Below are 72,089 nucleotides of genomic sequence, written 5' to 3' on the forward strand. Positions count from 1 at the left end.
TTATTGCTTTTTGGGCTGTTATATTACTTTTGGTACCATATTTATGCCTTTTCTCTCTTATTTTGCAAGGTTTATTTGAGGAGGGAGAATTCAGGCAGCTGGAATTCTGGACTGGAAAAGGAGAAAATCCTAGTCCACTATTCTGCACATCTCCAAATGCCCTGAAAAGTTACGTGGATTTTTTCTGGAATATATTAAAAATACTGGGCGAAAGAACTACGGCAGGGGGCCACCAGGGCTCCACAAGCTTGCCCACCGCCACCACCACCCCCCCCTAGTGGCGCAGGGCAGGCTTGTGGGCTGCCTGACGGCCCACTAGCCCCCCTCTTTTGCTATATGAAGCGTCCTGGTCTGGAAAAAATCAATAGGGAGCTTTTTCGTGGTTTCGCCGCCGCCACGAGACGGAACTTGAGCAGATCCAATCTAGAGCTCCGGCAGGACGATCCTGCCGGGGAAACTTCCCTCCCGGAGGGGGAAATCGTCGCCATCGTCATCACCAACACTCGTCTCGTCGGAGGGGAGGCATCTTCATCAACATCTTCATCAGCACCATCTCCTCTCCAATCCCTAGTTCATCTCTTGTAACCAATCTTCGTCTCGCAACTCCGATTGGTACTTGTAAGGTTGCTAGTAGTGTTGATTACTCTTTGTAGTTGATGCTAGTTGGATTACTTGGTGGAAGAGTTTATGTTCAGATCCTTGATGCTATTCATTACACCTCTGGTCATGATTATGATTATGTCTTGTGAGTAGTTACTTTTGTTTCTGAGGACATGGGATAAGTCATGTTAATAATAGTCATGTGAATTTGATATTCGTTCGGTATTTTGATATGATGTATGTTGTTTTTCCTCTAGTGGTGTTATGTGAACGTCGACTACATAACACTTCACCATATTTGGGCCTAGAGGAAGGCATTGGGAAGTAGTAAGTACATGATGGGTTGCTGGAGTGACAGAAGCTTAAACCCCAGTCTATGCGTTGCTTCGTGAGGGGCCGATTTGGATCCACTAGTTTAATGTTATGGTTAGACTTTGTCTTAATTCTTCTTTTGTAGTTGCGGATGCTTGAGAGAGAGGTTAATCATAAGTGGGATGCTTGTCCAAGTAAGGGCAGTACCCAAGCGCCGGTCCACCCACATATCAAACTATCAAAGTAACGAACGCGAATCATATGAACATGATAAAACTAGCATGACAGAAATTCCCGTGTGTCCTCGGGAGCGTTTTTCCTCCTATAAGACTTTGTTCAGGCTTGTCCCTTGCTACAAAAGGGATTGGGTCACTTGCTGCACCGTTGCTACTACTTGTTACTTGTTACTCTTTGCTTGCTACGTTTCACCTCGCTACACAATCACTTGGTACCACTACTTTCAGTGCTTGCAGTTATTACCTTGCTGAAATCCGTTTATCAGAGCCTTCTGCTCCTCGTTGGGTTCGACACTCTTACTTATCGAAAGGACTACGATTGATCCCCTATAATTGTGGGTCATCACGACCTAGCATGTCCAAACATGCCCTGAGAACACAAGAGACCGAAAGGTCGAGCATGAATCATATAGTTGATATGATCAACATGGAGATGTTCACCACTGAAACTATACACAACTCACGCGATGATCGGACATGAGCTAGTGAATGTGGATCATGCGACACTCGAATGACTAGAGGGATGTCTATTTGAGTGAGAGTTTATTAGTAATATGATTAACTAAACTCAATTGTCTTGAACATAGTCTAAGTAATCTTTGCAGAATTTTATGCTGTAGCTCAATGGCTCGCGCAGTAGCAACCCTGAATTTTAATACGTTCCTAGAGAAAGCTAAACTGAAAGATGATGGAAGCAACTTTGTTGACTGGGCTCAAAATCTGAGGCTTATCCTCACAACTGGCCAAAAGCAATATGTGCTTGATGCTGCGCTAGGTGATGCACCATCCGCTACGGCGACCCAAGATGTTTTGAACGCTTGTCAAGCGCGTAAGGATGACTACTCACTAGTTCAATGTGCAGTTTTGTATAGCTTAGAACCGGGACTTCAAAAACATTTTGAACGTCATGGAGCATATGAGATGTTCCAGAAGTTCAAGTTTATCTTTGAGAAAAATGCCCGGATCGAGAGGTATGAGACCTCTGATAAGTTCTATGTTTGAAAAATGGAGGAGAATTCGTCTATCAGTGAACAAGTGCTCAGAATGTTTGGGTACTCTAACCATCTAGCTGAGCTAGGGATTGAACTCCCGCAAGAAGTTATCACTCACAGAATTCTTCAATCACTGGCACCTAGCTATAACAGCTTCGTGTTGAACTATAACATGCAAGGGATGAATAAGTCACCCAGCGAGTTATTTGCGATGCTGAAAGTCGCTGAGTCAAAAATCCAGAAAGAACATCAAGTGTTGATGGTCAATAAGACCACTAGTTCAAGAAAAACGCACATGCAAGAAGGGTAACTCCAAGAAGAGTGACAAAGCTGTTGCTCCTCCGACGAAGAAACCCAAGGCTAGACCTAAGCCGGAAACTGAGTGCTATTGTTACAAAGGGACTGGTCACTGGAAGCGCAACTGCCCCAAGTATCTGGCCGATAAGAAGGCGGCCAACGCCAAACAAGGTATATTTGATATACATGTTATTGATATGTACCTCACCAGCTCTCGTAGTAGTGCCTCATTATTTGGTATCGGTTCTGTTGCTAACATTTGCAACTCAAAACAAGAACTGCGGAATAAACGAAGGCTGGCGAAGGATGAAGTGACGATGCGCGTGGGAAATGGTTCCAAGGTTGATGCGATCACCGTCGGCACGCTCTCACTTCAGTTACCATCGGGATTAGTGATGAACTTAAATAATTGTTATTTACTGCCTCCGTTGAGCATGAACATTATATCTCGATCTTGTTTATTGCGAGACGGTTACTCATGTAAGTCAGAGAATAATGGTTGTTCTATTTATATGTGTAATATCTTTTATGATCATGCACCCAATGTGAGGGGTTTGTTCATATTGAATCTCGATTGTGATGACACTCATGTCCATAGCATTGAGACCAAAAGATGTAGAGCTAACAATGATAGCGCCATTTTCTTGTGGCACTGCCACTTAGGTCATATTGGTGTAAAGCGTATGAAGAAACTCCATACTGATGGACTTTTGGAGTCACTTGATTTTGAATCACTTGACACATGTGAACCATGTCTCATGTGCAAGATGACTAAGACTCCGTTCTCTGGGTCAATGGAGCCTGCAAGTGACTTGTTGGAGATCATACATACTGATGTGTGCGGACCAATGAGCATAGAGGCGCACAGCGGATATTGTTATTTTCTCACCTTCACTGACGACTTGAGTAGGTACGGTTATATATACTTGATGAAGCACAAGTCTTAAATGTTTGAAAAGTTCAAACAATTTCAGAGTGAAGTTGAAAATCATCGTAGCAAGAAGACCAAGTTCCAACGATTTGATCGAGGAGGTGAATATCTGAGTTACGAGTTTGGTGCTCACTTAAGACAATGTGGAATTGTTTCACAATTGACACCGCCTGGAATACCACAGCGCAATGGTGTGTCCGAACGTTGTAATGGTACTTTATTAGATATGGTGCGTTCTATGATGCCTCTTACCGATTTGCCATTATCATTTTGAGGCTATGCATTGGAGACAGTTGCATTCACTTTAAATAGGGCACCGTAAAAATCCGTTGAGACGACACCATATGAGTTATGGTATGGCAAGAAGCCAAAGTATTCGTTTCTTACAGTTTGGGAATGTGATGCTTACGTCAAAAAAGCTTCAGCCTGAAAAGCTAGAACCCAAAGCGGAAAAGTGTGTCTTCATAGGTTACCCAAAAGAGACAGTTGGGTATACCTTCTATCTCAGATCCGATGGCAAAGTGTTTGTCGCTAAGAGCGGAGCTCTTTTTAAGAAAGAATTTCTCTCGAAAGAATTGAGTGGGAGGAAGATAGAACTTGATGAGGTTTCGGAACCTCTGCTTCAACAAGATGGTGGCGCAGGGTAGAAAGAAATTTATGTCGACGCAACACCAGTTGAAGAGGAAGCTAATGACGGCTGCGATTTGAATCGCGGAAGATGTTCCAGTACATCAACCGCATTTATTAACGCTTCCCACTTAGCAATCTACAAGGGTATGTAGATCCGATCTCCCTCTCATAGATGACCATCACCATGATAGGTCTTCGTGTGCGTAGAAAAAACTTTGTTTTCCATGCAACATTCACCAACAATTGGGTGGAGTTGGGAGCTTCACCTCGATGATGCCTTCATGAAGGAAACAACGATAAGGGCGATGTCATCACCGGCTCCGACCATGGGCCGAAGACAAGGTTTTCACCTGGATCCGTCCCAAAAAAATCCACCCGACAACCTGTGCACCGCCCCGACCATCTTCAAAGCCTCAGATCTAGCCGCCTAAATCCGGCGACCATCCACGACAGCACTGCCACCGTAAGAGCCCTGGCGCATTAGCAACTGCCCGAGTGTGCCAACACTGGAGCCTGGGAGAAGGGCTCCCACCCCACCTCGCCAGACCGCAAGAGCCGTAGGGATGGATCGCGCGTGCTCGTCGCCGTTTCTGATCCGAACAAATCCATAGTAAAAGACCACAAGATCGTCGGCGCAGATCCGCCTTGGATGGGGACTGCACCATGCCATGCTGCCGCGGACAGCCGGAGCTCCACCTACCGCCACCGTCCAAGGTCGTTGCCCTGGGATCCAGGCGGAACATAGCCGCCGCCACCGGCCACGTTCCGCCGTCGCCGAACCGCGCGCCGCCGGCCACAGCCACCATGGCCGCCGTGACCACGTGGACGCGCCCAGCAGCCTGTACCACGAGATCATCCACGTCGCCTCCGCCCACCACGCCGTCGCCGCCGCCTTGAGCCATCGCCGGAGGCAAGCCGTCGCGCCACAGATCAGGGCGAGGCGCCCCAGCGTCGATGGGTGACCTGCCTCACCAGATCTGGACGTGGGAAGAAAGTGATCCTCCGCCGCCGCCATCAGTCGGCCAGGGCTTCGCCTGACGGTTTCATTCAATGGCGACGGAGGGGAGGACAGGGTGAAGGCGGCCCGGGAGCGGGCTGGATCTCTGCCCGAGTCGCCCTAGCATGAGGCGACCAGGCGTCGGGCTCCTAAAGGTGGGCCAAATATGGCTTAGTCGGTATTCATATATGTGTGGATACTGATTAAGGATGTAAACAAACAGCACGAATGCTAGCACGATCTTTAACAGTGTAGGATAGCAGCGGTAATTCAAAGTAGTAACCAGAGCATGTGCTCCTGGACAATATATGGTGTTAGTATTGTCAAAACATCTACTCCTTCCGTTCTCTAATATAAGACACTATGGATACTTAAATTAAATACGAAACAAAATAAATAAATCTATACACAAGGAGCGTCTAGATGAATTTGTATCTAGGGGTCGTATGCATCGGGCTCATGCAGAGGCTGGAGGTAATCCTTCTTTTCTTAAAAAAAGATGAATTCGTATCTAATTCACACTAATATGTCTACAATGTTATAATAGGAAACGAAGGAAGTAGCAAAAAGAAAATGTCATGTTTATTTTAGTGTTTTTATCATTGGCATACCATTTTAACATTGGAGAATGTAAAACCTCATAACTAGAATACTAACTCCGTAAAGGTTCCTTTTCTCTGGTGTTTTCATATTTTATTTACCGCTCATATGGAGGAGACGCATGTAATTAGTAGTTCCTGTGGGTAGCTTTTTCTTTTTACTTGTTAACTGCTTTACATGTTTTGTTCAATTGGTCTAGGGTTTAGAGTGGATCACATGTTTCCTGCCGCTTAGTCCGGGCCTTCCAGGCTCTTCATCCAACAGACGTTCTCTATCTTTCTTGAGAAGCATGGCGTATCTTGTTGTATCATAGTTTGGTCATCGCTTTAGGCTATTCACCAAAAAAAGTAACATACAGTAGTAACATGTATGTATATGTTACTAATCTAAGTTACTAACTTTATAATGAATATATGTAACGTAGGATAGTGACATTGAGTTTTGCATTTATTAGTTTATAGACTCATCTTACCTTGGCATGTGTTATGTTACTCCTAGTACTAGTACTATGAGACTGCTCATACTGGAGAGTAACATACAGTAGTATCATGCATATGATACTATTGTATGATACTACCTTTATAATGCATAGTATCATAAACTAGTACTATCATAGATAATCTCATTTATTAACATGCATGACATATAGTAGCATATCATTTAACATGATACGGTATCTACCTATGTTACTCTAACCCCGTTCTTTTTTAATTACTTACCACATTAACATGTTTGTTTGTCCCAAGACTATGATACTAGTTATGATACCCCACTATGGACAACCTGATGAGTAACTAGCTAAGTTACTCAATTTTTTTCTCTTCTTATTAATTAATTACCACATCACATTTTTTTATTTAGGTTGCAACTATGTTACTACCTACATTACCCTCACTATAGATAGTCTAAGGCCTCTAATTAAAATTGCCTTTCTTTGGTTCTGATTAGAAGGATCCGTTCATTCAATCCCAACGCCATGTCGTCATCGATGCACCGTTTTATATGGAATTTTTGTCCAAAAGGACCCCCTGTCGAGTGGGATTGTCAAAAGAGACCACCTGCGAGTGCAAACGACAAAAAAGACCCCCACCCCGGGCGGCGGCAGGCGCGCCAGGCGGCACGTGGCACCTGCCGCCACCGCACGAGGCGGCCGTGGGGCCTGCCGCCACCGCCCCTGGCGGCCAGCGCGGGATCCCGTTCCCGCCCACTCCTGTCCGTAACTGACAAGGCCGGGTGGGCCCTGCCGCCTCGGGAGTAGGCGGCCAGGTGTACTTTTTCCGCGCGGCCGGCACTGTTGCTGATTGCGCTGATTCCCAGGCTCCTTTCCCGCTCGAAATTTTCCCGCGCGGCCGGCCGGAACAGTGGGAATTTTTCCCGCTCTCCACCGACGAAACAGTGCGAAACTTCTTCTTTATAAGCGAACCGCGTCGCTGCCTCCTCTCTCACTCTCTTGTCCTGCCGTTGCCTCCCGTGTCACTCCTCTTTCTCACTCTCTTCTCTTTCTCACTCTCTTCTCTTTCTCACAAGAGCTACTCCGTATGAATGTTTATGTGGCGATTTAGGACGGATTAAAGTGAGATTTTGAAGACGTTGTAGTTGAAGAAAAGATAGATCAAGGTAAGAGCTTTCCATATCTCTTGGTTGTGTTTGCATGCATGATGTATTTATTTTGTTTGATTAGTTTCTAAGTATGTGTTTTCTTTTGTCTTAGGGAGTGTATTATCACTTTTGTGGAACTATTTTGAAGACGTTGTAGTTGAAGAAAAGATAGATCAAGGTAAGAGCTTTCCATTTCTGTTGGTCGTGTTTGCATGCATGATGTTTTTATTTTGTTTGATTAGTTTCTAAGTATGTGTTTTCTTTTGTCTTAGGGAGCGTATTATCACTTTTGTGGAACTATTTTGTCATGCGATATGAACTACTAAGTTGAAGATCAAGGTATGAGACTTTGTTCATATTTGTGTTCATGTGATAATAGGTCGACTATGTTCATATATTACCGATGATTTGTTCGTGTTTGCATGCAACTGGTATTTAGAAAGGAGCCGGAAAAATGCCTATGTAACTAGCATTTTTGTAAAAAACATGTAATAATATGTTAGCTCCATTAGTATTATTACATGCAAGACGCGTGTGTAATATATTTGTTTATTTGATAATTTGCCAACCCCGTAGAAATATGATTCGTGATATATATATATATATATATATATATATGCAGTATGTATTTTTAGACTTTTGCTAGCACGAAAATAATTATGTGTGTAATATTTTTGTTCATATGAAAATAGGTGGAATTCGCTGATATTATTCTCGTGATATATTATATTCGGAAGGATATCCTTATTTAAACCAGAGGTATGAATGACATATTGTAATTCATCTTCTATTTATTTTATAGATGTAGTGTGACGATAAATGATACAATATAAATTATTATGCGTAGATGTAATGGATGTTGTTAAATTGTTATATGTAAAAAAGATAAGTAATGGATGTTGTTATTACAATGTAAATCTAAAAATATGATTTTTAATGGACTAACGATGTAAATATGGCTGCTCGTTAGGTACTATGGAAAATTTGTTAGTGTTTTATGGGCACATCGTACGTGAGGGTCCTTCTGGTGTGGATGTGTCTAGGTGCGGGATGACTACGGTTGTAGTGAAAGACATGGTTAATGTAGAGTATGCGGCAGTTAGAAGGTGCATCCGATCGGTGTTTGGTTCAGCGATGAATGGAAAAAAAATGACCCTGGAGGCTTTCGTGGTTGAGGGAGGAAATCGTTGGGTTTTGCGACGGGTTACCGGTGGAAGAGCATGGGCGTCGTACATGGGTTTTGCAAGAAATCCCAATAACTCCATGTATGGACAACCCATGGTTTATGTGGAGTTCATTTCTGCCAGTGATGTCGCCGAGTGCACTAGCGGTGCCGGTGAGGCCGAGTTGGCCATAACTGTAGCCCCCGACGCCGGCCCATCGGAACCAAGCGGTGGCGAACATATGGCCATAACTGTAGCCCCCGACGCCGGCCCAACGGAACCAATAGGTGGCCATCAAGTGTATGACACGGGATATTGGTCTGCGGTCGTTGACATGAGCGAACATGTCGAGGGATTGCCGGAGGCGCTAGATGATGACGATGATGGTCATTCTTCTGCGTCTTCGGAATCAGATGATGATGAAGTTGTTCCTCCTGAGAATGCGGTCGCTGCAGCAATCAACCCAGAGTTTTTACAGGTTATGAGCATCACCAATGAATTTCACTCTGTTGCTGGCCTAGACGCGGGGAGTCTGGCCGTTGGACAGATTTTCCCAGATAAGAAATCTGCTAAACAAGCAATACATAGCTATGCAATTGCTATACACAGGCAACATAGAGTGAAGCAGTCTGATAAAAAGGAGTTGAAGCTCATATGCATCCATCGCGAAGCGGGTTGCCGCGGAAGAGTTATTGCTCGCCAGAAGCCTGGGGTATGTCAGCCATGGCATGTCACAAAAATAGAGCAACATGGTTGTGAGCAAACCGGCACTCTTTCAGAGCACCGCAACGTGACTGCAGAATATGTGTCACAGGTGATGCAAACCATTGTGCAGCAAAGTCTTAATATTAGTATTAGGGCTTTGCGTGCAACTGCATCTGATCTGATTGGTTTCCCTGTCAGCTATAGCAAGGCTCGTCATGCAAAGGAAAAGATATTTCAGAGGTTGTATGGAACCTATGAGGAGGCGTACTCTTTTGCCCCTAGAATGTTGCATCAGATTTCAGTTGCTAATAGGGGGACTCAAGTTTTCCGGAAAGAACGTCCAAATCCATTGAACCCGGACGAGCAAATCCTGGACCGCTTATTCTGGGCATTCGCCCAGACTATACAAGCATTCAAGCATTGTCGTCCCGTTGTATCAATTGATGGTACATTTCTCACAGGAAAGTACAAGGGCACACTCTTAGTGGCGATGGCAGCTGATGCAAACAATCAACTTCTTCCTATTGCCTATGCACTAGTGGAGAGCGAAAACAAACATAGTTGGCTATGGTTCCTGTGTTGCCTGAAGATGGGTGTCATCAAAGATCGGGAAGGGGTTTGCATCATCTCTGATCGCAACACCGGACTATTAAGCGCGCTTGAGATAATTAAGGCTTCACAAGATCCAGATTGGGGTGGCCCGATCTGGAGACAAGGTGGTGCATGAGGCATTTGGAAGCTAATTTTTATTCGAAATTCAAAAACAAAGATTGGTTCAAGCTATTCAAGAGGATGTGCATGCAGAAAACTACAGCAAAAATGAATGCTATCTGGGCAGGTATCAATGGTCAGATCGAGCGCGCATCCCTCCCGACGAGAGAAGACCGGAGGGGTCGTCGAACAGCAATAAATTTGAGCCAGTGGATTAATAAGAATTGTCCCAATTTGTACAAGTGGGTGCAGTCTCATGACACTAGCGCTAGATACGGTATAATGACAAGCAACATGTCCGAGGTGTACAATGGTGTTCTTAAAGGGGTGAGGGCACTACCTATCACAGCACTAATTGATGAAACTTGGAACCGGACTGTGTCATACTTTGCAGATAGAGTCACCGTTGCCAAGGCGCTAGTTGATTTGAACAAGACCTGGTCTGAGAAGATGCAAAGACATCTTGATGACAAAGCAAAGAAGTCGCAAAGACATGGGTGCAGGCAGGTAGATGCACTTAGGAATAAATGGGAAGTTAGTGTGCGAGCAAAGTTTGTGAAGGGTCACCACAGGGGAGCAAAAAAACAAGTTGTGACGCTTGGCGCAACCTCGTGTGAGTGCACTTGCAACAAGCCCAAGCTTCTGGGATATCCTTGTAGTCACGTATTGCGGGCAGGTGCAGATCAACAAATTAGTGTCGAGCCGTACGTATCAACATACTTCAACATGCACAATTTGTACAACACTTGGAACGGTGAGTTTTGGGCATGGGGCATTGATACGAACTACAAGCAATTATGGCCAGAAGGCACCACATGGGTTCCAGATCCCGCATTGATGTGAATCAGCAAGGGACGGCGTCAGTCTAGGCGTCATCGCAATGACATGGACCACAGCCAGTTGGGAGAACCAAGACGATGCCGCGTATGTAGGTGTGCTGGTCACCCGCGTAGGGAGTGTCCGTATCGTAACAACAACACTGCGTGATGTAATATTCGGAATATGTATTTTAATTTAATCGTGATGTAATATTCGGAATATGTATTTTAATTTAATCGTGATGTAATATTCGGAATATGTATTTTAATTTAATCGTGATGTAATATTCAGAATATGTATTTTAATTTAATCGTGATGTAATATTCGGAATATTTAATTTTTTTCATCGTGATTGCAGGTTATGGCTGAAATGCCCCAGCTTTTGAATGGTTATCACGACAACCACCACCGTTGTCAGCTTTTCATAAATCCAAATCATGAAAATCCTCCTCAGACCTTCCGGCTTCGAACTGTAAAGACGCCCTGGTCAATAGAGAATCGGTTCCTTGAACACCTTGAGGCTTATGGACTCCTACATTTTGCGAACATCGCAGCTCGTCGAGGTAGTTTTACTGCCGACCCATCCCTTTTGACATCCCTCGTTGATAGATGGAGACCGGAGACCCACACATTTCACTTTCGATGTGGAGAGCTTGCACCTACTCTAAAAGATGTGTCAATGATCACAGCTTTACCAATTAGAGGTGTGCCAGTGGTACATCCACGAGTTTCTCCTAATTGGCCAGCAGATGTCTCTGCCCGTCTGAGGCTCGAAATGCCCATATCAGATCGTTCTGGTCCGCCTCGAGGTGTCCCACACAGCTGGCTTCGTATTAACTTCGAAATTTTATCTACCCATGCTGATCCTGAGACAACGAAGAGACACTTGTTTGCATATTTGTTGTGGCTCTTCGGTGTGATGTTTCCTAATTCTCACGGGGATGTAGTTTTGCCTGGTCTCATCTATTTTGCCGCAAAGATAGTAGACGAACCTTTACCCCAAAATCCACCATATAGCTTTGGTTCTGCTTTGCTTTCTCACACATACCGAGGGTTGTGTGATGCCACTCAAAAAACGGCATTCACATCTAAAGCTCCATTACTTTGTGTCTCCTACGAGTTTCTACAGTTGTGGTCCTGGGAATACTTACCTGTAGGACGACCGCAGATAGTAGAACCCGCAACCCCGTACAACTATGGTGAGGGTGTTGTAACTATGTCCACTCGGTGGATGCTGGGTCGAAAAAAATGGTCTACTAAAATTGCAAAAAATTGTTACCCCATATACCATGATCAGTTTGAGCTTCTTAACGACTCACTAATAACATGGAACCCGTGGACTGAGGCGCACATTGACATGGTATTTGGTTCGCAACACATGCCAGTGGAATGCGTGAGAGATAATGCATTTTGGATGACTCGCTGCAATTTACTCTATCTATGGTTTGTGGAACCGTATAATCCTGACCGTGTCATGAGACAGTTCGGTCTATATCAAGATGTTCCACCACCGGTTCCAAGATGTATCGACGAAGAAACTCATAAGTAAGTAAGATGTGACCTAGCTAAATAGATATTCCATCAACTATTCTTGAATTTTTTTTTTGTTATCTATAATTACAGGATGAGCAATATGGGTAGATCTGGTGTGGACTGGAATGTAGAAAACATTGAATGGATAAATCAGTGGAATAATGAAGCTCTACAAAATATAGTGCCTCAGCAACGGTAATTTTACTAATGTTAATTTAATTATGTTCTTATAAAATACAGAATGTGATGTCAATTTAGTAATGTTAATTTATTTATGCAGAACGTACGATGCAACTACGACAGAAGCGTACTATAATTGGTATCGCATGAGCACGCGTACTAGACTGACGAGTGAACCACCTACGATGCCAACACATCCAACGCATATGGAACAGTTGCAGAGGCGGATGGACACATCATCAGCTTACTATCGTGACTCCGCGGTAATAATCAACATCTTGCTATTCAGGTCCATCATTTCATGAGCAATTTAACCAACGAACAACGATTTTTTTCAGATTGATATTTGCACCCAAGTACAAGCGATGGCGAGTGAAGGAATGCGAGCCCAGGGAATTGATCCTAAAGGCAGGTCGTGGTTTAAAAAAATTAGCGAATTCGTGAGCACAAGGTTTACGAGATGCGGTACAGAGAACGACGTTGTCACTGCAGCGTACAACATTCCGGAACCGAGGTCAGCTAGACCGAGTGGGGCGCCGTCGTCGTCCATGCGGTGGGGAGAGGGTCGTAATACTATGCCGACACTTCCATGACATGACTCGTCTCTACCAATACATGGGCAGACATCACAGGTAAATGCTCCAAATGTAGGTTCGACACCCGAACAGACTCATTTCGTGGAGCAGGATGCATATACAGCATATGGCGCACACATTCAAGGATCTCAGCCATATCTTCCCACACGAGGGATTAGGATGCCCGAGGAGAATCGTTGGGCTGAGACAAGCGAGGGAGCACAAAGCTACAACAGCGGTCAGGTATGTACAATTATAATAAGCAATTACATAACTTCTATTTACACATCTTTTTGCTACACACAATTTATTTTTAAAAAAAAATCGTGGACCAGGAAATTAATGATCCATCATGGGGAGATGAACATACCCAGCGTGGCGTACAGAAAGAAATACTCACAGAAACCCATGATACTCAATGCACGCTCCCAGGAATGATAAATGATTTTTTTGGGCAGGACGTTATTGGTCCATCTTACATCAATTCTGAGTCACAACCATTCACCTACAATTTAGAATCATCATCTCAATATGGATTTCAGACTCCACCACCTATGCATGAGTCGCAGACACAGGAACACGAGGGACAGTACGGTCGTGGTCTTCGTGAACACAGACCCCCTGATCGATTGTCACCCTTCGGTCGTCGGGCAAGGTCAGCTGGTCGTCGTCGCATAGGGTGATTCGTCTATGTATGTGTGCGAACAATTGCATCTTTCTATGTCAGTTTCAAACTTTCAGATGTACGTACAAGACATCTATGTAGTTTCATGAAATAAAAGTTCGCGATATATTTGAAGTTGCTTCCATAAAATAAGATACATAAAATAAGATTCATAAAATAACATACATAAAATAACATACATAAAATAAGATACATTAAGATGTAGAGTTCATAAAAAAAACTACATAAAGTCGTCGTCATCCTTCGACGATGCAGAGCTCTCGCCCTTTGACGAAGCGCTACTCTTGGCCTTCGATGATGATGCGCTCTTGGCCTTCGTCGATGACGCGCTCTTGGTACTCGGCATGAAGATATCGTCTTCGTCCTCACTATCGTCAATCCATAAGAAGGGATGTTTTACTCCACCTCCACCGCGTATGTGTTGGCCTTTCTTCTTCCATCTTTCATTCAACCGCAGAAGTTCTTTCCGAATCTCCTCATATGTCCTTGCAGGCCACCCCTTCCTAGCTAATGCGTGGGCAACCTCATTCAATAGCGTGTCACTACTGATGAGTTCGTCCCATGAAACTATTCTATTATCTATCTTGAAATTGCTAGCTAAGCGCAGAAGACACTCGGACATACCACTATGAAAACTACGATCGAAAGGATAATGAGACATTTTCAGCACACTCCTTACCCACCTTGGTCTGGAGGGGGTTTTATAGGTGCAGCAGAGCGAGACGAATAACTAATGGCGGGAAAACGAGGAGGGAAAGCGAGGCGGGAAAGCGAGGGCGGGAAAGCGAGGCGGGAACAAACTGGCGGCAAAGCTATACGCGGGATAAAATGGCGGGAAAGCGAGGCGGGAAATAAATGGCGGGATAAAATGAACATACACGTAGCTGAAATTAAGATACCCATTGCGGAAACTAAGATACACATTACTGAAAATAAGATACAATTTGCCGAAATTAAGATACATCTTGCAGAAATTAAGATACAACTAAGACAACTTAACATACAATAAAATAAATCTACTGAGTCCAACGTGGATATTTTCCTTTTCCATCACCAGCTTCTTCTGCTGCCTTGGCGGCACGAGCCCTTTCTCTCTTTCTCTCCCTCTCAGCTTCACGGGCCTGTTCCCGCTGTCTGTAAACCTCCTCCAGCCGAAGTTTCTCTTCTTGATTTTTCCTTTTCATCTCATCAAGAAAAGCCCTCTGCTCCACACAGTAATCTTCCCACTCTTTCTTCTGCTCTGCTTTCTCCTCTGCTTCAGCCTTCTCACGACGCTCTTCCAAGTCCAAGCTAGCCCATGCACGGCGACCTCTTTCACGAATCTCGGTCACGGCCCAGTCCGGCATTTCCGTGTCAATCCAACGATAGTACATGCAGAGAGGAGGAGGAGACTAAAGGATGGATCAGATTCAAGTAAACAATAAAATCAAGTAACAATAATCTGGATGACTTGAGCATACCGGAGGCCTGACGTACGCAGAAATAGATTCGGGTGGATCAGATTCATAATTGGCGCACATGAAAAACTTCATGCCCAACCAATCTGAAAAATCCGTCACCTCCTTCACCTTGCAGACATCTCCGCACCAACATCGAACTGCTTCCACCCCCCGAGGCAAGCTTGCACTCTGCATTTTCCTAGGCCTAATGCTCTGATCCGAACAAGGCAAACTCATACTGACTATGGAGGTGCAGGTGCTTTGAAGTCTGTCTGATGGTGAAGAGAGTTTCACTCCCTGCCTCCTTTTATAGGCTCTGCCGGATATCTACGCGGGAAAAAAGGGCGCGAAAACGAGAAACTGCAGTGGGAAAATTTGGCGGGAAAATAACGCGGGAAAATTTGGCGGGAAAATAACGCGGGAAAATAACGCGAAAACGAGAATCAAACATTCACTCCCAAAATATTTGATCGAGAGCTAAAACATACTTTCTCTATAAATAAATATAAGAAACGCTATTGGAAACAATGTCGACCTAGAGATAAAAGCCCCACGAAACCACCGTAACGAACAGTGTCGACCAGGAGACAAAGAGTCCCTCTGAAATCGCCGCGGTGAACAATGCTGACCCGAAGATGAGAGCCCCGTGAAACCACGGAAAAAACCGCCCGCCTTCACCGGCGTGGATATCTTGGTTTGGTTCGAGGGACGGGGGATAACCACGGCCCAACAAAATATCCGTAGTATATGCCTCCCATGCACTTAGCCATCCGTGCAACTTGCACAATATTTTTGTTCAAAAGGATTGCACGGTCCGAACCGGAGCAAAGGAGTAAATTTCGCACTGTTTCGTCGGTGGAGAGCGGGAAAAATTCCCACTGTTCCGGCCGGCCGCGCGGGAAAAATTCGAGCGGGAAAGGAGCCTGGGAATCAGCGCAATCAGCAACAGTGCCGGCCGCGCGGAAAAAGTGCACCTGGCCGCCTGCTCCCGAGGCGGCAGGGCCCACCCGGCCTTGTCCGTTACGGACAGGAGTGGGCGGGAACGGGATCCCGCGCTGGCCGCCAGGGGCGGTGGCGGCAGGCCCCACGGCCGCCTTGTGCGGTGGCGGCAGGTGCCACGTGCCGCCTGGCGCGCCTGCCGCCGCCCGGGGTGGGGGTCTTTTTTGTCGTTTGCACTCGCAGGTGGTCTCTTTTGACAATCCCACTCGACAGGGGGTCTTTTTGGACAAAAATTCTTTTATATGAGTACTAGAGGATGGGGCGCACCTGGTGGCCCCACCTTAGGCGGGCTCGTGCGCTCCTAACCTAGTTATGAATATAGTTTGTCCACTAATATTATGTACGTGAATATTGAATGAATATCTCATATTTTTTATGCAATCACCAGCAAGTAAATTAGGCAAAGAAATGCCACAAATGAATTTGGTCTCATTTTGCTTTATTAACACACAGTCTAGGGATGGCACCTGTAGGGTTTAAGTACGGGTGGAGTCACCCCATATCCTTACCCGTCTTTCCAAACCTTATCCATCATCCATATCCGTACCCGTCAACGGATACAATTTTTCTCCATATCCATCACCCATCACGGTAAATGGATGCCCACGGGTAAAGTTACTCATATTTGCAACACATCAATTCGAGTACTACATAGTCATAAACAACAACTTATAATAATAATGTATACACAACAACACTTCATAACAACAATACATACTTGTAAACAACAACATATTCTAGACGTGGGCTAGTTGCGAGATTTCTGTACTAATAATACATTTAATATGTTGATAAATAATATTTAAGGCTTATTTTATAATTATATGCGGCTACATGGGTATACGGGTATGAGTTATACTAAATCATACATGTACCCACTATATCCGGTGGGTTTCAAAATTTCCCATTTATGTATCCTTATTACTATTTACTGATGTTGACATTGCCGTGTAACTAAACAGTAGATGTCAAAAAAAATTAAAAAGACCAGAAAAAAGGGATAGCTGCCGCTTTAGTATATAGTATATATTCATAAGGCTGGACAACATACATACTACAAACTCCTTTTCTTTCAGAAAAGAGAGTCCAACAAGCAACCCTTTAGGTAGGCAATATATAACCAGAAGAACTAAAAGAACGTCAAATCCTATAGACACAACTATGCCATTTCATTATAGTCAAAAATCAACAGAAAGTGCTATTCTACATCCGAGCTCAAATGAGCATGGATGAACAGTAAATTCATAAAATATTTTAAAAATGTTAAAAAGAATTGAATTTTTTTTACAGCAAACTTTGACAAATGTTTTAGTAGCTTGTAAAATTTCAGTACAAATCACATTTTTTAAAGTCGTGGCAAAATAAGAAAATTAGTGTTTCAAAATGCTTTTGAAAGTAGCATTTTCAGAGTTTGGATTTTGTTTTTTTTACGACTTCCAAAAATGTGATTTCATGATGAAATTTGACGAGCACTAAGAACATTTGTCAAAGATTGTTTGAAAAAATCAGATGTTTTTGAACATTTTTATAATAGTTTTCGAATTAACTGTTCACCCTATTTTGTCCGGTCAGATCGCTACGTAGGATGTGATCCATCCCGGATCACCTTTTCTCTTTCTTTATTCATTTTTTTTTCTTTTTTTAATCGATCACATGTGACCGGACATATAAGAACAAAAATAAAAAATGCGGGTGCGCAGATAAAAAAATAAAGACTCAAAACAAACACGTCCGGTCACCGGCGGGTCGGCTGTAGATGCTGTCTTAGGGATTTATAGAGGTCCTTGATCAAACAATTGTTCTAAATTTAAAATATGCGTCGAATATATTCAGATGCCCGGCCGACACGCCAAAGCACTCCAAGCTCACCGCGGGTTTCGCAACGGTGTGTCTCTGCACGCAAACTGCTTTTCAGAAAGCAACAAAGCATGCTAGGCGCCACTGACCCATGCGAACACGCGCTTGCTGCTGAACCTCAGGGACCTGGAGACCTCGCGCTCCCTCCGGCCGGCAGGCAGCAGCAGCTTGCGCGAGAGGTCCTCCGGCGGCAGACTGGCGACGCCGTATCCTCCGTCGTGCGAGAAACCAAGCCCGTGCCCGTCGATATCAGAAGGTTGCGCGGCGAACCGGCAGCTCTGAGACTGGTGACTGCCGCCGCCGTCCAAGCGAGCGTGCTCTCGCTCCCGCCAGCGCGTCTCACCGGTGCCGATGCGGTCTTTTCGACTGGCCGGCAGAAGCAGCTGTGGCGAGAGCGAGATATCCTCTCGTCGCGCCAGAGGGTGGCGGGAGGCGCCGCCGTCTTCGCGCGACACGAGGAGCTCGTTGGCCGGCGAAGGACGGACAGCGAAACGGCAGCTCTGAGACTGGTCACCGCCGCCGTCGAAGCGCGCGTTATCCCGTCCTCTCGTCTCGCCAGTAGCGAGGGGGGCGTCTAGGCCGGCCGTAGGAAGCAGCTGGCGCGGCACGCCCTCCGGCTGCGTGCGGGGAGCGGAGCCTCTTCCGTAGCGCTGTACAGCGGTCTCGTCAGTTGTCCACGGACGAGCCGCGAAACGGCAGCTCTGGGACTGGTAGCCGCCGGCGTCGAAGCGCGCGTCCTCCCGGCCGTCCGTGGCCAGCAGGCGCTCGTAGCGATCCGCCGAGGAAAGCTTCCGCGAGAGACTCTCCGGTGGCGGCCGGCTGTCGCCGTCGCACGAGAACCCGAGCTCGTCGGGCGGCGAAGGTGGACGCACGGCGAAATGACAGCTCTGAGACTGGTAGGCGGCGCGCCCGCCGCCGTCGAAGCGCGCCGCCGCGGCGATCTCCGCGTAGCGGTCCGCCCTCGCTGACGACCTCTGCTTCCTCTTGATCGCCGCGTACACGAACGGGATGAGCCCCACCACGGGCATCTCTGTCGCCCTCTCGCTGATCTGCAGCTAGCCAGCACCGGATCGAGCAAGAGCGTGGTGCTCGCTTGCTTGCTTCTCTTAGCCGCAACAGCACGTTGAGCTTTGTTGAGTGTTGACGAGATGAAATGGATCGACATCGCCATGTGTGTCTTATACCGGCCAGTCTACCAGAGGATGAGATTAGACCGGCCGTGCGATCTCGCGCGAGCCAAAGTTAATCATGCAAAGACGACAGCTGCACCCGAATCTTCAACTGGTTAAGGAGGCTCCTGCTGGATCAACATGCACTAATCTATGGCGGATTTGGTATATATTCGCGGCAGCTAGGACCATGTGACGACGGCTGCCGTTTACACTTTACAGGCGACGCATCAACGTCTCTGCATGCATGCCAACAATTCAAATAGCAAAACTACTAGGTATTTTCGTCGGATCGATGCATGAACTCATCGGCAGTTGTTAGGGCCACGAGCTAGCCGCCATCCGGAATAAACAAGCCCAGGTGCTCAACCATACACTAAGAGCCAATAGGTAGCTTAACCATTATACTTACACTGTTATAGAACATGGAGATAGGAACACACACATACAACAATGACACATCTGCACCACTCTCCAGTGATATTGTACAAACCATGCATGTTCGTTTGTCTCTCTATTTCTTCACCGTTCTTTACTTAATTATTATCCACCGGTAACGAACTGGGTTTTGTTTTGCCGGGGAGAAGAAGCCAAGAAGAAGAGACCCCGGGCCGTGGATCTCGTTGTTTCCTTCGAGGAACCCTGTTGGATTGTTGCCATCGTCTCTTCTAAGATGCTCCTTTTTCTGTCATTATTGAGTTCAAATTTGTCTTCCTTTCTGGAGGTCCGGACTCAATTATTACGGTCGGCTCAAGATACTTGTTACTACTAGCGGTAAGTGTTCAAATTAGTACTGGGCCTTAGGCCCATAAGAGAATTTTAAAAAATCTTCAAGGACCCATGTAGGTGGTGGCATGACAAGGTTTTTGGGAAGCGATCACGCGACTGCTCGCATCCGTCCTTCTGCTTCGTCTACATCCGCGTCGTCCTCGCCATCGTCATGTCTTCACCATCCGAGACCGATCGTCTCGCCCTTGAAACTGAGAAGAAGAGGGCAGAGGATCTGCTGCTACGGCCAACTGGCCTATTGGAGGGTATGACTCGTTTATCCTCATGTTCTTATTTATCCTAGCAGTACTACTTGCATGCATAGATATATCAACTATATGCTTAGTATGTGCTAGGTTAGTTCAAGATCAGTATGTCATTAGTCTAGTCAATGCCATGCTAGTTATTATCTCGTGGATTAATACACACGGAAAATTGCCTATTTACTCAACAATTCAAAAACCTAATGTGTGTAGGAATTTTTTGAGTAATGGTTTTGCTGCTGCACTGATACCGGACAAGTTTACCGGTACTTATTTCAAGCGTTGGCAAACGAGAACCAACTTATGGCTCACGGCGATGAACGTGTTCTGGGTAGCCGGTGTCACTCCAACGGGAACGATCTCTCCTGAACAGGAGAAGATGTTCGCGGAGGCCACCGTCCTATTCTTTGGAGCAATCATAAGCGTGATCGGAGATAAATTGGTTGATGCATACTTACATACGCATGTTGCCAAAGACCTGTGGGAGGCGCTCGTATCTAAATTCGGGGCCACCGATGCTGGGAGTGAGATGTATGTTATGGAGCAGTTCCACGATTACAAGATGATTGACAACCGCTCTGTATTGGAACAGGCTCATGAGATAATATGCATAGCTAAAGAACTTGAGGTTCTTAATTGCAATTTGCCGAGCAAGTTTGTCGCGGGCTGTATAATTGCTAAGCTCCCTAATTCCTGGATGAACTTTGCTACCACTCTGAAACATCAGAGGCGTGAGTTCTCAGTAGAGGACATCATCGGCCATGTGAGTGTTGAGCAGAACTCGAGAGCAAAGGACTCCAATGGAAAAGCGGTGGAGAGCTCTTCTGCTGCCAATATGGTACATCAGAGGAACTTCAATTCCCACAAGCCCAAGGGAAAGAATTTTGTCCAACAGAATACCGACTTCAAGAAGAAGGGAAAGAAGCCCTTCAAGAATAATAAGAAAGGAGATGGCTGCTATACTTGTGGTTCAGAGGAACATTGGGCGAACAAATGCCCAAACAAGTACAAGAAGCCGGCGCAAGACTCCAAGTCTGCCAATATGATTCTGGGCAACAATGAAACTGGTGCATCTGGGTACGTTAATTTACTTACTGTATTTTCAGTTTGTCAGTCCACCGATTGGTGGGTGGACACGGGTGCAAATATTCATGTGTGTGCTGACTTATCATTGTTCTCTTCTTATTAGGCCACCGGTCGCGGGGTCCGTATTGATGGGGAATGGCGCGAGTGCTTATGTTCTTGGTGTTGGCACGGTCGACCTCAAGTTTACTTCGGGAAGGATCGTGCAGCTGAAGAACGTGCAGCATGTCCCCGCTATCAAGAAGAACCTCGTTAGTGGTTCCCTTCTGTGTAGAGAAGGGTTTAAGTTGGTATTCGAGTCTAATAAAGTAGTAATTACGAAATATGGACTTTTTGTTGGAAAAGGTTATGAGTGCGGAGGTCCGTTCCGCCTTTCCCTCGCAGATTTTTGTAATAAAGTCGTAAACAATATTCATTCGAGTGTTAATGAATCTGAAGTTTGGCATTCACGTCTTTGTCACATAAGTTTCGGTGTTATGCCGCGGCTAGCAAAACTGAATTTAATCCCGACTTTCACTTTAGGCAAAGGTTCTAAGTGCCATTCGTGTGTGCAAGCAAAGCAACCTCGCAAGCCTCACAAGACTGCAAAGGAGAGACACTTGGCACCATTAGAACTCATACATTCTAATCTTTGTGAGATGAATGGTGTGTTGACTAAAGGTGGAAAGAAATATTTCATGACATTGATAGATGATTCCACTAGATATTGCTATGTGTATCTGTTAAATACTAAAGATGAGGCTCTACACTACTTTAAAATCTATAAGGCAGAAGTTGAGAATCAACTTGACAAGAAAAATAAACGAGTCCGGTCTGACCGTGGTGGAGAGTACTTCTCAAATGAGTTTGATTCCTTTTGTGTGGAACACGGTATTATTCATGAGAGGACGCCTCCCTATTCACCCCAGTCAAACGGGGTTGCCGAGCCGAAAAATCGTAATCTAACTGCGTGTCATGTCCTGAATAAGGTTCCTACAAAAGATAATGAAGTCACTCCTTATGAGGAGTGGTCGAAGAGAAGGACGACGCTCTCGTACTTACGTACTTGGGGCTGCTTGGCGAAAGTCAATGTACCGATCCTCAAGAAGCGTAAGCTTGGACCAAAGACTGTGGACTACGTTAATTTGGGATACGCTAAGAATAGCGTAGGCTATAGATTTCTAGTAGTGAAATCTGAGGTACCTGACGTGAAGGTCGGTACAATAATGGAGTCGAGGGATGCTACATTCTTTGAGGATATATTTCCCATGAGAGATATGCAAAGCACTTCTAGACAGGAATCTGAGATAATCCTGAGCTTGCCATTCCTATGGAATATTATGAACAAACACATGATGATAATCCCGAGGAGGATGACGAGGAAACCCTTGGTAGGGGCAAGAGACAAAGGACTGCAAAGACCTTTGGTGATGATTTCTTCGTATACCTCGTGGATGATAATACCACTTCTATTTCAGAAGTGTATGATTCTCCAGATGCTGATTACTGGAAAGCTGAGGCCCATAGCGAGATGGATTCCATCATGGCTAATGGGACATGGGAAATCACCGATCGTCCCTATGGTTGCAAACCATTGGGATGCAAGAGGGTGTTCAAAAAGAAGCTTAGGCCCGATGGTACGATTGAGAAGTACAAGGCTAGTCTTGTGGCCAAGGGCTATGCCCAGAAAGAAGAAGAAGATTTCTTTGATACTTACTCACCTGTGGCTAGACTGACCACCATTTGTGTACTACTCTCATTGACGGCCTCTCATGGTCTTCTCGTTCATCAAATGGACGTTAAGACGGCTTTCCTGAATGGAGAGCTAAATGAGGAAATCTATATGCAACAGCCAGATGGCTTTGTGATAGAAGGTCAGGAAGGAAAGGTGGGTAAGTTGCTGAAATCTTTATATGGTCTGAGACAAGCACCTAAGCAATGGCATGAGAAGTTTAATACAACTTTGACATTTGTTGGCTTTGTTGTTAATGACGCTGATAAATGAGTATACTATCGCCATGGTGGGGGCGAAGGAGTTATATTGTGCTTGTATGTTGATGACATACTGATATTTGGAACCAAACTCAAAGTAATTGAGGAGGTTAAGTCTTTTATGTCTCAAAACTTTGAGATGAAGGACCTTGGGGTGGCTGATGTTATCTTGAACATCAAGCTGTTGAGAGATGATGAGGGTGGGATTACACTTCTGCAATCCCACGATGTTGAGAAGATTTTGAGTCGCTTTGGATATTCAGACTGCAAAATTTCTCAAACACCATATGATCCTAGTGTGCTTATTCGAAAGTTTAAAGGCACAGCTATAGATCAATTGAGATTCTCTCAAATTATCGGTTCGCTTATGTACCTAGCTAGCGCAACGAGGCCTGACATTGCGTTTGCTGTGAGCAAACTTAGCCGGTTTGCTGCAAACCCGGGCGATGTTCATTGGCGTGCTGTTGAAAGAATTATGCGCTACCTGAAAGGTACTGTCAACCACGGACTTCACTATACGGGATACCCATCGGTACTTGAAGGGTATAGTGATGCAAATTGGATCTCTGATGCTGATGAGATGAAGGCCACTACTGGGTATATGTTTACTCTTGGGGGTGGTGCTGTTTCCTGGAAGTCTTGCAAGCAAACGATCTTAACGAGATCGACAATGGAAGCAGAATTAACAGCATTAGACACATCTGGTGTCGAAGCAGAATTTCTTCGAGATCTTTTGATGGACTTACCTGTGGTTGAGAAGCCGGTTCCGGCTATCCTTATGAACTGTGATAATCAGACGATTATTGTCAAAGTGAAGAGTTCAAAGGACAATATGAAGTCCAACAAACATATAAGAATGAGATTGAAGTCTGTCAGACGTTTGAGAAACTCCGGAGTGATAGCGTTCGATTACATCCAAACGGCTAAGAATCTGGCAGATCCCTTTACTAAAGGGCTATCACGTGTTGTGATAGATAGTGCATCGAGGGAGATAGGTATGAGACCCACATGAGTTGCCATGGTAGTAACCCAACCTATATGATCAGAGATCCCGTGAAGTAGGACCTGGGAAAACAAGCCAGTGGTGAACTGAGGAGAGTAACTTTACTAACCCACTCCGTTGTAGATGCAATGCTCTCGGATACTGTATGGTAGGATGACTACTGTCTTAATATGTTCTAAAGCTTATGTGTAAGCAAGATGCTGTCCTACAGAGCGATCTTTGGAGGAACACACCTATATGAGCTTGACTGCTGGTCACAGTCTATGCGAGGAGTGTGATCTCTAGTAAACTCATGAATAGGCCAGGAGTGTGACTAATATGCTCCATCCGAGGGGTCACCTTCGGCAGCCTAGTACTAGTAAGACTTGTGATGAAGCTTCTTTACGCCAAACTGACAATTCAAGGCATAATCCATTGTTCAGTTGTAAAGGGGTGTATCTACTTGCTCTAGGTGAAGCTCAACCTTAACAGGTCTTCACTGAAATGCTGGTATATTAAAACAGTGATTGGAACGAGGGAACACGATGTGCCCTTGAGATATGGTGGGGGATTGTTGAAATTAGTAGTGGGCCTTAGGCCCATAAGAGAATTTCAGAAAATCTCTAAGGGCTCATGTAGGTGGTGGCATGACAAGGTGGTGGGAAGTTTAGTCCCACCCCGCTAGAGGAGAAGAAGTTGGACCCATTTATAAGGGTCTCTCTTCCACATGCTATTGGAGAGTGAGAAGAGAAGGTGCCCTCACGCACTCCTCCTCTGTCGCTCGCCTCGCCACGCCTCGTCACGATGCGCCGCGGGTTGCGGGAATGAGCCGAGCCGAGCTCATAACTACGCGCTTATTTTTGTCGGTCAGGAACGGAGAATACGTAACGGACACGGCACGATCCGAGACGTCGGATCGTGGGCTGTTACCGACTCGGACGTGGGTTCGGCCCACGTCTCTCCGCCCAACCGCCTTTATAAGAAGGTAACGCCTACCCTAGCCGACACGAGAATCAGATCACATCTGCCTCACGCGTTCGTTCATTGACTGCTGCTGCCGCCGGCGAGTCCGTCCCGTTTACCGCGTACACGATCGACGGGAGAGCAGGCCTCCGAAACCCCGCCTCTCCGGTTCCTGTACGGGAGAGGGGCGATTGGGTTTTTGGGGAGCGATCACGCGACTGCTCGCCTCCTCCTTCTGCTTCGTCTATATCCGCGTCGTCCTCATCATCGCCATGTCTTCACCATCTGAGGCCGATCGTCTCGCCCTTGAAGCTGAGAAGACGAGGACAGAGGATGCAGCTGCTGCTACGGCCGCGTCCAACGCCAGCGCTGCTGCTACGGCCAACTGGTTTATTGGAGGGTATGACTCATTTATCCTCATGTTCTTATTTATCCTAGCAGTACTACTTGCATGCATAGATATATCAACTATATGCTTAGTATGTGCTAGGTTAGTTCAAGATCAGTATGTCATTAGTCTAGTCAATGCCATGCTAGTTATTATCTCGTGGATTAATACACTCGAAAAATTGCCTATTTACTCAATAGTAAGTAGCAGTCTTTTCTAATTAACCACGGTCATAGCATTCTACAAGTAGCTAGGCTCGTGAACCCAAATATTATCCTCAACAATATGGAATGGATTTGCTACTTTCTATTAAAAAGTATTTTTCAACATGGCCTGGCTTATATATAGCTACTTAAACACAAAACATTTTTGTAGTTTCCTCAGTGTACAACTTCTATATTGATTTTTGATAAACTACTACATTGAAGCTTTGGAGGGTGTACAACTTTTATATTGATCTTTGATAAACTACTACATTGAAGCTTTGGAGGGTGGCCGGTCTTATTTACCGCGGAGCTCCGATGATTCTCGTTTGAAAGTAATTCTATTCCTATCGTTTCTAGGCCCGTCTGTTTTTTTTTCATTTGTCGGACCGATCGTGTGTTGTTCCTTGTATGATCCGGTTTTATTCTGTTTTTTGTTTTATTTATTTTTTCTATTTTCGGTTTTCTTTTGTTCTTTATGGTTTTTCTGTTTGATTTGCTTTTTCGTCGATTTTCTCTGTCTCCTTCTCGGATTTCCTTTTTTCTTTCTTTTATTCTACAATTTCAGTGACTTATTTGTTTCTTACTGCTTTTTATCCTTTTTCCTTTTCTTTTTATTTCCTTTTTTTGTTTATTTTTTGTTTCTATTATTTTTCATTGGTTTTCTACTGTTTCCTTTCTCTTTTTTGGCTTCCTTTGTTTCTTTATTGGTTTTCATGAGTTGCCTTTTTATTTCAACACATGTATACTTTTTTCAGTACATGATCTATAATTCTAGTGTATACGTGAAACATTTTGTTGATACACATTAAATATTATTTGGATACATGATATACAAATTTTCATAAGTACTAGTTTTGAACATATTTTTTAATACATTGTCAATATTTTTTCAAATACATGGTCAACATTTTTTCACACACAATGTATATTTTTACGTTTCTCATTTTCATATATGTTTTTATATCTACTTTTATTTAATGTTTGTTGTACATTTTCGTCTACATCAACATATTTTTATACACATTTATCATTTTAATCTAAATTATTGATATATTTATTTAACATACGTTCTGGGGTCTACTTTTATTCGTACATATTGTGCCTTTTTGTGTACATTAGGGACATTTTCTTATACTTGTTAAATATTTTTCAAATATATGACTAACATTTTTTTATATATGTGTGATGTCCAACTTTTTCATACATACTGTACTTTTTGTAAAAAAAAGGTAACATTTTTATTATATAATTTTAAAAGTTTCAAATATATGATTAAAACTTTTTCATATATATATATATATATATATATTGTTTTCCTTTTTTCATAGATATTATATATTTTTGTATATGTAGTAAAAAAATGTATACATGTTTGAAATTTTGCAAGTACATGATCCACAATTTTAATTAAATCTAACTTTTGAAATATATTAGTTTAAAACATAAATAAAATGGAAAATATATAAAAAAAACTTGTCGTGATGTCAGTGTGTCGGTCTGATCCATACCATGCCCGAAGGATATCGATGTAATGCCTTCCCCCCATTGTGGAGCACTGCTTCAACTGGGTCAATCCATTTTCAGTTTTCCACACGCCAGTTTCGGAAAGATTTTTGACCCCCATGGACCATTTTTATCTTCCATTTTTTCTTATTTCTTCTTGTTTTTATATTTTGTTTTCTTTCAAATGCGCAAACTTTTTCAAGCTCATGACCATTTTACATTTTTTTGGAATTCACAAACGTTTTCCAAACTAGTGATTTTTTTTAAAATATGGACACTTTTTAATCCACAAACATATTTAAATTTGGAACATTTTTAAAATCTGGGAACATTGTCTAAATTTTTTAACATTTTTGAAATTTTGAAACATTTTTAAAAACTGTGATTTTTTTTTAAATCCCAAATTAGATTTAAAGAAGAAAAAACAATAAGGTAAAATGGGAAAATCAAAAGAGAAAACAAAAAATTAGGGTGCTCAACCTTGCACGTGGCTCGACCCGAAAGGACGCGCGGGAGAGTGGCGGTACGTGTTTTATCACGTTCCACCATGTAGGTCAGTGGGTAAGTGGACTTTTGGAGGATGACAAGAGCATCTTTAGCTGATCCCTTGTTATAATAATAAGCTTGACCCGTGTAGCTATTTAAATTCCTAAAGGAAATCTCAAATGGTTGTGTATAAATGGAAAGTGGTGGTCCTAACATTTAGTCCATAATGCAGTGGAGGAGGTGTCAGTTTTTTCCACCATAGTGGGATTTTTCACTATGCTATGCGGTGAGTATGGGTACAGAAAGAGAACATCACACACGTGTGCTCACCTCTCGTTGCCCAATTTCGTTGTTGCCGCCATCAAGGGTCCCACTTCTGGCGGGAATGGAGCCGCATGGTCCCTCCATAACCCCGTCGCCACTTCCGACAGTGCAATGCCGCTGGAAATGACCCACACGCCATCGCTCGCGTGAACGAAGTGGCTCACACCATAAAACGTAACACGGGTCATGAATTACGGTCGTGGGGGTCAAATGTCGTGCTTGTTGTTGTTTGATTGTAGAGTGGAGCAACATAATGTTGCAGCTTTCTCGTCTCAATTGTAAGAATCACACATCCTCAGTCTCGATGATCTATATTATGATGGTGATGGTCGTGGATGATGATGGGGAAGAACAAGAAAGTGAGGAGGAGGATCATCCCGAAGTGGAGGAGGTCCATCATCCCGTTGAGACACTATCAAGCGCCAAGACACAATGAAGAGGACATTGCTTTGTGCTTTGCTTGGGTGAATGTTTGGCTTGATTCTTGGTTGGTAAAGAACAAATGAAGGCCAAGATTTGGTCTTGGACTGAAGACTAGCTACTATTGCAACAAAGTGACCGCCCCATCTAACCGCACTCAAGGTTATCTTGAACACTAGTGGAGTGTGATCCAATAGAAATGCAATCGATGGTCCAATTGTATTGATCAACTGAGAAATTTTCCATCGAGTGGGTTGCAAATCACGTAGTATGGCTCTGTCTTCCCACAGATATACAATAAACACAACAAAAAGGGCCGGGACTAGGCCTTCGCATTGCACCATTACTACAAGGAACTAGTTGGCAATCTAAAATGGATCCAAAGGAATTTCAAAACTACACCGAAGATATCAGATATCAGCATATCCATTGAAGACGGTGACGAGGAGGATGAATATGCTAATAAAAGGCCAGATGGTAAAAATATGGAAAAATAAAGGAAGAAGCATGGAGTTGTCGGTGCCTACAAAGAGAAGCTTTGTGCAATGACTGGGACCAAGAAAGTGTTGTCGGACGAACACACAGAAGATAAGGTGGCGAGATAGAACGAACTAAAGTTCACGAGGATTAGAAGTGAGGAGAAAATTTGGCGACATAACTGAAGATGGTGGAAGCAGAACAGCGTAGGCTTGTTATTGAGGAGGAGAAGGTTTTAAAAGAGAAGAGAACCAAAGAGCATGCTATCATGTTCATGGACCCAGGACAGGATGGGCGCCATGGCAAGGAAGTATTGGGAGCCCACTCGTGTGGAGATCTGGTCCCAAAAGGAGGTTGATCGTGGTGGTGGTCGTGTGGGAGATGGTGGTGGTTGTGGAGGATATGGCGGTGGCCGTGGTGGTGATGGCGGTTGCTTTGGTGGTAATGATGAGCACAAAAGTGCTTGAGGTTGGGTATCCATTTGGCAGGTCTTGGTCCACAATATCTTACTTCACAGTACAATAAATGACATGTTGCGTTTTTTTTTTGGTCAAACTTGATTGATGTGGTGGCTTTTAGCTAAATTATATGCATGCTTTAGTTTGAATTGTTTGATTCAATTGGATATATGTATGCCTGAATCTTTCAAATGATTGCTGAATTACCATGCATTTTTTTTAAATGTATGTGCCAAGGGATATAAGAATTAGTCAAAAATATATTTAGTGAGTTAAATATAGGGATTCCATTAGGTTTAGCCACACTATTTAACTCCTAGGAGTTAAGTTTGAGGATAATTTCCAGGAGCTAAAGGATACGGGTTCGGGTAGGGATTCTCTCTATCTCTCTATAATCCTCTTCTAGCTTCTTTTTTTTTCCTTTTGATAATTCTATCTTTTTTTAGGGGCTTGAGAACTTTACTCTGCTATGTTTTTTTAGACAATCTTCTGCTATGTGGACCGTGGAAGACCAGTTACCTGAATCAGGCCGGGAAACGGTCCACGAAGGCCCAACCAAAGCCATCTCCCACCCGACCTGTTGCGCCGGCCGCCGGGGGGAGGAGAGACACGCCGCCGTCTCGCTTCTTTCCCCTCCCCTCCCCTCCCCTCCCCGCAAGCCGTGCCGCAGCCGAGCGATCGAGAGTCGGAGGTGGAGGAGGACGATGTCCAAGTCGTGCAAGGGGCTAGCCATGGAGCTCGTCAAGTGCCTCAGCGAGACCGACTGCGTCAAGGTCAGCCGCGGCCCCCCCTCCCCCTCCCCCTCCCCTTTCTCTCGCCCCCTTTCTCCTCCCCGCGCCTCCCCGTGCCGCCGCCCCTTGGCCCGATTCGATTTAGTGTAGCCTAGTGTACGGATTGCTCGCCGTTGCTGTATTCTTGGGCGCCCCGTGCGAGATGCCGGCACCGCCGACCGATTCCGCTCTTCCTCCCCTGATGCGGCTTCTTTCCGCGCGCAGGTGCAGAAGAGGCCGTACAAGGAGTGCGCCGGGGAGAAGGCGCCCAACATCACCAGCGAGTGCGTCGGCCTGCGGGAGACCTACTTCAACTGCAAAAGGGGCCAGGCATGTCTTCTTCACTCGCTCGCTGTGAATCGGCCGCACCAGTTGCGATCCATCTTCCGTTGTGCATCGGCTATAATGATTTTGCTTGCAATCGTTGTTCTGTTGGGCTGTTAGATACCACTATTACGTGCGCACGGGAGTAGTTTGCCCGATCTAGATTCTATAGGCGCTGAACTTGTCTGCAATTCATTGCCAATCCGGTGCCCCGGCATCCGTTAGGTACTTGAGATGGTATGCTTGGTCCACTCCCTTGTGGTCGCAACTTTGTGCATTGATGTATTGCTATGAACTGGCTTCTGGTGGCACAGTTCATATAGCTGGTGGATGGCCCCAAACTGAACACGTCCGGGTCCTGCAACAATGCCTCTATTAATGCTCTCGCAACCAGCGTCCAGGGGTGTGCTACTGCCATGTACTTAGTTCAGATGCTACAGATCGATACAACAATGCCGATGCAAATATATGTGGCGTATGATAGGTTAAGTTCTATTTGTGCCTGTTCTGTGTGACCAAGATTTCAGAGTGAAGGTCAGTTTTACACGTCGGCAGGTATGCTTCGTTGATTTTACTTTAAACTAAGGTACTATGAGATTCTGTAACAGGATATACAGGGTCGAGCAAGTTAATAATACCTACAAAGTTAAATCACCAGAAGCTCCTTCCTTTGAACTGTAATATACAAGCATTTAAGTAATTGGCCGTTTTCATGCTCGATGCATTAGTTTTAGTATTTATGCATCATACAGCTTATAAGAGATTATATTTTAGGTCTACAAACAGGTTGTTCGCAAAAGATAGTGGTAATGTGAGGAAAAAATTACAACTATAAACAGCAAGCAAAATGGTTTTTTTCTTTTCACCTTGCATGTACAGTCAGAAAAGTAGATGAACCCACGGTCAGAATTGGAATCTGTCTGTAACTACTCTATACGCCACATATCTTGTAAATATCCTTTAAATAACTGTTATCGTATATTAAAGGGCTAGATTTAGCTAGAAATGCCTGTAGCACTTGGCCCTTTTCTTGTATTCTCTTTAGTACCTATCATAGTTAAAGAAGGCACGCCTAAGCTCTAGGCGATAGCAAAACGCCTAGCGCATAACTGCGCTTCATCTGCGCATAAGGATGCGCTTTGGTCAGAAAAGCGCAAGGCGGTGGCAAAACGCGCAATTAACGCCTAGCGCTTTTTTGAACTATGGTACCTATGCATCATACTACTTATAAGAGACTAGTATTTCATTGTGGTAGAACAGACTCTGCACAAAAGACGTGTGACAATATGAGGAAAAAAAACTACAATTGTATATGGACAGTCAAAGGCGAAAATCCTTTTTTCCCTTTGACCTTGCTTGTACAATAAGAAGAGTAGATCTGTCACTGGTGGTCAGAACTGGAATCTCCCTGTAACTACTCCCATACACTACATTTCTTGAAATATCCATTATTGTAGATCACAGGAGCAGATTTAGCTGCAAAAGGACTATAGTACGATGACTTGAGTACGTGAGGATTAATAGATGGTACATACCATGTGTATGTTTTCCTTAGTTTGTACTAGTTGCTAACTGTCAATTTCCATTGCTATATACTGCTCCAAATCATTCATCATTAATTCATATCCAGCTTCTGTGTGAATTGTGTATATATTAATACTCTGGTTAACAGCTCATTTCATTTCTTGATATATAGATATAAGCCTATGTCCACCTGCCCCACATTTATGATAACCCACTCTCCTTTGGTGTACAAGCTATGAATGTGACATACAACCTACTTTAAGTATATTTTGCGGGTTTGGCCCATTACTATTGCATTTGATATTAATACTTGTCCCGGTATCCCTCCTTTTTAGGCGGCTATCAATTCTATTGTTCCATATGCTAACTTCCTTTGGTAGCATGTTGATTGCCTAAATTTGATCATTGTTCCTTTTAGGCCTTTTGTACTCCTTTTTTTGTTACTCAAGTTTGCAACTGGAATTGCTAATTTTGTTAATTGCTGCAACAGGTTGACATGCGAGCCCGGATACGTGGGAACAAGGGGTATTAATGTTGTGCATGTGAACTCCCTATCCAACTGAAACTTGCAGCCGAATTGTCACTACAAGCCATCTTGTGTTTTACATATACTCTAGATCTCCACAGGATCATAATTTAGTTGGTATGTATTTTTTCTTCGCCATAGGAGACAGGAACCAATTCAGCACACGAGTAGTTTCGGTCGATGAGAGGGTGCATCTCTTTATTGCTGCCTAACCATTGTCTTCTGGAGAGAAAAAAAAATGTTTGATCATAATGTATCTTGTATGCAATTTTCTGTTATGGAACAGAGCTGCATGACCTTTTTTGTTCTAAAACTCCTCTGAAAGAAGATTGGGGTGAAACTTTGAACAGCTAAGCTGCTTTTCTTAATTGGGAAGCAAGCTGGCTAGCTTGAAATAACCTGCTTTTGAAGCAGGTTGCATTTTCCTTGTGATGTATGGCTCGCTGCATTGTACAGTATCCCAGCCTACTGATGCCAGCCTCTAGCAGTGTGGTTTTGCGTGGCCTCTCTGATTCAAAGGATTCTTATAAGAATTTTAAAGGATCGATGAAATCCTTAGAATTTTTCTGTTGATTCGTAGGTTTGAATCCAATAGGAATGTTTTCCAAGGATTTGTTTGTATTACATAACATATGAAAGTTACGTCCTCTCAAACCTCTTGCAAAGGATTCTTTGTTCCTTTCCTATGTTGCAAACAAACAAACCAAAAGCCTGTACAGTTAAGGAGAAGGTGGCATTGCAATCCTATATGTTTTTTTTATTATCTCTGCCTTTTTGAATTCGTACGAATCAAATAAACCATAGTGCAGATTAATTTACTGGTTAGTACATGAACTAAACGCTCTTAGGCCCTGTTAGGCCCTGTTTCTTTAAAAAGTCCTAGGAGTCCCAACTAAAAAGTCTCTAGTCCCTACTTGTTTCTTTTTAGGAACTAAATAGGGATTAGAAGACACTAAATGACATGCAAAAAGGCCATGTTACCCCTAGTAATGTACTAAAAGTTATTAAATGGCATGCTAAAAGTAAGGCACTGTTGAAAAAAATATAAAAAAGTTTCAAAAAGACTCTCCCATAAGGACTTCTTCCTTTAGTCCCAAACACCACCTTTTAGTCCCTAAAAGTCCTTCCTGTTTCTTTTACATGGTACTAAAAGGGACTTTTTTTAATCCCTAAAGGAAAAAGTCTATATAAAGAAACACCACCTTATATTTTTTTAATGGTGGGAGTAAGTTTTAGCATCGTTGTCTGCTTTGGACGATGGTGGTCTCTTTTGCTAGAGTCCTTTTCAGTTTCCCATGTCCGGGTATCTTTTGGTTAGAAGTTTATGCCGACTAGTCGAAGTCACGGCGATTATACATTTATCTATCCCCTATAAAAGGTTATTCCTCCTGCTTTTTTTTCCAGCATTTGGCGCCTCTTTTTCTGTGGTCGAGGGAACCCTTTCTTACTACCTGAAAGGTGAAAGCCAGATCCGTGAGTCCTAATATAGGAGGTCCCTTTTCCATTCGCCGTCTCATCGATGCAGCCGCCATACGGAGGGAGAAGTGCCATCTTTTTGTGCTGGAGTATCCCGATCGCCGTGATGGAAGCCTGTGCCCCCCTGCCCTGGGAGAAGAGAAAAAGGAGCTGGCTAGTACCGCTCGGGATCGAGGCTAATGAGCCAGCCATGATTAGACGGATGCTGATCCAGTCCTCTGACCTTTTGCGCCGATGCGTGGCGTCCCAATGCCGCAAAGTGGATTCTAACGTTTCCGGCGCAAGCCACCGGCAGACCTCCACTTTTAACTTGTGTTTGTGTCCATCGCAGGGCTGGTTTCACCGCATAAATGTATTATTACTGCTTTTAGTTTCACACAAAGAAATGTATACTGACATACTACGTACTCCATATGGTGAATGGTACCGGTGTAGTAAAATATCGACCATGAACTTTTTTTCGTCCAGGAAGGCCTAAAGTTATATACTCCCTCCATTTCACAATGTAGTACGCCCGCGTTTCTCGAGATATAAGTTTGATCATGAATCTAACCAACGAGACCGTGGCGGGAGCATAAATTATACCACTAGATTCGTATTTTCAATACGAATTTAGTGATATAATTTTTGCTCCGATCGCAATCGGTCTTGTTGACCAAATTTATGATCAAACTTCAAGCTTGAAAATGAGGATGCACTATATTATGAAACGGAGGGAGTACCAAATATGACATGTCCTTATAAATGCATGCTTAAAGAAGAAGAAGAGTATATACAACCAAATTACCGGGGATGCTGAAGTCTTTTTCTTCTTGCATGTATCGACGATTCGCCATGAGCAAAGCTTGTTGTCGCCTTGGGCCTCCATCTCGGAGGAGCAAGCTTATTTAAACCCATGAGCTTGTAGAAACATCATGAGCGTTGTAGCTTTTTCTTCTCTATCCCTTGGTGGCTAGGGCAAACTCTTCCCTCTAGGCTTCATTGGTGAGCTCACGGATTCGACTCCCTCTGCTTGTCACTCCGGCGGCTAATGCCGGGGAAGGGAATCCCGGTGCCTCTGCTTCGGTTAGTAGTTTAGGTAGAGTTTTATTCCTCACACGTGCGACACTTGGACTGATGATGACACTTTTTTTTGAGTTTTGTCTTCTGGATTATGATCTTTCTCGAGTTTGTCCATCTGGACTTAGTTGATGGAGCTCCATGGTAGGTCCCAAACATATATACTTTCCAAACACTTTTGCTTTTATTTTCGACTCTAATTTGCATCATTTTAAATGAAATTAATCGAACTAACGATATTTTTTTACAAAACTACCATGGTGTTGGTTTTATGCAGAAATAAAAGTTCTCAGAATCAGATGAAGCTTTTTGTGGATTTTTTCTGAAATATAGAAAAATAATGAAGTAAAGACCCACCATAGGGGAGGACCACCTGTTGGTGCCAAGCCAACAGGGCGCGCCCACCCGCTGGGCGTGCCCTGATGGCTTAGGGCCACCTCGTGGCTCCTTCGACCCTAATTCCAGTCTTATAAATTATTATTTTTGAAGAAAAAATAGGAAGGAAGTTTTTATCGCGTTTTACGAGATGAGGTCGTCGTCACCACCTGTTCTTCCACGGAAGGGCTGATCGGTGTCCGTTTGGGGCTCCGGAGAAGGGGATTCGTCATTGTCGTCATCACGAACCCTTTTTCATCAACAATTCCATGATGCTCACCATCAGGAGTGATTAATTCAGGTGTAGGCTTGTTGTACGGTGATGATATTGGACGAGATTGATCATGTAATCGAGTTATTTTGATAGGGCTTGATCCCTAGTATCCACTATGTTCTGAGATTAATGTTATTACGACTTTGCTATGCTTAATGCTTGTAACTATGGGCCAAGTGCCATGATTTCAGATTTGAACCTATTATGTTTTTTATGAATATGATAATGCTTTATATCCTATTTTACAAGTTATATGCACATATTACGTATCATGCTCCGCATACCCCAATGTGACAACAATTGAGATTTTTTCCGGTGATTGCCGTAGTTTGAGGAGTTCATGTATTCACTATATGTTAATGCTTTGTTCTAATTCTTTATTAAAAGGAGGCATTAATATCGCTTAGTTTCTTATGGACCCCCTTATCACGGGAGTGTATGACAAAAAATATCATGTAAGTTCTTATTATAAACACGTATGACCATATACGGAATACATGCCTACATTATATTGATGAACTGAAGTTAGTTGTGTGGCGTTCTAGTGTGTAACTATTACATATTAAATGCCATCTAAATCATTATCCAGTGGATAACTCCACATGCCTACGCTTTTCCTATATTGGATCTTGCTAAGTTATTATTGCTCTTACTACTGTTACAATCACTATAATACTGCTGATGTTACCGTTTCTATTACTACTACTCCCTCCGCTCCTAAATATAAGTCTTTCTAGAGATTCTATGAAAGGACTACATACGAATGTATATAAACATACTTTAAAGTGTAGATTCATTCATTTTACTTCGTATGTAGTCTTCTAATGAAATCTCTTCAAAGACTTATATTTAGGAACGAGGGGAATACTATTTAGTGTGCTACTAAAACTTTTGCTACAGAGAGATATCCCAGATGCGGTTGAATTGACAAATCAGCTGCTAAGACCAATACATATTTTTTGGCTCCCCTTGTGTTGAATCAATAAATTAGGGTGTAATACTACCCGCAAAGACTGTTGTGATCCCCTATACTTGTGGGTTATCATTCTAGCATAAATTTCTACCATCTCTTTGGGAGCGTGAGGTTAGGGTTTCTCGTCGTGTGGCGAGATTCGATGTCAGGTGAATCATATTTATTCAAGGGTTCAACGGCGATGGCCGTGGCTCTAGGGCGCTGGCCCGTAGGGGCACGTGCATGACTTCCCGACTGCCATTAACACAGTCAAACTGGCTTCGGTATGGGAGTGACAATATTGACGCGCCGGCGGCTCGCTCCAGCAACGGTAGTGGTCCTTTGATGGTCCCATAATTTGGATATTTTTTATTATGTTTGAGGTGTTTTGTATTTCCAGTGAATTTGAATAATAGATTTGGATCCTTTTCGTAAAACATAGATAAAATACATTCGGAAAGTCGTCAATACGGACCGGAAGACGTTGGCCGCGGTCTGAATAGCATTTGCCGCCCTGGAAAAAAGAAATGTCGACGAGGATCTGGAGATGATCTGAAATTTTGTTAAAGACATGGTTTTTTCGGTACTTCCAAATTGCCCATGATAAAGGGACGCAAAGTTTCTGCTCGTGAGCTCAAATGAGCTCAGCGAACAATAAAATCAAAAAATAAACAAATAACTATGATTCTTTTGTGACAAACATTGACAAAAGTTTAAAAGTTTTAAGTGCGTGCAAAAATTTATCATGTAATCACATTCTTAGAAGGCATGGCCAAAAAAATTGACACTCCGAAAATACTACTTTCAAAGTATTTTGGAGCATTGATTTTTTACCAACGAAAATGTGATTCCATGAGGAGTTTTTGCAAGCACTTCAAAATTTTGTCAATGTTTGTTAAAAATAGGATTAGTTTATTTTTTACTGTTTACCAAGCTCATTTGAGCTCGGGAGACACTTTCGATGATAAGGCACATACTCCCACCTGAAAATGTCATTTCCCAACAAATCCGGTACACTGAATAAAACGGAGCTTAAACCCCGAGGGGGCAGCGAGCTGCTCTAGTAGAGAACATACCTGATCGATGGAGCTAATTATGCCGCTACTCAGTACTCAGCAGCTATACTGATTGTCCGGTGTTGTAGCTCCGTGCTTGCTGGTGCAGCTGCAGCAGTGCGGCTCACTCGCCTGACAGCTCGGTTCGAACCAACGCGTCCACCTACCGACACACTCGGTAGCCACTTAATCCTACTCAATCATGACAGGCTCTCACTGACTTAGCTCAATCTGCCGTCACCCTTCCTTGACACTCGCACTACTGCTTTGAACGCAAAGCTTGACTATTAGCCATGCATGCTTGATCACCAAGCTTAAGGCTCTCTAGAATGTTGACAATTTGACAAACGGGATGGATGACTCTCTGGTAGTATGGTGTCGCTGATGTTCACAGAGAATTGTTATAGAAGCCGTATTTGACCAGTAACCTACCTGGTTGCTTCAAGATTGTGAAATCCTGTTCTTTTTTCTAGGCCAATAGTTTTATCTAAGGGGTTTTGGGGCATCTCCAAAGCGGACGCTAAAACCATCGGGGTCGTGCGATCCCGACATATTTAGCCATTGATGTGGGTTTGTATCGGTCCGTTAAATGGTCTGGGCGTACTTTTTTCAACAACCCGAATAAACTGGGGGTGAGAGGAGGAAGACATTGCGGGAGTCTGAAAAGCACCCACGTAGGACTTCGACACCCCCGGCCCATCCAGAATCCCTCCCAAACCTCACACCTCTATCCTCCCATTTCGCGCATTTAGTTTTTCTACCTTGCCTTCGTTATCGCTTCATCACCCCGGTCATCACGCCACACGCTTGCTGGAACTCGACGAGCCCGTCACCTCCAACGGTATATCTATGCTACACGTCGCTTTTCCTCCATCTCCGTTCCACACCTCTCCCCCGACCGCCGTGTGTGTACCATTCGCTTCTATGATACTCATCATGTCCGGCAACTGTTCGGTGAATAACATGTAGTGTTGAATGAACGGTTTCCGTATCCACGTCTTCCCTTTTATGGATGGATACGGTGTCCGTTTTACGGGTAAGCGTTGCAGATGCCGTTAGGCCAATAATTGACAATGCAACTATGCAAAGGGGAAGGCAGCCCAAGCATAGCCCCCCCCCCCCCCCCCCCACACACACACACACAACCCCATTGGCGCCACACATGAGAGTTAGTTGCACCTTCACCGGGACAGTACGTGGCCGAACCAGATTCTCCAGGGACCAGGCTACAGTCAGTGAGTGCCAGAGTATCCACACTGACACTATCCTCCTGCCACGGAAAGGCCTCCTGACATTCTCTCCCGCATGCACGAAATTCCACTACCTGATGTTTTTCCGATGCTCCCAAACCAACCGCGATCAGATTCACCACCCACAACTCACCAACCCGTCGTCAAAGCAGAGCAGAGCAGTCACCCCTCACCAACACGACAAGGTCGAAACTTTCTCCCAGTCTTGTACTCCTCTCGTTTCGTTGGTGCATATCTGATATCTCATCTCTCTTCCCCCCCGAAACAAGGGGAGCACAGAGCGCCAAGCTAACAGCCCCTCGGCTCGGCTCCCGCCATCTATCCATCTATAAATGCGGTATCCCCAACCAACCTCCAGGATCCTGATCGAAAGTTGAGATTTTTCCCGGTTGATAGCCCGGACATCCAACAAGAAGAGCCGCGTGCCGGCGTGCGTGCGTGATCATGAAGCCGCGTGCGCCTCCGGCGGCAGCGGCGGCGTCTGGCGTGCCGGCCAGGCTCCGGCCGCACCTCCCGCGGGTCACCGCCTTCCTCATCGTCTTCTCTGTTGGCTACTCGCTCGGCATCGTCTCGTCGTCCGCCCGCCCGCCCACGCCCAAGCCGTCGCAGACTGTCATACGGCCGCACGCCGCGCACCTCACCGCTGCCTCCTCCAGCGTCCCCGCCTCGTCGAACGGCACGGGCACGAGCTACCCGCGCTCGCCGCCGCACGACCTGTTCAGGTTCGGGGACGAGTGCGGGCAGCCGGTGCCGGCCGAGGACGTGGTGAAGACGCTTCTTGATAAGCTGTTCGACGGCGAGAGCCCGTACGCGAGCTTCCCGCCGGCGCACACCGCGGCGCTGCTGCACCCGGCGGCGGCGCGGCCGCGCGGGTGGGGGTCGACGGGGGCGGTGTTCGCGGAGCTGATCGAGGAGGTGCGGCCGGACGTGATCGTGGAGCTGGGCGCGTTCCTGGGCGCATCGGCGCTGCACATGGCGGCCGTGGCCAGGAACCTCTCGCTGTTCCCGGCCATCCTCTGCGTGGACGACTTCCGCGGCTGGCCGGCCTTCCGCGGCCGCTTCCGCCGCGACGTCCCGCAGCAGCGCCACGGCGACGCTCTGCTGCTGCCACAGTTCATGGCCAACGTGCTCGCCGCGGGGCCCGAGGCCGCGGCCACGGTGCTGCCGCTGCCCTTCTCCACGGCGTCCACGCTCGGGGCGCTGTGCCGGTGGGGCGTCTACGCGGACCTCATCGAGGTGGACGCCGGCCACGACTTCCACTCGGCGTGGGCGGACATCAACCTGGCATGGGCCGTGCTGCGCCCCGGCGGCGTCATGTTCGGCCACGACTACTTCACGGCCGCCGACGACCGCGGCGTCCGGCGCGCCGTCACGCTCTTCGCCAGGGTCAAGGGCCTCACCGTCCGCCCCCATGGCCAGCACTGGATCCTATCCCCGAAGCCGCGCGGCGACGGCCGGTGACCAGGCGCTCTCGGTCTCTCCGGTGTGTGGATGTGTGCTCGTGCTTCTCGCCGTCGCCGGCGGGCCCGGACACGCACTCTCGCCAGCCATCCAGTGGAAACCGCGGAATTAATCTCACCATACGTGTCCACGTCCAAAGCAGGATGACATGTCCCAAGCAGGATGAGAAGCTTACCTACGTACCTTGTCCCGGTCTCTGAACTTGCGAGGTGTTCGTTCGTTCGTTCCATCACATTTTCTTACACGAGAAAACAACAAACACGATTGTACATCAAAGGTAGATGAAAAGCTGTTGTGTCATGTCTGGTGGTAACTTACTTACTTACTTATCGATCAAGATGAGATGGATTACTTATCGATCAAGATGATCTGTATAGTGCTCGAGTAGGCCGGGTTCTTTGCGGTACGGAGATGGAGCGATAAACTGTGGATGGTGATAGTGATGGATGGAGATAAGTTGTGGAGGATGATGTGGTTCGCGCACCGGCCGGCAGGGGCGAGGAAGCTTTAGCTAGAGCTAGAAGAAGGTGACGGTGCGACCGAAAGCGTTGAGGACGACGTACGTACTTGCTGGATGCTTAGCGTGGGAATGGCAATGGTGGGAGATAGAGTGGTGGCCAAACCGGTTAGGTGGTTCGTTAATAAATTAAATTTGCTTGTTCGGTCATCATTTTCGAGTGATTTACAAGTCAATCTCTCCTGTTACCTGTCGAGCCCACGGAGTACGCAATGGCGAATCTTGGAAGAACATGAAGGGGAAGCTCAAAGTTACAATGTGTGTATAAAAAGTTAATAATTCTTAATTCTTTGATCCAAATAAAAACAAAAAATATATAAAATAAAAGTAATTTTTCTTTTCCTATTTTTGAAAGAGGGGGGGGGGGGGGAGGGGCTCGAGCCTATCGAAGCCCCCTGCTAGATTCGGCACTCGGAGTACGTACGGGTGGATGCGGATGGTCTAGTTAGAGCAACTCTAGCAGACCCTGTATAATCACGACCTGCAAACGCGTTTTGCAGTTCGACGAAGTGGGGTTTTGAGGGACGAAAAGTTGCGCTGCAGAACAGAATTCGCATAATAAAACTGCATAATTTAAAAAATAAACATTCGCGGGCATGTTCAGGACCACAGTCATGATCATACGACACTACATTCATGATCATACAACACTACATTCAGTACTAGAGGGGGCATCACCTACTCGAGCTACTACCTATACTACCGCACTACGCAAAATGGAGCTCTCCGGAGTCGAGCTCGTGCAATAGTAGATAGCCTACATTCAGTCGTCGTCCTCGTCGTCCTCGTCGGAGGAGAGCTCGACGTAGATGCGCTTCTGCGCAGTAGCTTCGCGGCGCCACTCCTCCACCTTGTGGCCGAAGACGATGGCCGACGCGACACCCTGCTCGTAGAGCACGGTGTCGATCTCCTCCTCCCTCCGGCGGCGCTGCTGGTCCTCTTCCGTCTCTCGTGCACTCGGCGCCAGCAGCACGGGCAGGAGGCTATCCGCCTCCTCCGGAGGGAGGAAGTCCTCCGGTCCAACGACGGCCCCGGCACGTCGCTCCGGCACCGCCTCGGCTTCCGGCTCCATCTTCACCGATGGGAGCTTTTTGAGCTCCCTCTTCACCGGTGGGATGGAGGAGGACGAGCGGGAGCTCGACGCCTCGATTGAGCTGCTGCTGGAGAAGAGGCGGCCGCGCGCGCGGTCGTACTCCTCTGTCTCACGACGGAGGAGCGACGGCGGCGGCGTCAGGCCCATCGCGTGTACCGGCGGGCGGCACGCTTACGGGCGGCGTCGGATATGACGCGACGAGCCCTCTCGGGGTCGTCGTCCCTACGACTACCGGAGCTGGCCATGCGCGGCGGTGGATTGGAGCGGCTACGCGGCGTAATGGAGGCGCGCAGCGGCGGATTGGAGGCGCCGACGATGAGGCGGACGGGAGGGGGGGGGGCTTTTCGCGGCGGCGGAGGGATAGAGTTTCGACCCGGATCCAACGGTCGAACCCGCAGTTATATCGGTCGAGGGTCGCGTTTATGGACCACTGCAAAAAAATCCAGGTCAGGCCGCTTTTGCAGTGTTTGCTTTGGCAGGAAAATGAGTTTAAATCTGTATAGTCGTCGGATTTTTTATGAACCGGTCGTTTTGCGGGGTGTGCTAGAATTGCTCTTAGACTTCTTCGCACGTACGCCTGGACTGGAGGGATCACATAATTGGAGGCAGTATCAAATTGATTTCAGCCCAAAGTTTTCGACTTTTTCACCGCCCGTGGTGGGATGACACTTAGGTTTTGCTTGGCTGTTCAGCGGCACCAGTCGCCACCCGAATATGATGTCAATATTACACCGGCGTGCCCGTGATGTGTGACTCGGTCAATGCATGCAAACCCACATACTTTATGGCGGTTTCTATAATAGAAACCGACGAGCAGCCTAGTTGTTTCAAAATAAAATAAAATATATACGTTATCTTTTGATGCACCTGTTGTTACTATATGCTTCTAATTACGAAAGCATAAACATACGCGGACACAGACTTCAGGGAATGGAGTCATGGCTGACTCATGTCTCACAACTATACGGTCCACATCAGAATGTCTCATCAACGTATGGTTCTACCATGGTACTATCATGTTAGAGCATCTACAAACAGATATAACAAATATGACTTTCTAAATGTCTGCGGACCCTCCTAGTTAGTGATCGGACATGTTCTTCACACTTTTTACTCTTTTTTTTCATGTGTTCGATCACTTACATGTGATTGACGAAGAGGAAGAGAAAAAAATGAATAAAGAAAAGAAAAATGTGGTTCAAGATGGAATCGCATCCTACGTGACGGAATGCCCGGACGCGCCCGCGAGCCCTCATATACTCCCTATATTTGAGATGTATACGAGGGATCAAGGACAACCCGGGCGTATATGAATGATACGAGGGTTCCGGTTGGGTCACTTCTTTTTCTTCTCTCTCCTGTCCGGTCACTGATCGGACACGTCCGTGGGCAATGAGGGTCATTTGAGGCGTCCGGTTATAGATGCTCTTAGAGATATATTTGATGTATATGTATTTGGTACTTTCAGATTTGTAATCCCATTCTTACCTTATCTCTAGGTAGGACACGCTTCTTGTCCTTCAAGTCTGTATTTCTATATATACTCATCCATTAGTCTCAATACAACATCTATCATATTCCGCACCAATCCCTCTATCTCTTCTAACATGGTATCAACCTAACCGATTCAACCCTAGCCGCCGTCCGCTGCTTCCGCTCCACGCCGCCCCCGGGGCGGTCATCCTCCATGACCGTCACCAGGGGTCCTGTCGCCCGTACCTAGGATTCGTCCGTCGGTCGTGTTTACCGGCTGCCCTCGAGAGTCTTTTCCCCAATCTTTTGATCCGGGTCTTCTCTCTCCCGCTGGTCACTTTGATCGACATCTTCATTTTGGTTTTGCAATCTAAGATCGATTTGCGTCATCTGTCGCCGTTGTCGACCGCGCGCCTCTACTTCGACATCGGTGCAACCACCCGGTCTCTTCTCCAATCGGTCGGCCTCGGGCTACGTGGCTTCCCCTTACGGCTGTCGCTTGTGCTCCTTCTTTCATGTCGCCCTACTCCGACCGGGACCTTTTCATCACCACCCTCCTTCGTCGCATCGTACAGTTGCCCAACCGACTGCCTTGGGCCGGCTGCCGGGGCCGGCTTCATCGCCTCGTCGGCTGCCGGCTCCGTCCGCGTAGGGAACGTCGTCTGCTGGCTGTTGGCTTCATCAGCCTCATCGGATGCATCGGATCGGCTGCTGGCTCCGACCGCGTTGGGCTCGTACACACGTCATCTCACGGCGAAGGTCGTTGCTCGCTCCGGTTTCATCTCAGACTTATCCGCCACCCCGCCTCCACCGAGCGACGTTCCCGCCCACGTTCGCGATTGGATTGATCACCCGCTCACCTGCGATCAGCCTCATCCACGTCGGGCACCCGACCTGGCCCGTCGGTTGCACACGCATCCGCATGTCCCGTGAAGACTGTCCCTAGTAAAGCGCGTCCCTCCATCGATCAAGCAACGGGTTGCCGGTGCGTCGCCCCATCGAGCCGCAGTACCGCCGCCCCGTGGTTCTCCTCGCGGCTGCACCGGCTCGTGCGTTGCCATTGTGTCGGCCTTTCGGGCTGTAGTGTCGCGACACGCGGTCCCCGCCATCGCCCGAGGCCATCCCCATGGCTGCACCGACCCGCCCTCAACCGTTGCGCCTCCCCTTTGGGTTGTCACGTCGTGGCTCACGGTCCATGCCGCCGCCCCGAAGTCTTCCCGTCGTTTCCCCGACCTGCGCGCTGTCACTGCGTGGCCCCTTCGGGCTATAGCGCCGCGACATGTGGCCCACTCCGTCGTCCGCGTGTGTCAACTTCTATGTGGCATGCGCCATGACGACTCCCTCAGCACGGGAAAGTCACCGTCCGCGTCGGTCTTCGTCATGCTGTCAAGTTCTTCCTCGCGAACTTCGAGCATCGATGCCACACTCCTAACTAGCGGCCGCCATTAGGCCGCATCCACCCCTCCTCTTCGGTGCCACTACGACTCGCCCACCCTAGCCGCGTCGCCCCGTTTCTTTGGCGCTGCGGCAAGTCGCCCGCCCGAGCTGCCCCACCACTCCACCCCATTTATGTTTGTCCAGCACCATCTCATCCTAAGTGTCATCGTCATCTACTCCGACAACAGCACGCGACTTCGGCCTCCCGCTGATTTGCGTCACAACCATCACCGAGTCCTTTTGTCCTAGACCCCTCAACGTGGCGTACAAATTGTGTGCAGGTCCCCGTCTACGCATGCCCGATGCTGGCAACAACATGTGCCTTCGTCCCCGATGTGCTCCTAGTCCTCGCAAGCCTCGAGCGGTGCATTGCCAACATCGACTTCGTTCGTCTACACATGCCCGGTGCTGGCAACACCGATGTGTGCCTTCGTCCATTATGTGTCCCCGGGCTTGGCAAACCCGACGCGACTCATCGTGAACAACGCCCTCTTTCTGGCGCATCACTACTTCGACATCGCGCCTATGACTTACTCGACGCCTCCTTGCACCCACGACTCCACGATGACTTCCTCGTCACCGGCTACCCTGACTCGACATCGACCACAATATTCTTTTCACAGCTACCTCGACCACGGCTACACCATCCACGGTCTCGACTACCTCGACAACGGCACAAAGGGCTATCACCTCGCTTGAGCAACTCATTGGCTTCCACTGCAGTCCATGGGTCAGTGGCGCGACTGTTGGAAATATGCCCTAGAGGCAATAATAAATTAGTTATTATTATATTTCTTAGTTCATGATAATCGTTTATTATCCATGCTATAATTGTATTGATTGGAAACACAATACTTGTGTGGATACATAGACAAAACACTATCCCTAGTAAGCCTCTAGTTGACTAGCTCGTTGTTCAAAGATGGTCAAGGTTTCCTGGCCATAGGCAAGTGTTGTCACTTGATAACGGGATCACATCATTAGGAGAATCATGTGATGGACTAGACCCAAACTAATAGACGTAGCATGTTGATCGTGTCATTTTGTTGCTACTGTTTTCTGCGTGTCAAGTATTTATTCCTATGACCATGAGATCATATAACTCACTCACACCGGAGGAATGCTTTGTGTGTATCAAACGTCGCAACGTAACTGGGTGACTATAAATATGCTCTACAGGTATCTCCGAAGGTGTTAGTTGAGTTAGTATGGATCAAGACTGGGATTTGTCACTCCGTGTGACGGAGAGGTATCTCGGGGCCCACTCGGTAATACAACATCACACACAAGCCTTGCAAGCAATGTAACTTAATGTAAGTTGCGGGATCTTGTATTACGGAACGAGTAAAGAGACTTGCCGGTAAACGAGATTGAAATAGGTATGCGGATACTAACGATCGAATCTCGGGCAAGTAACATACCGAAGGACAAAGGGAATGACATACGGGATTATATGAATCCTTGGCACTGAGGTTCAAACGATAAGATCTTCGTAGAATATGTAGGATCCAATATGGGCATCCAGGTCCCGCTATTGGATATTGACCGAGGAGTCTCTCGGGTCATGTCTACATAGTTCTCGAACCCGCAGGGTCTGCACACTTAAGGTTCGACGTTGTTTTATGCGTATTTGAGTTATATGGTTGGTTACCGAATGTTGTTCGGAGTCCCGGATGAGATCCAGGACGTCACGAGGAGCTCCGGAATGGTCCGGAGGTAAATATTGATATATAGGAAGTCCTGTTTTGGTCACCGGAAAAGTTTCGGGCTCATCGGTAGTGTACCGGGAGTGCCGGGAGGGGTGCCGGGGACCATCGGGAGGGGTGTCACGCCCCAAGGGGTCTCATGGGCTATGGGAAGAGATAAACCAGCCCCTAGTGGGCTGGAATAAGTTCCCACTAAGGCCCATAAGGTTTGAGAAGGAAAAAACACAAGGTGGAAAGAGTTTCCAAGTGGGAAGGTGGAATCCTACTCCAAGTAGGATTGGAGTAGGACTCCTCCACCTCCAATTTCGGCCAACCCTTGAGGGTTTGAGGCTGCCTCTTCCCTCCCCCTCCCACCTATATATACGGAGGTTTTAGGGCTGATTTGAGACGACTTTCTCACGGCTGCCCGACCACATACCTCCATAGTTTTTCCTCTAGATCGTGTTTCTGCGGAGCTCGGGCGGAGCCCTGCTGAGACAAGATCATCACCAACCTCCGGAGCGCCGTCACGCTGCCGGAGAACTCTTCTACCTCTCCGTCTCTCTTGCTGGATCAAGAAGGCCGAGATCATCGTCGAGCTGTACGTGTGCTGAACGCGGAGGTGCCGTCCGTTCGGTACTAGATCGTGGGACTGATCGCGGGATTGTTCGCGGGGCGGATCGAGGGACGTGAGGACGTTCCACTACATCAACCGCGTTCTCTAACGCTTCTGCTGTACGATCTACAAGGGTACGTAGATCACTCATCCCCTCTCGTAGATGGACATCACCATGATAGGTCTTCGTGCGCGTAGGAAAATTTTTGTTTCCCATGCGACGTTCCCCAACAGTGGCATCATGAGCTAGGTTCATGCGTAGATGTCTTCTCGAGTAGAACACAAAAGGCTTTGTGGGCGGTGATGTGCGTTTTGCTTCCCTCCTTAGTCTTTTCTTGATTCCGCGGCATTGTTGGATTGAAGCGGCTTGGACCGACATTACTCGTACGCTTACGAGAGACTGGTTTCATCGTTACGAGTAACCCCCTTTGCTCAAAGATGACTGGCAAGTGACGGTTTCTCCAACTTTAGTTGAATCGGATTTGACCGAGGAGGTCCTTGGATGAGGTTAAATAGCAACTCATACATCTCCGTTGTGGTGTTTGCGTAAGTAAGATGCGATCCTACTAGATACCCTTGGTCACCACGTAAAACTTGCAACAACAAAATTAGAGGACGTCTAACTTGTTTTTGCAGGGTATGATTGTGATGTGATATGGCCAATGATGTGATGTGATATATTGGATGTATGAGATGATCATGTTGTAATAGAAATATCGACTTGCACGTCGATGGTACGGCAACCGGCAGGAGCCATAGGGTTGTCTTTATACTAACATATGTGCTTGCAGATGCGTTTACTATTTTGCTAGGATGTAGCTTTAGTAGTGATAGCATAAGTAGCACGACAACCCCGATGGCGACACGTTGATGGATGATCATGGTGTGGCGCCGGTGACAAGAAGATCGTGCCGGTGCTTTGGTGATGGAGATCAAGAAGCACGTGATGATGGCCATATCATGTCACTTATGAATTGCATGTGATGTTAATCCTTTTATGCACCTTATTTTGCTTAGAACGACGGTAGCATTATGAGGTGATCTCTCACTAAAATTTCAAGACGAAATTGTGTTCTCCCCGACTGTGCACCGTTGCGACAGTTCTTCGTTTCGAGACACCACGTGATGATCGGGTGTGATAGACTCAACGTTCACATACAACGGGTGCAAAACAGTTGCACACGCGGAACACTCGGGTTAAGCTTGACGAGCCTAGCATGTGCAGACATGGCCTCGGAACACATGAGACCAAAAGGTCGAGCATGAATCGTATAGTTGATATGATTAGCATAGGGATGCTTACCACTGAAACTATTCTCGACTCACGTGATGATCGGACTTGAGATAGCGGATTTGGATCGTGTACCACTCAAATGACTAGAGAGATGTACTTTTTGAGTAGGAGTTCTTAAGTAATATGATTAATTGAACTAATTGTCATGAACATAGTCTAATGGTCTTTGCGAATTACGATGTAGCTTGCGCTATAGCTCTACTGTTTTTACATGTTCCTAGAGAAAATTTAGTTGAAAATTGATAGTAGCAACCTTTGCAGACTGAGTCTGTAAAACCGAGGATTGTCCTCGTTGCTACGCAGAAGGCTTATGTCCTTAATGCACCACTCGGTGTGCTGCACCTCGAGCGTCGTCTGTGGATGCTATGAACATCCGACATACACGTTACTGATGACTACACGATAGTTCAGTGCAAGATACTTGATGGCTTAGAAGCAAAGGCGCCGAAAACGTTGTAAAACGTCACGGAACATAAGTGATGTTCCGAAGAGATGAAATTGTGATTTCATGCTTGTGCCCTTGTTAAGAGGTTCGAGACCTCCAAACAAGATTCTTTGTCCACAAAGTAAAGGAGAAAAGCTCAATCGTTGAGCGTGTGCTCAGATTGTCTGAGTACGACAATCGCTTGAATCAAGTGGGAGTTAATCTTCCAAATGAGATATTGATGGTTCTCCAAAGTCACTGCCACCAAGCTATGAGAGCTTCGTGATGAACTATAACATATCAAGGATAGATACTATGATCTTTTGAGTGATTCGCGATGTTTGACACTGCGAAAGTAGAAATCAAGAAGGAGCATCAATAGTTGATGGTTAGTAAAACCACTAAGTTTCAAGAAAGGCAAGGGCTAGAAGGGATACTTCGTGAAACGGCAAAACAATTGCTGCACTAATGAAGAGACCCAAGATTAAACCCAAACCCGAGACTAAGTGCTTCTATAATAAGGGGAACAGTCACTGAGGCGGAGCAACTCTAGATACTTGGTGGATAAGAAGGCTGGAAAAGTCGAGAGAAGTATATATGTGATATACATAATGTTGATGTGTACTTTACTAGTACTCCTAGTAGCACGAGGGTATTGGATACCGGTTCGGTTGCTAAGTGATTAGTAACGCGAAATGAAAGCTACGGCATAAACGGAGACTAGCTAAAGGCGAGGTGACGATATGTGTTGGAACTGTTTCCAAGGTTGATATAATCAAACGTCGCACGCTCCCTCTACCATCGGGATTGGTGTTGAACCTAAATAATTGTTATTTGGTGTTTGCGTTAAGCGTGAACATGATTGGATCGTGTTTATTGCAATACGATTATTCATTCAAAGAGAATAATGGTTACTCTATTTGCTTGAATAATCACCTTCAATGGTTTATTGAATCTCGATTGTAGTGTGACACATTGGTGCCAAAAGATACGAGTTAATGATGATAGTACCACTTACTTGTGGCACTGCCGCTTGAGTCATGTTAGTATAAATTGCATGAAGAGGCTCCATGCTGATGGATCTTTGTACTCACCTGATTTCGAATCACTAGTGACATGCAAATCATACCACATGAGCAAGGCCTTGTTTTCGTTGAGATGAAACAAGATAGTAACTTGTTGGAAAGTGATACATTTTGATGTATGCAGTCCAGTGAATGCTGAGGCACGCAGTGGATATCATTATGTTCTTACTTCACTGACGACTTGAGTAGATACAGAAGTATTTACTTAATGAATCACAAATCTGAAATATTGAAAAGTTCAATTCTGTTTCAGAGTGAAGTTCGTCGTAACAAGAAGATGAACTGTCTACGATGTGATCATAGAAATGAATATCTGAGTTACGAGTTTTTGGTACACAGTTAAGACAATGTGGAAATTGTTTCACAGTTCATGCCACCTGGAACATCATAGTGTGATGATGTGTCTGAACATCATAGCCACGCACTATTTAGTATGGTGCATACTGTGATGTCTCTTATCGAATTACCACTATCGTTTATGGGTTATGCATTAGAGACAACCGCACTCACTTTAAATAGGGCACCGCGTATTTCCGTTGAGATGACACAGTATAGACTGAGGTTTAGAGAAATCTAAACTGTCGTTTCATGAAAGTTTGGGGTTTCGACACTTATGTGAAAAGGTTTCAGTCTGATAAGCTCGAACCCAAAGCGGATAAATGCATCTTCATAGGATATCCAAAACAGTTGGGTACATCTCCTATCTCAGATCCGAAAGCAAAGTGTTTGTTTCTAGAAACGGATCCTTTCTCGAGGAAAGGTTTCTCTCGAAAGAATTGAGTGGGAGGGTAGTAGAACTTGATGAGGTTATTGAACCATCACTTCAACTAGTGTGTAGCAGGGCGTAGGAAGTTGTTCCTGTGGCGCCTACACCAATTGAAGAAGAAGCTGATGATGGTGATCATTGAGCTTCGAATCAAGTTACTACAAACCTCGTAGGTCGACAAGGTCGCATACTGCTGCAGAGTAGTACTGTAACCCTGTCTTGGAGGTCATGTTGTTGAGCAACAGTGAACCTACGAGTTATGGAGAAAGCGATGGTGGGCCCAGATTCCGACAAATGGCTGGAAGCCATGAAATCCGAGAGAGGATCCATGTGTGAAAACAAAGTGAAGACTTTGGTAGAACTACTTGATGGTCATAGGACTATTGAGTAAAAATGGATCTTTAAAGGAAGACAGACGATGATGGTGATAAGTCACTATTAAGAAAAGCTCGACTTGTCGCAAAGATGTTTTCGACAAGATCAAACAGTTGACTGTGATGAGACTTTCTCACTCGTAGCGATGCTAAAAGTCTGTTAGAATTATGTTAGTTGTTGATGCATTATTTATGAAATATTGCACGTAGGATGTCAAAACATTGTTTCCTCGACGGTTTCCTTGAGCAAACATTGTATGTGATACAACCAGAAGGTTTTGTCGATCCTAAAAGATACTAGCAAGTACGCAAACTCCAGTGATCCTTCAATGGACTGGTGCAAGCATCTCGGAGTTGGAATATACACTTTGATGAGATGATCAAGGATTTTGGGTTTGTACAAGGTTTATGAGAAACTTGTATTTCCAAAGAAGTGAGTGGGAGCACTATAGAATTTCTGATAAGTATATGTGGTTGACATATTGTGGATCAGAAGTAATGTAGAATTTCTGTAAAGCATACAAGGTTGTTTGAAAGGAGTTTTTTCAAAGGAATACCTGGATTGAGCTACTTGAACGTTGAGCATCAAAGATCTATGGAGATAGATCGAAAGCGCTTAATGGAAGTTTCAACAAGATACATGCCTTGACAAGTTTTTGAAAGAGTTCAAAATAGACCAGCAAAGAAAGAGTTCTTGGTTGCGTTGTGAGGTGTGAATTTGAGTAAGACTCAAAACCCGACCACGGCAGAATAAAAGAGAATAGACGAAGGTCGTCTTCTATGCCTTAGCCGTAGAATCTAAAGTATGCCATGCTGTGTACCGCACCTGAAGTGTGCCTTGACTCAAAGTCTGTTGAGAGGTACAGAGAGTGATCCATGATTGAATCACTAGCAGCGGTCAAAATTTATCCTTGGTAACTAATGGACTAAGGAATTTTTTCTCGATCATGGAGGTGGTTAAAGAGTTTGTCGTAAAGGGTTACGTCGATGCAAGCTTTGACACTAATCCGAATAACTATGAGTAGTGAAACGGATTCATATAGTAGAGTAGATATTTGGAGCATTTCCGAATAGCACGTAGTAGCAGCATCTATAAGATGACATAAAGATTTGTAAAGAACACACGGATCTGCAAGTTTCAGAACCGTTGACTAAAACCTCTCTCACGAGCAAGACGTGATCAGACCCCATAACTATATGGGTGTTGGATTCGTTGGAATCACATGGTGATGTGAACTAGATTATTGACTCTAGTGCAAGTGGGAGACTGTTGGAAATATGCCCTAGAGGCAATAATAAATTAGTTATTATTATATTTCTTAGTTCATGATAATCGTTTATTATCCATGCTATAATTGTATTGATTGGAAACACAATACTTGTGTGGATACATAGACAAAACACTATCCCTAGTAAGCCTCTAGTTGACTAGCTCGTTGTTCAAAGATGGTCAAGGTTTCCTGGCCATAGGCAAGTGTTGTCACTTGATAACGGGATCACATCATTAGGAGAATCATGTGATGGACTAGACCCAAACTAATAGACGTAGCATGTTGATCGTGTCATTTTGTTGCTACTGTTTTCTGCGTGTCAAGTATTTATTCCTATGACCATGAGATCATATAACTCACTCACACCGGAGGAATGCTTTGTGTGTATCAAACGTCGCAACGTAACTGGGTGACTATAAAGATGCTCTACAGGTATCTCCGAAGGTGTTAGTTGAGTTAGTATGGATCAAGACTGGGATTTGTCACTCCGTGTGACGGAGAGGTATCTCGGGGCCCACTCGGTAATACAACATCACACACAAGCCTTGCAAGCAATGTAACTTAATGTAAGTTGCGGGATCTTGTATTACGGAACGAGTAAAGAGACTTGCCGGTAAACGAGATTGAAATAGGTATGCGGATACTAACGATCGAATCTCGGGCAAGTAACATACCGAAGGACAAAGGGAATGACATACGGGATTATATGAATCCTTGGCACTGAGGTTCAAACGATAAGATCTTCGTAGAATATGTAGGATCCAATATGGGCATCCAGGTCCCGCTATTGGATATTGACCGAGGAGTCTCTCGGGTCATGTCTACATAGTTCTCGAACCCGCAGGGTCTGCACACTTAAGGTTCGACGTTGTTTTATGCGTATTTGAGTTATATGGTTGGTTACCGAATGTTGTTCGGAGTCCCGAATGAGATCCAGGACGTCACGAGGAGCTCCGGAATGGTCCGGAGGTAAATATTGATATATAGGAAGTCCTGTTTTGGTCACCGGAAAAGTTTCGGGCTCATCGGTAGTGTACCGGGAGTGCCGGGAGGGGTGCCGGGGACCATCGGGAGGGGTGTCACGCCCCAAGGGGTCTCATGGGCTATGGGAAGAGATAAACCAGCCCCTAGTGGGCTGGAATAAGTTCCCACTAAGGCCCATAAGGTTTGAGAAGGAAAAAACACAAGGTGGAAAGAGTTTCCAAGTGGGAAGGTGGAATCCTACTCCAAGTAGGATTGGAGTAGGACTCCTCCACCTCCAATTTCGGCCAACCCTTGAGGGTTTGAGGCTGCCTCTTCCCTCCCTCTCCCACCTATATATACGGAGGTTTTAGGGCTGATTTGAGACGACTTTCTCACGGCTGCCCGACCACATACCTCCATAGTTTTTCCTCTAGATCGTGTTTCTGCGGAGCTCGGGCGGAGCCCTGCTGAGACAAGATCATCACCAACCTCCGGAGCGCCGTCACGCTGCCGGAGAACTCTTCTACCTCTCCGTCTCTCTTGCTGGATCAAGAAGGCCGAGATCATCGTCGAGCTGTACGTGTGCTGAACGCGGAGGTGCCGTCCGTTCGGTACTAGATCGTGGGACTGATCGCGGGATTGTTCGCGGGGCGGATCGAGGGACGTGAGGACGTTCCACTACATCAACCGCGTTCTCTAACGCTTCTGCTGTACGATCTACAAGGGTACGTAGATCACTCATCCCCTCTCGTAGATGGACATCACCATGATAGGTCTTCGTGCGCGTAGGAAAATTTTTGTTTCCCATGCGACGTTCCCCAACAGCGACATCGTCCCCTACGCTCCCGCTATGACTGTCGGGGGAGGGGGGGGGGGGGGGAGGGGGGAGGGTTGTTAGCCCGTCGACAGGTATTCTCTCTAGTCTGGCCGTCCTCGATGCTCCTGTTGTTCGCAACACTGTCGCTACGGTTGTGGGGGATGTTAGAGATATATTTGGCGTACATGTATTTGATACTCTAGGATTTGTAAACCATCTCCTACCTTATCTCTAGGAAAGGCTTCTTGCCCTCCAAGTGTCCACTCCTATATATACTCGTCCATAAGGCTCAATACAACATCCATCATATTTCGCATCAAATCCATCTATCTCTTCTAACGTACGAGATGGCTTTCTTGGACGTTGACGAAAAACAAGTGGTATGGCCGGTAGTATCAAGCATGTCATCTTCACAGTTATTATGTAAAAACTTGTCAACGAACACCGACCAACAACACTAACCTTGAAGCCTTTTTTTTTTTACGAAACTAACCTAAAAGTTACTTAAGTGGTCCTAGACCACTGGAACACTGTGATTTCATTTACCTGCAAGCTGGGCTAGATCGCGAGCTGCATAGAACCACCGACCCTAAATGGACGTGTGCTTTGTCCGTTTGGATCGACCATGCACACGTTCATGTTCTTTTTTCATTTAGGTCGGCTTTAAAACACAAAACATGCAATGCATTTAAACTTAACATAATTAAACATTAAAAACCGGTAAACCGACGGCTAAAGTCCACATATACCTTAAAAACATAATTAAAAAAATATGCATCTCCCCCGCACTGTCTTAGGCATCCTCGTCGTTCCCGCGCACTGCCCTAGGCCTCCTCGTCGTCAGAGCTAGGGCCGATTAGGTCGACCATCATATTTCTCAACAAATCCATCTATCTCAGGCTCGGGCCGCATCCTGCACCGGCTGGACTGCTTCGTCGTGGGACAACGCTCCTCCCCCTCCTCCTCACGCGCCTCCTCTTCCTCTCGTGCCCACAGGGCATGCCGCTCTTCCGCCTTGCGCTCAGCCTCTACCAGACACTTATTGTCCCCCTGCTCCTTCGTCAACGCGCGCTTCCTATAATGCTCGAGGTATGCCACGTCCTCCACCGGTATCGTACCGAGACACATGGAAGGCGCGCTCACCCACTCGCACAGCCCACCCTTCCACACATACCGCTTCATCAGCGGCTGGGGCTCCGTTGGCTGCGGTTTGGGCTTGGTGCGGAGAGTCTCAGTAGCGACGGGGAATCATGCAGTCCCCGGCCACAGACAGAGCGTGTGCCTCCGCCAACCGTGCCTGGTACACAACCTCCTCCTCCTCCTCTTTGCACGGGGTATCCTCATTGGATACCTACATGCCCGCCGCCAACACCGCCCGATAAATGCACTCCTCCTCCTCCTCCTCCTCCGTCTTGACCTTAGGCGGCAATGGGAGGTTGGTGTGGTGGTGCTGGACACTGCGTCGGCACTCCTCCTCATGCTCGAGGGCAAACCAGATCTCCCAATTGGGAGAGTCTGAGGCATAGACAGTGGACCGTTGCTGCTCCGATGTAAGGAGTTCGCAAAGCCGTCACACCTCCTCGGTGTGAGCCAGCTGTGACCACGACACCGCCTGCACTGAGATGCGCTACGAATCCAGATGCCAACCCTAGGACAGGTTGACATCGGGATACAACAGCGGCTGCCGATACAACTAGTGCCACCATGCCTGGTGCACGAGTATGTGATGACCCACAATTATAGGGGATAAATCATAGTCCTTTCAATAAGTAAGAGTGTCAAACCCAACGAGGAGCAGAAGGAAATGATATGCGGTTTTCAGCAAGGTATTTTATGCAAGTGTTGTAAGTAAGAGTGATAGATAATTTTGTAGCAAGATAATTCGTAACAAGTGACAAGTAACAATAGTAGCAAAGATGCAGCAAGGTAGCCCAATACTTTTTGTAGCAAAGGACATGCGTGAAAGTACTCTTATATAAAGCAAACGCCCCTGAGTACACATGAGAATTTCTGTCTAGTCATATTCATCATACTAAGTTGATTTGTGTTCGCTACTTTGATAATTTGATACATGGGTCATCAAGAACATTTTCTATCCTAGACAAGTTATCTGCTACAGGGTTTTCAGCTCCTTTCCTATCAATGATACGCAAGTCAAATTCTTGGAGTAATAGCACCCATCTGATAAGTCTAGGTTTAGCAACTTTCTTTTCCATCAGGTATTTAATAGCAACATGATCGGTATGAATAGTTACTTTAGAATCAACGGTGTAAGGTCTAAATTTATCACATGCAAACACAACTGCTAAAAATTCTTTTTTAGTAGTAGCATAATTTCTTTGAGCAGTATCTAGGGTCTTACTAGCATAATGAATAACATTCAATTTGTTGTCTACTCTTTGCCCTAGAATATCACCAACAACATAATCACTAGAATCACACATAATTTCAAAGGGTAAGTTCCAATCAGGTGGTTGAACAATAGGTGCAGAAATTAAGGCTTTATAAAGTATTTCAAAGGCTTCTACACAATCATCATCAAAACAAAAGGAACAAATTTATGAAGAAGATTAGTTAATGGACTAGAAATCTTTGAGAAATCTTTAATGAAACGCCTATAGAAACGAGCATGACCGAGGAAACTTATTATACCTTTGATATCTTTTGGGCATGGATTTTTCTGTATTGCATCAACTTTGGCCTTATCTACCTCAATACCTCATTCAGAAATTTTATGCCCAAGTATTGTACCTTCTTTCACCATAAAATCGATCAAGGTTGTTCAAGCAATCATCAAAAGCAGTTCCGTAAATGAAAAAAAACAACCATGAAAACCAAACAACCTTTTCACAAAATTCAAATAATAAGTAGTCATACATCTTTGAAAGGTAGCACGTGCATTGAATATACCAAAAGGCATACGCCTATAAGCATAAGTTCCAAAAGGGCAAGTAAAGGTAGTTTTCTCTTGGTCTTCTTTTGACACAGGTATTTGAGAGAATCGAGAATATCCATCATGAGAGCAAAAGTGTGTGTGCTTAGACAATCTTTATAACATTTGATCAATAAAAGGCAAGGGGTAATGGTATTTTCTAGTAACTTTATTCAATTTTGTGAAATTAATTACCATCCTATAACGAGTCAATGTCCTCTGTGGAATAAGTTCATCTTTATCATTAGGGACAAAAGTAATACCACCTTTCTTAGGAACACAATGAACAAGACTTACCCATCTACTATCAGCAATAAGATAAATTATACATGCCTCCAGAAGTTTTAGTATTTCAGTTCTTATCACCTCTTTCACCTTTGGGTTGAGACAGTGTTGATGATCAACGACTGGTTTAACATCCGGTTCCATATTAATCTTGTGCTAACAGAGAGTGAGGCTTATGCCCTTAAGATCATCAAGAGTAGTAGCCATGTGCTTCCCCAAAGTTTTGAGTAATCTCTTTTCTTCATGCTCTGAAAGGTTAGAACGGATAATAACATGATATATCTTCTTTCCATCTAGATAAGCATATTTCGAAGTATCAGGTAAAGTCTTAAGCTCAAACATGTGATCTACCTTGGGTGGAGGAGGATCCCCTAAAATGTCAACGGGTAGGTTGTGCTTAAGGATAGGTTGTTGGTCAAAGAATATCTTATCTATTTCGTTCCTTTCATTGATGTGCATTTCATTCTCATGACCTACCAAATATTGTTCTAATGGATCAATAGGAGGTACAACAATAGAAGCAAGACCAATTATTTCATCCTTATTAGGCAATTCTTTTTCATGTGGTTGTTTACTAAACTTGGAGAAATAAAACTCATGAGACATATCACCAAAGCTCACTCTAACCTTCTTAGTAGCACAATTAGTTTCAACATTAACAGTATTCAAGAAAGGTCTACCAAATATGGTGAGGCAAAGTTATCTGGTTCTGAAGCAAGTACTAGGAAATCAACGGGGTACTTGACTTTTCCACACAAGACTTCAATATATCTAACAATCCCAAGTGGTGAAATAGTGTCACGGTTCGCAAGTTTAGTAGTGACATCAATATCTTCAATGTCATAGGGTGCTATATGATGTCTACTATGCAACCTTTTCCTTGTAGACATTGTTGGGCCTCCAAGTGCAGAGGTTTGTAGGACAATAGCAATTTTCCCTCAAGTGGGTGACCTAAGGTTTATCAATCCGCGGGAGGCATAGGATGAAGATGGTCTCTCTCAAGCAACCCTGCAACCAAATAACAAAGAGTCTCTTGTGTCCCCAACACACCCAATACAATGATAAGTTGTATAGGTGCACTAGTTTGTCGAAGAGATGGTGAAACAAGTGCAAAATGGATGGTAGATATATAGGTTTTCGTAATCTGAAATTACAAAAACAGCAAGGTAACTAGTAACAAAAGTGAGCATGAACGGTATTGCAATGCGTGGAAACAAGGCCTAGGGTTCATACTTTCACTAGTGGAAGTTCTCTCAACAATGATAACATAATTGGATCGTATAACTAGCCCTCAACATGCAACAAAGAGTCACTCCAAAGTCACTAATAGCGGAGAACAAACGAATAGATTATTGTCGGGTACGAAACCACCATAAAGTTATTATTTTTGATCCATCTATTCAAGAGTTCGTACTAGAATAACACCTTAAGATACATATCAACCAAGACCCTAATGTCACCTAGATACTCCATTGTCACCTCAAGTATCCATGGGCATGATTATACGATATGCATCGCACAATCTCAGAATCATCTATTCAACCAACACATAGAACCTCAAAGAGTGCCCCGAAGTTTCTACCGGAGAGTCAAAATGTGTGCCAACCCCTATGCATAGGTTCCCAATGTCACGAACCCGCAAGTTGATCACCAAAACATACATCGAGTACTCACATGAATCCACGTGTGCCAACCCATATGCATAGGTTCCCAATTGCCACAAACCCGCAAGTTGATCACAACAGATAGACACGTGCAAGACATACATCAAGTGTTCTCAAAGACTCAATCCGATAAGATAACTTCAAAGGGGAAATTCAATTAATTACAAGAAGGGAGAGGGGGAAGAACATCATAAGATCCAACTATAGTAGCAAAGCCCACGGTACATCGAGATCAAGACATCTCAAGAACACGAGAGAGAGAGAGATCAAACACATAGCTACTGGTACATACCCTTAGCCCCAAGGGTGAACTACTCCCTCCTCGTCATGGAGATCGCCGGGATGATGAAGATGGCCACCGGAGATGGAATCCCCCTCCGGCAGGGTGTCAGAACGGGCTCCAGATTGGTTTTTAGTGGCTACAGAGGCTTGCGGCGGCGGAACTCCCGATCTAGGTTTCTTTTTGGAGGTTTCTGAATTTATAGGAATTTATGGTGGTGGAATTGCGTCAGTTGGGCCCACGAGGAGGTCACAAGCCCGCACGGTGCGACCAGGGGGTAGGCCGCGCCCCATGGGATTGTGACTCCCTCTTGGCTCTTCTGGCCTTCTTCCATAGCTTCGGGGGTCTCTTTTGGTCCAAAAAAAATCATCGTAAAGTTTCATTCAATTTAGACTCCGTCAAAAACACGGAAAAGACAGAAACTGGCACTTGGCACTGAGTTAATAGGTTAGTCCCAAAAAAGATATAAAATAGCATATTCATGCATATAAAACATCCAAAGTTGACAAGATAATAGCATGTAACCATCAAATATTATAGATACGTTGGAGACGTATCACTATATCATGCATAATTTCTTGATATAATGTAAATGGTATAGCACTAACACCATCACCAATTTCACACAAGCCATGATAGCAATGGTTGCCAATTTTAACTGAGATGACACATGCCTACCACTCATTTATTTTTATCGAGTTCATCTCGCTTGTTTCTAACAGGTTCTGCAATTCTAGCAAATTCATCACAGAGGTAAATAACATGTCCATCAATATTATCAGATAGGAGTTCTTTAACTATGCCAACATTAGGCTCAACATTTATTTTTTAGAAGGTTTAGGTGTCCTAACATAACTTTTATTAACCACAATTGTAGCCTTGACAGGAAAAGGAGGTTTCTCAATGTAAGTAGTAGGGACAATTGGATCAACATGGTTAACAATTATGTCCTCCTTCTTAATTTTAACAGGTTCCCACGTAAATTTTTCAATGTGAGGATCATATTTAGACCACTTCTTCTTGGGAAGATCAATAGAGGTAGCAAAATATTCACAGAAAGTAGCTACTGTCTCAGTCAAGATCATATTTATTGCTGAACTCATGGAAAGAAGCACTTTCCATAAAAGATTTAACGCGATCAAAATTAGCTTTATAACCGACTCTTTACCTTTGCCGAGTTCCCAATCTTTAGAGTTGCATTTAATCTTTTCCATAAGATCCCATTTAAATTCAATAGTCTCCTTCATATAGGAACCAACAACACAAGAATCGAGCAATGTTTAATCATCACGAGAAAGCCGAGCATAATTTTTTTGTATAATGAATTCTCTTGAAAGCTCATGGTTGGGAAAGTGTGCATCATAGATTTAATACTCCCCCAACCTTGAGCGATACTTACTCTTTTGTGAGGCCAGAAATTATAAATAAAATTCCGATCATGATGAATTAGATGCATAGGATAAAACTTTTGTTGAAATTTCAGCTTCAAGCGATTCCATTGCCATGATCCAATATCATCCAATAGCATGTACCACATTAATGATTTTCCCTCCAAAGATAAAACGAAAACTTTCTTCTTAACTTTATCTTCGGGTATACCTGAAATCAAATAATCCACAAATCTCATCGACATATATCAAATGGTAATCAGGATGAGTCGAAGCATTATAAGGATTAGCCAACAGTTTCTCTACCATACCCGAAGGAATCTGATAATAAATATTTTCATTAGGTTCAATAGGTTGAGGAACAAGTTCCTCAAGTTCTGTTCGAGGTGAAGATGCCCCGAACAAGCCATTCAAAGGGTGACCATTCATAGTGACAAGCAATAGTAAATTTCAGCACATAAGAAAAATGTTACCTTACCAATGTCAACTTACCAAAGGCACTTCACTCCTCGGCAACGGTGCCACAAAAGAGACTTGATGACCCACATGTATAGGGGGTCAACCGTAGTGCTTTAGATGAGTAAGAGTGTCGAATCCAACGTGGAGGAGAAGGAAATGATAAGCGGTTTTCAACAAGGTTTTCTGTGCAAGTGTTGTAAGTAACAGTGCTAGATAGTTTTTAGCAATATAATTAGTAACAATAGTAGAAAAGGTGCAGTAAAGTAGACCAATCCTTGTTTAGCAAAGGACATGTCTGAAAGTACTCTTATATAAAGCAAACGCTCCGGAGGATACATGTGAATTTCTGTCTAGTCATATTCATCATACTAAGTTGATTTGTGTTCGCTACTTTGATAATTTGATATGTGGGTGGACCGGTGCAAGGTGATGTTATTACTTGAACAAACAACAAACTTATGATTAACCTCTCTCGCAAGCATCTGCAACTATGAAACAAGAATTAAGATAAATCTAACCATAGCGTTAAACGTGTGGATCCAAATCAGCCGCTCATGAAGCAACACATAAACTAGGGTTTAAGCTTCTGTCACTTTCACAACCCATCATCTACTTGTTGCTCTACAATGACTTCCCTTAGGACCATAACATGGTGAAGTGTCATGTAGTCGACGTTCACATGGCACCACTAAGAGAAGTGACAACATACATATCATTAAAATATCAAACAAATGCGAACTTTATATGATTACTTATAACAAGACTTCTTCCATATCCCGAGGAACAATAGTTACTACTCACACCTCATCAACATGTTCAAGATCAGAGATGTAATTATAATAGTTAAGGATCTGAACATAATATCTTCCACCAAGTAATCCAACAAGCATCAACTACACAATGTAATTAACACAACTAGTGACCCATAGGTACCAATCTGAGGTTTTGAGACAAAGATTGAATGCAAGAGATGAACTAGGGTTGGAGATGAGATGGTGTTGGTGAAGATGTTGATGAATATTGGTCCTCCCACAAAGGAGGAAGTGTTGGTGATGACGATGGCTTTGATTTCCCCCTCCCGGAGGGAAGTTTCACCGACAGAATCTCTCTACCAGAGAGCAAAAGGGCCTATGCCTAGGTTTCCGCCTCGAGACCGCGGCGCTTCATCCCGAAAGGTTTCTTATGATTTTTTCTAGGTAAAAACACGCCATATAGGAGAAGAGGGACATCAGAGGGCCAGCAGGGGGGGGGGCACAAGGCATCAGTGCGCGCCCAGGGTGTGTGGTCCCGCCCTGTTGCCTTGTGGACAACAGGTGGCCACCCTCTCGTGTATTTCTGGCCCAATAATTCTTAAATATTTAAGAAAAAATCTCCATTAAATTTCTGGTCATTTGGAGCAAGTTGATTTTTCTGCCTTTTTCTTGGTTTTTGGTTCCAAAATTCCAGTTTCCAGAAATTTCCCTCTTAGTGACGTACCTTGCATATTCAGAGAGAAAGGACACAAGATGATAATAGAGAATAATGGACAAGAATAACACAAATATATATAATAAGTTCATGATGCAAAATGGACATATCATTATGTTCACCCGCTTACGGACGCCGCGAACAGGTGGTGGTTGAGGAGGCGGGCGGGACGAGACGGCGCTCGGGTCATCTTGTCCTTGCCCTTGACACTGAAGAAGCCCATAGCTAGGGTTGCCCTGTCGCCGAAGATGGGTTGTGCGGGACCAGATGTGGACGGGAGGGAGTGCAAGTGGATGAGCCCGCTCCCTCGCATGAGTGGATTATAAAAGGACGACCTCCCCGTAGCTTCCGATCAATAACGCACAGACCCAAAATGGATGGTCGTGTTTAATATGACACAGTTGGTAGTTCGTGGCAGTGGCGGAGTTGGGAACTATGAAGGCCCGAGGCAAGCCCCAAGACAACTACTAGGTACAGTAGCGAACAGTAGAATACTAGCTACAGTACATGAAGAGCACAACCTCGTGCATGGACACCGACGAGACGCGCGGGTTGTCCGTTTCCTGTCCGCGTAGGCGCAAATTAGACGCAAATTTTCATCGAGCCTTATATGCGTCGACGTGGACACCAGATGAAAGTGTTTTAGGTTTGCGTCCATGCTTATGTGCTTTTCGACCCAAACAAACACTAACAGACATTTTGGATCGGACCCTTGAAGTTGCTCTTACAAACTAAGGTACATTCTCAGACCATGCATAGAAGTTAGGGGTTGTGCTCACGCACACCATAAGCCGCCAGGGCATGTGCCATCTTATTACATTCCCGAGGACCAAATGCCACATCAACAGAAATTAAATTTGTGGGAAGGAAGATACGAAGATCCCCGTAGACGGGTCCTTTTGGGAAGGAAGATAAAAAGATCCCTGTAGATGATTCATTTTGCTGCCCTGCATACTCGTTGCTGTTCAGTGCAGGAACCAATGTTTGGCAGTCAGAATCCAGAACAATATTCGCCATGCCCCATTCTGCTGCTGCCTGGACTGCCTCTGTCCATGTTTCCGCCTCAGACTGAGCTGCAATATTCAGTTGTGCAGATGACCTGCTCCTGACCCATGGGCACCGCCAGTTCAATCGTGAACTACAAATAATAGTCTTAGATTACCCACAATAAAAATAACATAGATAGTAACATAAATGTCACCTAAGTAAAAAAATGTGATGTGACAACTAATTAATGAGACGAGAGAAATTAAGTAACTTAGCTACTACCGTGAGGAGTAGTTATTCATACTATAAAGAGTTCCCACAATGAGAGTAACATATGTAGTAACATAAGTGTCACCTAAGCAAAAAATATGATGTGTCAACTAATAAATAAAAAGAGAGAGAAATTGAGTAACTTAGCATGCTACTACCTCTATGAGTAACATAACAGATACCAAGGCAAGATGAGTCTATAGCCTAATAAATGATAGGCTCAACGTTACTATCCCTATGTTACTATCCACTATGCAGGTAATAACTTAGACTAGTAACATATATATGTTACTACTCTATGGGGGTGTTTGTTTCCCAAGGGACTAGACTTTTTCTTGTCCCATGGACTAAAGAAAAAAGTCCCTTCAGTAGAGTCTTTTTCTAGTCCCTTAAGAAAAAGTGCCCCCCGTTTGGTTACATAGGGACTAAAAGGGACTTTTTTAGTCTAGTCCGAGTGAAACAAACAGGGCCTATGTTACTCCCCATTGTGAGTAGTCAAGTAAAATAACGCATACCAAGGCACAATAAGTCTATAAGATAATAAATAAAAGGCTCAATGTTACTACCCCTATGTTACTATCTATTGAAGATAATAATAGAGGTAATAGCACCGCTGGTCCTAGAACTGCGCATCATGTGATGGTTTAGTCCTAGAACTTGCAAAAGGGGACTAACTAGTCCTAGAACTTGCATAGGAGGTGCAAATTTAGTCTTCGCCAATCACATGACACCACGTGTAGCCATGGCTGTGGGGACGGTCAACACAACCACTTTTGGACTTTACACCCTGCCGTTCGCCGAAATCAACCCGCAGTACACGTCTGTAGACGTCGGCCGCGCGTGCAAGTGGGCTAAATCCACCTGCAATAACTCCCCTGAATCTGGAATCCGTCTTCTTCTTCCCCCTCGCTTACTCCCTGTTCTTCTACCTGCAATAACTCTGCCGCCGCCAGGTCGCCGTGGACGTCCATCTCGCCAGCATGCCTTCATGGAACGACAATTCCAGCTCCTCGTCGGACGGGGATTCAGTGACCAGTCAGGTTTGCATCCACCTCATGCTTCTATTGTTATTCAAAGCTTGCGATTTTGCTGAACCTCGATCTGTTTTTGTGTAGCCACCTTCCACCATTTTTTGCTCGGAATGGAGAGGGCTGGCTACAGATCTACCTACTAGATGTGAACACCGTGCTGTGTGCGAGAAATTTGTGGCATTTGAGTTAGTTGATAGTGGCAGGAGATTCTTAGGTTGTGCACAAAAGGTTAGTACCCGTGCAACTTTTGGTGAAGTCAATAAATTTGTGGCTAGTTGTAGGTGTTTAATTTTTTGATCTGTTAATTTGAGCTATTTTTATCTGAAGTTTGTATTTGAGCTATTTTTATCTAAAGTTTGTATTAATGTATTGAATTTAGTAAATCTACTGAATGTAGATGTGAACTATGTGTGAATGTAGATGTGAAGTATGTATGAATGTATTGAATTTACTTTATTTTGTTAGCTGAAGTTGCTAATTTTAGCTGTGGTTAAATGAACTTTGTCTGAATGTACTGAATTATGTCTGAATTAGTTAACTGAAGCTGTTTTTGATGTGTTAAATGTAGTTGTTCTAATGTACTGAATTTTGTCTGAATTGATAGGAAGGACCTAGATGCCCCTTTGTGGAGTGGATTGATCCTTAGTGGCCTACCCCTTTGAAGATGAGTTTAGCTAGGATCTGGGGCATGTTTGATGATGAGAACAGTCTAAGGTTGAGTCAGAATTTAGCTATTGGTGAAGAAAATTACAGGATCCTGAAATAGAAGGAAAGGATGGAGAAAGAGCTGAGGTTTTTTAAACTTGATTTTGCTAAGATGGTTGGTGACAAAGAGCAGACATTGGCCCAGTTAGGCAACACACAGATTGCTCTTAGTGAAGTAAAGCAAGAGATAGAGAAGAAAAATCTATGTGACAAAACTGCCACAAACATCCATCAGGTGTTGAGGGCCAAGGCAAAGAAAGAAAGGGACCTGATGAAGCAGGAGAGGGACAACTTAATGCAAGACAAGATAAAAATCCTTGAAGACAAAGACAATTTGGTGTTACAGAATGATGTGATGAAGAAGGACAAGAAGAAGTTGGAGTACATGATTGGAGATATGTTCAATCATAAGGAGGAAACAAAGGAGAAGATAAAGAAGATTAAGGAAATCCTTGATGAATTTTAGTTTACTGGAATGCACTCAAGTGCATTATGTTTGGTCTCAAGTTGCACTGAAGTGCATTATGTAGGTCTGAACTTGCACTCAAGTGCATTATGGTGGTCTGTACCTAAACTTTAGTAACTTAACTGAATTTTTATCTGAATTTTGTACAGTTTATCTAAAATCCAGTAAGTTAATTGAATTTTTATCTGAATTTTGTACAGTTTATCTAAAATTCAGTAAGTTAACTGAAATTTGGACAGTTACCTAAAATTCAGTAAGTTAACTGAATTTTTATCTGAATTTTACAAAATTCAGTAAGTTAACTGCATTTTTATCTAAAATTCAGTAAGTTAACTGAATTTTTATCTGCAACACACAACAATAATGCAACAGAAAACAACATACACCTAAAACATAATACCATCATACAACAAGCACCTAAAACATGAACACTGCAAGAGAGATAAATATAGCAACATAATATCACATAAAACAAACCAGTACTTCTAACTGAATACCATCTTGTTCACATCAGTTATACCAAAATTAATAGTACTTCTAACTTATATGCTGAAATATAGCAGCATACCTAACCAGATTACAAAATCCACTACTTATAACTTATATGTTGTACTATATCAGCATACCTAACGGGATTTGCAGTACTTCAATTGTTCTTGAGCTTCTTGAGGCGCTCTGAGCGGCGCACCACATTCAGTGTAACCTTCTTCTTTGGCTCCCTCTTCTTCTTGTCCCCCGCTTCATCCAGCACCTCCTGCTTGATTGCATCTGGAACATCCTGCAGCTCATCCACGTCAATAGGGAGGTGTTTGTTACCCTTTTTGGCAGTGAAGACTAGCGGAATGATCTGCACATCAGGCTCATCGACGGCCGCTGGCAACGCGAGGACAGCGTCAGTGAACCTATCCGTCCTCGAGGCAAGACGTGTAGGATCCGGCTGCAGTGCCGTCATCCTCGAGGAGCGGTACATCCACCACCTTGCGCGTTGTTTCAGGTCGATGGAACGCTGCACCTCCCTCATTGCCCAAAGGATGACGGCGGAAGGTGGGACGACGTAGCTAGGGGGGAAGGCACGGGCCTTATCGTCCTCTCGCATGACCTTGATCAGGCCAGGCGCGTGGTTGCACATCATCTTGATGCTTGGGAACCAGGTCGTGATTTTCCCAAAGCTGCTCGCCGATCTCGTTGTTGTTGCCGACGAGATCTGGCACGGCCTTCTGCCAGCCAATGCTAGCGTCCATGGCGCCGACGGTTGCATCGTGTGGGAGGCAGTTTCTGTGTAGGAGGAGATGGGGAGTGCGAAGAGAAGGCGGGCGGTGGGTGGTGAGTATTGTGAAGAGACGGAGGGTGGTGTGTGGTCATGGCATCACTTACAGCAGCCTCGGAAACTGAAACGGCCACCGCTTGCAAACAGCACGGTCGCACGCACGCACGCTACCACTAAACAGAGTAGTAGTAGATTAATAGTAGTAACATGACAAGTTCCTATTACTATCCCATTGGCATTGCTCGCAACATTTCTACCCGAGGTCCTGGGTTCGAGCCCGAGGCCTCCCAATTTTTTTGGTAACTTTTGTTAAATCAATTGGCAAAATAAAATTCATCTTAACCACACAGTTTTGGCATTGAAATATAATTCAGCCTACATAAAACTCATCTTAACCACGTAGTTTTGGCATTGAAATATAATTCAGCCTACATAAATTTCATCTTAACCACAAAGTTTTGGCATTGAAATATAATTCAGCCTCAAGCTGTCCTTAAGGCCAGTTTATGAGTTACTCCCTCCTTAAACTAATATAAGAGCATTTAGAACACTATTTTAGTAATCTAAATGCTTTTATATTAGTTTATAGAGGGAGTACATCATTAGAGGCCTTATCAAAAAATGGCACTGAAAATGCCCATTGCCCATTGCATCAGGGATCAGGTCAATCTTCAGGAGGAGCATTTAGGTTAGGAATTTGCCTCCCCAAGTCTTCTCCAAACAACAGCCAGTATGCCCTCCCACCACCTGCATTTCTGCCTCTTCCTCTCCCTGCAACATCTACATCTACATTTCTGCCTCTTCCTCTCCCTGCAACACCTACATCTACATTTCTGCCTCTTCCTCTCCCTGCAACACCTACATCTACATTTCTGCCTCTTCCTCTCCCTGCATCTCTTTGTCTTTTCCTTCCTCTCCCCCTTCCAGCACTTGCATTTTTCTGCCCTTGTCCTATTTGAACTGCATTGTTAGCCCTTGTCTGCCTTCCTATGTTCATGTCAGTGGTCACCCTTGGCTAAGGTATTGTAGCACCAACAGCAGCAATAAATGAAGATTGGTCTGGCAGTGGGCCATGAACCCTCTAAGGAGCTCTTTTTGCAAGTTCTCTCTCAGCCATGTTGAACACCATGCTTGTTGGTGACTCAGTTGGATCAGACCTAGGATCTGGCTCCTCGGGGAAGATGTTCTACACAAATTCAGTTAAGTTTTAGACAAGCACAAATTCAGCTAAATTCAGTTAAGTTTTAGACAAGCACAAATTCAGGTAAATTCATTTAAGTTTTAGACATGCACATACCTGAAGGAAAGTTGGGTCATCATAGTTTTCATCAACCAACTCCACCCATTCTTGAATCTGAGCTTCCTGCCATTTGTAGTGCCCCTTTCTGTTGTGATCAGATCTCCCACATATGGAGCAGTGCATTATGACACCCTTTCTGTTCAAAACAGTTACACCATTCCTGTTCTTCTCTTCTGGTGTCTTCTTCCTTTTTTTCTTTGGCATGCCCAACTATTTTGTGAACACTGGTGGAAACACCTTGCACCCATTTTGCTTCTTCCATTCTTTTGTGTCTCCAAGAGGAACCAAAGTATATCCATAAGCTTTAAGATATGTCTGAACTGTGTAACATTCATGAACCAATGTCTCTGGATCAATTCTCTCCTCCCTGCAGCATGCTACACAATGCCCACAAGGTATTCCAGACAGCTGCCACCTCCTACAATCACATGTGTGCAAGCAAAGGTCTACTATATAGGTTGAGTTACCAGTCATAACTTTGAAAATTTGTTGGCTAGCTTCTGATACATGACAGTTTGCAGCAAATTCAGTGTTTTTTTTTCTAATTTCTTCCTGATCTTTGGGCATATCCTATGCACTGTCCACTTTTCAATAGCTTCCCTCTGTTTGCTCACTAACCTGTGCATGATCTTGTAGAATATGTATTCAAGCATACTAAGCACTGCCATCTCTCTCCCCTCAAGTATGTAACTGTTAAACACTTTAGAGTTTTTGTTCAACAGAATGTCACATTTGGAAAATTCACTGAAAAATGCCTTGCACCAAGTTTTTGGCTCCAGCCTTTCAGTCCAGTGGAAAGCAGTTGCACTGTGATCATCCATTTTTTGACAGCTCTGTCTCTCCACTTCACCTTGTTTGATGACCTTGCAATGGCCCATAGGTCTTGCTTCAGTACCTCTCCTTTGTGCTTTTAATTAAAATTTTGGTATATGTGCCTCACATAGAACCTGTGTTGTGCATCTGGACAAACCTTGTGCACATCATTTATTAGACCTTTTTGCTTGTCACTCATAATTGTGAAAGGAGCAGTGTTAATAATGTTAAGATCGTCTCTCAAAGTGGTGAGAAACCAGTCCCAAGACCCTGTGCATTCAACTTCAACCCAGCCCATTGCAATGGGGAAAATGCAGTCATTAGGATCAATTCCAACACCACTAAGCAGCACTCCTTTGTATCTTGTTTTCATGTGGCATCCATCAATGAAGATGATAGGCCTGCGACCCTTAAGCCAACTTCTTTTACATGCATCATACGCCTGGTACAAAGTTTTCAAACATTTCCTGCCCAATGGAAATTTTTGATTCTTCACTAGTGTAGTTGATAGCAGAAAAGTAGACCCAGGGTTCTTGCTCTTAATTCACCCCCATAGTCGCATAACTTACTGAATTGCTCTGCCTCATCACCATGGATCTCATTCAGTGCTTGCTTTCTAGCCCTAGCTAACTTCCACATGTTAGGAGTCACATTAAATTCCTTAGTGATCTTCCTTGAAAATGTTGCAAGTGACATCTTCTGGTCATTTGTGAACTCATCAATGAATGCCTTGCATAAGAATTTAGCTGTCAAATCTTTTAACTTCCATTTCTTCTGACACAAATGCTCTCCATTATAGGCCTTGATGACAAAACCTCCAGTTATGTTGTCATTCCCAGCCTTAAGAAGCCATGGGCAACCACTCTGACACACTGCCTCCAGTCTTATCTTGTCATTCTTCAACTTCTTTTTTTGAACTCTGTTCCTTATTGAATATGCAGTAATAGCTCTCCTGAGCTCACTGACATCAGCAAATACCATTCCTGACCTAAACACATGTGATGTCATGTCCACTTTGGGATTGAAAGCTTTGAACTTGTACTTAAGCTGCACTTGTTCTTCAATGGACGGGTTTATATCTTCATCTTCCAGTAGATAATCAGGCTCCACCTATTCCTCCTCTTGCTGAGCTTCTTCATCAACATCAAAGTCAATGTTGTCTGCATATAGATCATCATCTCCATCATCTATGTCGTAATCACTGTCACTGAAATCTGAATCTGAAACCACAACATCTTCAGGCTGCAAATTTGTTGGTGTTGTTGCATTGATACCATCAATAAGTAAATTATCTACAGCAACACTAAGCAAGTACCCTGCCCCATTAGTTAGCAAACTATCTTCTGTTGTTGCTTCGCTGCAACCTCTCATATTGGGTCTTCAACATTGACACATATGAGGGCATTTGAGTTGGAGATCCTAAGAGGGCTCTCAACTATTGGCATCTGTAGTACCAGATCTTCTCTGAAATTACTGATAAAATCTGAATGATCAACCATGATTTCAAGCACTTTATGATGAGCACTAGCTCTGAGAATAAGCTCCAGCTCCTCATCACCTTTGATTCTTACCATCCCATCTGAAATTGTTTTGCCAGGTCTGCACCAATATATGATGTGCTGCCCCACAACATATCCAAGCCAAATTAAGTGATGTTGAAGGTCTGCATATGAGAAACTCGAAGAATGAACATAATCAAGCACCTCAACAGAATGGTTAAAATATTCGATGTCATCAATTGCTCCACGGAAAAGGCCACCATGCTCCAGTTCAAGTGTAAAAAAAGGAGAATCCACCATTTGTCCCATTGCTGAATCACACACTGCATCCAATAAGTATCCAGTTAACTGAAGAAATGCAGTTAACTGAAGAAATGCACTTAACAGAAGAAATGCAGTTAACATATACAGTTAACAGAAGAAACTCTACATTTTGATGACATAACTAAATACATGAACTAAGTACATTACAATATTGTACTGCAACTAGTATAAAACTTCCTCTCCCTGCATCTATCTGTCCACGCTAAAACCGTAAAAACCCTAGAGTGAAATGAGGCCTCGAGTGAAATCCCCAAACTAAGTACATATACTGAGCAAAAGTGAACCAAACAACAGCCAACACTATCCAAACAACTATCCAAACAGCAGGTAACGATCATCGGAGCAGAGTACACGAAATCATCGGAGGAGAGATGACCAAAAAGGGAAGAGGAGGAAAAAAGAGGAGAGGAGACGAACCATAATCCGGAGGGAAGACACCAGGCGCCCGAACAAGGTGAACTGACGAAGGAGGCTATGGAAAGACGCCGGTCCACTCCGGCGAGGCTGCCATGCGTGCTGCTGTCGGGAAGCAGCAGGGCAACGCTCAAAGTCCCGACAAGAGACAAGACGAACACACCCTCGACGAATGATTCACAGGGGAGTTATTGCAGGTGGATTTAGCCGCAGCCGACATCTACAGTACCTGCGGGAGTGTACTGCGGGTTGATTTCTGCGAACTGCATGGTGTAAAGTGCAAAAGTGCCTTAGTTGACCGTCCCCACAGCCCTGGCTATACGTGGCGTCATGTGATTGGTCCAGGACTAAGTTTG

The 72,089-nt window shown here is 44.8% G+C and overlaps 3 protein-coding genes across 3 annotated transcripts; 2 read left to right on the forward strand and 1 right to left on the reverse strand.

The window, feature by feature from the left end:
* Positions 1-17,751: 17,751 nt before the first annotated feature.
* Positions 17,752-19,087, reverse strand: LOC123397935. The gene has a single exon (XM_045092448.1). The coding sequence runs from the start codon at positions 18,886-18,888 to the stop codon at positions 17,935-17,937; it is 954 nt and encodes a 317-aa protein (XP_044948383.1). The 5' UTR covers positions 18,889-19,087; the 3' UTR covers positions 17,752-17,934.
* A 10,794-nt stretch (positions 19,088-29,881) lies between these two features.
* On the forward strand, positions 29,882-32,812 carry LOC123399976 (cytochrome c oxidase assembly factor 5). Its single transcript, XM_045094365.1, has 3 exons — positions 29,882-30,094; positions 30,317-30,421; positions 32,430-32,812. The coding sequence occupies exons 1-3, from the start codon at positions 30,026-30,028 to the stop codon at positions 32,469-32,471; spliced, it is 216 nt and encodes a 71-aa protein (XP_044950300.1). The 5' UTR covers positions 29,882-30,025; the 3' UTR covers positions 32,472-32,812.
* A 6,101-nt stretch (positions 32,813-38,913) lies between these two features.
* Positions 38,914-40,704, forward strand: LOC123396585. The gene is made up of 2 exons (XM_045091479.1): positions 38,914-39,091; positions 39,186-40,704. Exon 2 carries the CDS (start codon positions 39,351-39,353, stop codon positions 40,365-40,367), a length of 1,017 nt encoding a protein of 338 aa, XP_044947414.1. The 5' UTR covers positions 38,914-39,091; positions 39,186-39,350; the 3' UTR covers positions 40,368-40,704.
* Positions 40,705-72,089: the final 31,385 nt, after the last annotated feature.

This window comes from Hordeum vulgare, chromosome 5H (assembly GCF_904849725.1).
Source record: "Hordeum vulgare subsp. vulgare chromosome 5H, MorexV3_pseudomolecules_assembly, whole genome shotgun sequence".
Taxonomy (NCBI): Eukaryota; Viridiplantae; Streptophyta; class Magnoliopsida; order Poales; family Poaceae; genus Hordeum; species Hordeum vulgare.

Coding starts and splice junctions, on each gene's coding strand:
- LOC123397935 (XM_045092448.1), bottom strand. CDS start 18,888: ATGCCCGTGGTGGGGCTCATCCCGTTCGTGTACGCGGCGATCAAGAGG.
- LOC123399976 (XM_045094365.1), top strand. CDS start 30,026: ATGTCCAAGTCGTGCAAGGGGCTAGCCATGGAGCTCGTCAAGTGCCTC. Junction 30,095..30,316: donor GCGAGACCGACTGCGTCAAG/GTCAGCCGCGGC, acceptor TTCCGCGCGCAG/GTGCAGAAGAGGCCGTACAA. Junction 30,422..32,429: donor TCAACTGCAAAAGGGGCCAG/GCATGTCTTCTT, acceptor TTGCTGCAACAG/GTTGACATGCGAGCCCGGAT.
- LOC123396585 (XM_045091479.1), top strand. CDS start 39,351: ATGAAGCCGCGTGCGCCTCCGGCGGCAGCGGCGGCGTCTGGCGTGCCG.